Source organism: Cyanistes caeruleus, chromosome 13, assembly GCF_971803275.1.
Source record: "Cyanistes caeruleus chromosome 13, bCyaCae1.hap1.1, whole genome shotgun sequence".
NCBI lineage: Eukaryota > Metazoa > Chordata > Aves > Passeriformes > Paridae > Cyanistes > Cyanistes caeruleus.
Window position 1 is genome coordinate 4,904,309 of NC_141713.1, and position 72,089 is coordinate 4,976,397.

Here is a 72,089-nt window from a genome sequence, read left to right on the forward strand (position 1 = left end):
ATAAAGTACAAACAAACCCTCCAGCTCTTGGTGCATTGTCCGACGTCAAGCTGAAGAGCCAGCAACCTGCTACTGCTTTCTTATCCAGATATTGCTGGATAAACAAAAAACTTGGCCTTTCAGCTTGAAGGAGCTTGGTTTAAAGCTCTTCAGGTCTTAGTTAAACTCATTTTTTTTTTTATAAGTTCCCGTAGGTATTGGCTCCTCTACACAAAGCCATATTTTGCCCCAGATGACTTGGGAAATGAGATCATTCACAGTTGCTTGACGTAAATGGGAGGTGCTGAAGGCTCAAATCTGCCCCCAAGCTCTTTCCCTCACATCTGGCTTAACCCCACATCTGTCCTCCCCATCTGTACTGACGCCTTCTGTCACCTCCCAAAGCTTACACTGCGCAGCACATTTCAGCACAGAAACTGCAGAGGAATTTGGGACACTTGTGTGTCTGGAATACAAGTCTTCAGGTACCACTGACAACTCCTGCGAATATTTTACCATGCGTGCGATTTTTGAGTGAATGTTATTCATCAGTCATCTGAGCTCACAGAATATTGTCTCATGGCATTCTTTGGAGTGCGAAAGAGGAAGGAAAACTATTAATTACTTTTGATTGACATTTTCCATTTGTGTGTGTGTGTGTAGGGGGGGGTTGTTGTGCGTTTTTTTCATAGAACCTCAGGTTTGAATTGGGTAAACTGACACCTTGCAATCTGATCTGACAGCCCTGCTTTGTGTGGGAGTTTGTACGACTCCAAAATTTCAGCTGTGAGACTTTCTGCGTGAGCAGTCGTTTTATTAGAAGTTTTGACACCTCTCCTAGCAGGGATCAGTGCCCGCTGTGTGAACGGAAACACCAAAAAGAGCATTGTGTGATGCAGAGTGGGAAGGGAATAAAAGAAGTTCTGTACCCAATAGCTGAAATTAGCTCAGATAAAGATCTTTGAAGACCTTCAAAGTAATAATAGTGAGACATTAGGGCCATCCCACTGTAATTATTGTCACGGATTTGTATTGTAGTTTAAAAATCACAGATGCCCACTCAGTTTTGTTGGATTTTGTTTCTCACTTTGAATCTGCCTGTTTTCTGCGATTTTATCTGTTTATTATCTTTTCTTGTAAGAGGAGAGCAACATCTTTGGTTTGTTCCAGCTCTTGTGGATTGAGATTTGCAAGTGGTTTGTTAGTGCCTGGCTCTGAAACTCTTGTCTGTGCCTGAATGGGGTACAGCAGTGCCTCGAGTGGCCCAGAGCTCACTGCTTCTATGGATTGTGTCCACTTGTGTTGCAACTGATAGCACAGATGGAAGAAGAACTGAAAAGACACTGTTGACCACAGGATTTTGCATTTCTGAAATAAAGAAACAACTTCACGAGTGTCCTGCATCCATGTGGGGTGCAGCTGGGTAAAGGGAGTTGCTGAAGTGACAAACACATCGAGCAGAGACTGACTGAAGTAAACAAAGTGAAATGCAGGGATGTGGATGTGGAGGAGAAGTGTAAAGGGGCTGCACCTCAAGAGACTGATACAGCCCTGGGAGTAATGCACAGACAGCCCCTGTAAACCCTCTCTACTGCTTTTATTTGTCCTCTTTAGCTAAAAGGTTTTTTTCTTTTGTGTTTGCCTGAACATGATCTTGTGTGGGAAAGTCATAAGAACTAGTTACATCTGAAATTTCCTGTCTTTCTACCGTGTCCCTGCCATACCCTTCCCATTAACTGGGGGCTTTTGGGACAAATTTTGGACAGGGGAAATGCAAAACCCCCCATGATTCATTGTGGAAACTAGGCTGAGGGTTTTGTGGGGAGAAAGAAGGCTGATTTCTTTTCCTGCTCCCACTCACCTGCCCTCAGCTAGGTTGATAAATACCTGTGAAACATTCGCTAGAAAAGTTCCTAGGAGTTCATTGTAATGAGCAATCCTTCTGGCCTAGATTTGTATCTTCCTTGAGAATAGGTGTAATTTTAGATCTGCTTTGCAAGCTCTTTTTTTTCTTTTCCCCCTTTTCTTTCCAATACTCCTCAGTACAATAGGAATCTTGTCCCATGGTGTGAAGCCCCTGCAGAGTTATAAAATTGTGTCACCTTCCCTGCCTCCCTTATAAGTTACTCTAAGTGACACTATTAAAAAGAAAAACCACAGGATCTCCTGGGATCAAAACAATGTCCTGTTGTTATCTTAACACAACTCCGTTTGGCTTTTTTGGCTTTTACCTTTCATTTCCTACAGCTCTGTGCAAGCAGAGCTTGCCTTGCATTGTGCTCCATTCCATGCATGCATTTTCTCAGAGAAGATGCTTTTATTTCTGAAGGATATGCTGGGTGGCCAGAGGTTTCAGATTTCTTCAGCAGGGATTCATCTCTTCCAGGAAGGGGGAGGATGGAGTGAACAGGCCAGCGGAGAAACTTTCATCTCTGTGCAAGAAGGGAGGAGAGACTTAGATGCTCATCACCTCCTCAGACGAAGATTTAAGCTCAAGTATTAACTAATAAACTCCCTATCCCGTAGGAGTTGAGACGGGGGGTGTGGGGGAGGGAATGGATTGAACATGTGTGAGTTTCCCACTTTGAACAGGAGTTTTGGTGGCCTGGAAAATGTAATGTGTTTTCCCTTGCAGATGCTCTGGAGTGTGACTCACAAGCCTTTGCAGCTCGGGCAGCTTTGCAGAGTGAGCTACCAGCAACCTCTTCGTCCTTCAGGTTACATCCCTGAATAAGCTCAAGGTAACTCATTCCTCAGAGCAACCATCCATTGCCAGAGAGTTGCTGCAATTGGTGTTTTCACACTTGTTTCCCATCTGTTAACAACAGCAGAAGTTACCTGTGCATGATCAGGTGTAAAACCCCAGCTCCAGAAAACATCTAGATGTTACACACCCCGAAGTCTATTTGCATGTGTGATGTGTCAAGTCACATTTTCTGTGTTATACATTCCTGCAATCTGCTTTTATTTGTAACTCAAAGATCCTGCTATTATATATTATTATAACTTGGGGATGAAACTCTTCCTAATACTAACTTGCACTTATTGTTTTTGACCCAAAAGCCCACAAAGTGCCTGACAAATGCTAAATGGTTTTACCAGAGACCCTGGAGGTCATTAATTATAGTTATATTCATTTTGCACACATGCTAAGTGGGGGTTTCAGTAGTTTGTACTAGAGCATGTGGTGACTTGCTGGAGTCAAGTGGAGTGAAGTAGAGATAAGCCTCAAAGTTTTCTCTTAATCTACAAAATTTCCCTATGAAGAGTCTAATGTGAGCCATTCAGCTCATGTACTTGGGGACTGGCCATGGAGCAAAGAACTAATTTTCTTGGGAAAAGAAATTTTATTTTTTTCCCAATTTTCTCACCAGGGACCTGCAATTACACAGCTAAGAGTCTGTCAGCACCCTAGAGCTATCCTGTGGCACAAAGCTGCCCAGCATTCCCACCATGGCCCTTGATCCCACCCTTCAGTGCATGTCCAGCACTGCTGTTTTTGTGAGGGATGAAGGCACTGCAAAACTTAGGTGCAAAAAGGTCTTTGAAATGAGGAGGAGGAAGCAGGCTCAGCACTGTCTGCACGTTGGGTGTTGAGCTGTGGGTGTTACACCTGGAAGGAGAAGAGCTGTAGAAGCATCCCCCATTTTTATGGAATCACAGGCTGAGTTTGGTTTGAAAGGGACTTGAAAGATCATCTGGGTCTAACCCCTCTGCCAGGGATGGTGCATCCACAGCTTCTCTGGGCAGCCTATTTTGGTGTCTCACCACTCTCTGAGTAAAAAACATCCTAACACCTAATCCAAATCTGTCTTCTTTTAGCTTCAAACCATTCCCCTTGTCCTATCACAGTCTGTCTCTATAACAAGTCACTCTCCCTCTCCTTTTTTTTAAGTACTGGAAGGCCACAGCAAGGTCTGCCCAGAGCCTTCTCATCTCCTTGCTGAGCAACTCCAGCTTTTTGTCTGATGTGTTGTCCAGATGCTGGAAAAGGCAGCAACCTGAAGAAGCAGTTTTTTGCAGGCAATCTCATCTCTTCTTGTTACAAACAGTTTTATCCTCTTAATTGCCAGTGGTCACTGGAAATCCTTGCTGTCCTGTGCTGTCCTGGCTCCTGGCTGGACACCACCATATCAGACCAGCCTTTGCAGCAGCCAAGGCAGAGAGGGGAGCATAGTCTGGCCCCTTGTTTGCACACAAAATCTTGTTATGTGTCTCTACCATTGTCCCTTCTACCTTTCTGTGACATTTCTGAATGTTTTGAGGTTGCTTTTTAATTTTTTTTTATTGTTTATTTTAATTAAACATGACTAAACAATGATTCTCTGAGTGGGAATCATTCTTCCTAATAACCACAGTGTGCATGCTAACTACACTAAAAATAAATCTTGTCTTTGACTAGTTAAAAATTGCAGTGATTTGTTGATGCTTTTTACCTGTCACTAGTAAGATATAAATATAAATAAGTAGAATTACATTTAAAATATCCATCACTTCACATATGGAGAGTGGCAATGAGTGGGCTGTAATAATAAAATATACTTTATAAGTGTCATAATCATTCAGACACCAGGAACTTATAAGCCACAGATCTGACGTTCAGATGATGAATTGTGATTTTGTTTTAAAAGCCAGACATGTCAACTCCATGTGCATATTGGGAATTGTAGTTCAAGTGACCTCTGCTAAAACGCTGACCTTAGCAATGACTTTGTTTTACATTTCCCAGAAACTTTTTAAGTAGGTGTGATACTTTCCAAATGCAGTTGTTGCACTAATGCTTATATAAAGTAATTTAAAATATATTTGACACCTTTGTTGTGCTCATATATTATATGGCACAGAAAATGAGATTCAGCGAATGGCTTAAAATTAATTCTATTTTGGGCTTTTGGTAACATCATAAACCCCTTGAGGTTCACCTGTGTGACATATGATATCACTGATAAGATGATATTCTTCTAAAACTCTACAGCTCATCCATTCTTGCATGCAATAAATAAATACATTAGATATACATACGAATGAGTGTTTGTATTGGTGAGTATGAAAGTGGATTAGAAAACACTCAAGGGAGACCCCATGGACTGCAGGGATCTTAAAATGATGGAGGAAGGTTGATTCAGTGGACTTCAGAGACCTGGATTCTGCTCCCCTCTCTGCTGCAAGTTCCTCCTGGGTGACCTTGGACATGCTGTTTAAACCCAAGTCCTAAAAGTATTTATTTTCCTGATTCCTGACGAGAGGCCTGATTCATGCTGATTTCAGCAGGAATTTAAGATCTGAAAAGGAACTGAGCACTAAAATCCCTTGAAAGATCAGGGTTAAGTTTCTTGGGGGCTTAACAAAGATGGAGATCCTGCTATTTCACAGGGACTTTGCTCGGGTGAGAGCATAAAGGATCATAAGGCAGCATGGTCCTGGTAGTTGTACAAATGTGTGAAGTGCTGTTTCTGATTCCCTGTGAATAGCTGCATGCACTGTATAAATGTAATTATAGTCATATCAAATGAAAACACAATTAAGTTCCAGAATTGGAGCTGATTGGCATAACAAAGCTGAGATTTACTGCTTCCTTCACCAGACCAGTGCAGGTTCTAACACAAATCATGCCTCTTAGCCTTCAATTTGATAAACTTTCAGCTATTTTGACATGTAGAGCCAACTGCAGCCTACTCCATCCTGACAAAAAGAGCCTAACAAATGGATTTTCAGTCACCCACTGAACAGAGCTAGATGACAGATCTACATGAAATCCTTTTTGGAGAGAAGGCAGCCTTTTAACTTGATTGATGAAATTATATCTAAATCTAGTAGATTTGGGACTTCAAAGGCATTTTTGCCTACTTAGGGCATCCCAGATGAAGGGAGTATGCTATTTGTACCAAACTCCCATGCTCAAGTGGTTTGCAAATTGACCCCTTTGTAATAGGTTAAAGGTTCCGCGCAAGATAACGGTGGTTCATTTTGATTAATTATGTCAGGGAATTAATGTATGATTACTAACTTTTAGCAGACCCTGCTCTTTCTGACCTCGAGCTGCTTGTTTGTGTGGCTGGTTGTAATTTTCGACCAATGGGTTACGAGAGGTCACTGTGTGGTCAGCATATTTTAAACAAAGAAAAGGGAGGTGGGGAAGGGGGAGCAGAGAAACAGCAATCTCAGATCAGAGTGGGTGGACTACAGTTTACTGGCCTGACAGGGGAGATTTGTTGAGTGTTTTAACAGTAGATTTTTATACATTTACCCTTTCCAATAAAATATTCTTCTGAAGAGCTGAGAGAGTGGCCTGGAAAGATGTTGGGAGGATAATTTAACAGTTGAATGTTAAGCCTATAATTGCACTTCATACTGGTTTCAATAGTAGAGAACCTTGTTAAAAAATAAATTGGTCAATGTTGTGTTTAGCGCTTGGATTGGCTGGGAGTGAGGCTGAAAGCTTCTGATTAAGCCAATGCCTGGGAAATGCTGCTTACAAATTTCTTAACCAATCACTGGGGAGATAGCAAAGGTTGATAAAACAAGGGTTTGTGGGGATTTAGCTACATTTCATATTTTAAACCCTTGGCTGAGTACATGAAGCCATCTGAGAACTTCTAAAGGCTAGAAAGGAAATATGTGAGACCCAATCCTGTACAAATCTCAGCCCGCTGAATCAACTGCATTCACTGTGCTCAGTGTGGGATTGAATGGAATTGCTCATGCTGAAAGAGAAGACTGTGCCTAGGTCTTCACAGGACATTAGCTATACTATGAAAATCATGGGTAGATGGAGGGTGTAGGAGCCTTAAATTCCTCCAGTCCTTGCACAGATGTGTGGTCTGATTCTGGCAGAGATCTGCAGCCAGCAGGACACCAGCAGGTACTTTTAAAGCAGCTAAAGCAGGACGTGAGTTAGAGTTGCTGGGCACTAAAAGCCATTGAAACCCGGGATGTTTATGACTTGTGAAAATCAAGTAATACTGCAGGGCCTAAACACACATAGAATTAAGCAACAAACAGCAAATGTTAAAACAAAATTGCTACTATCTTACCTGGGCCTCACTCTGTTAAAAATGGGTCTAAAATGCCCGTGTTGTTTACAGGAACACGGAGAGGCTTTTCATTCATGTTGGCACTGTGCTTTATGGTCCTTAGATGAAAGGCACTACTGATGCTTAAAGAATGATTATTATTGTAATACTTACTCTAAGAACAATAGGCACATTTGTTTTATTTTCCACCAAGCCCGTTCAAACACCAGGGTGTCCAATTAAGAATAAGGGCTGGGACTTTGATGAAACTTTTCCAGTTTGTTTTGGAAACTTCAATTTTGCTGTACTCTTGGTTGCACCTCTTTGCCTACATGGGGTTTTGTATCTGGCTTTGGATTTCCTTAATTTTGTTATTCCTTGCAAAAAATGTGCTCTTGCCAAACTATCTTTTGCATTTTAAGTGAGAACACTATAAACAAGTTTTGTAAGAGGAGAAGCAGATAGTATCTGAATAAAAATATGTGGTATTAGTTGGGCCAGGAAAGTACACTTAAAGCTAAAAAGATGTGAAATTTTCAGGGGGGAAGAATTTGAAGGAAAAAAAAGAAATGGGAAAGGCAAGGACAGTGAATATGATAGTAAGGCTGTGTACAGACTTAGAGACAAGAATTATGTCAAAGAAGAGAGAAGGTAAAGAAAAAAGAAACATTTGAAGTTTTTATATATTTACATATAAACCTGCATGTCTGTTATGGTTTGCTGAAATTGCCTGGGTCTTCTGCAAATCACCCCATACAAAAGGGAAGACAAGCAATAAGACTCAAGATTTGTTTTACAGGCAGTGGGAAAACAAATCTCAGGCAGGGCTTGAAGGCTGAGCTGTTATAATCAGTTGGCAGAGGACTGATCTTTGCTGATTGCCCTGCAGCTTTTTCCAGCCAACCCACGCTAAGCATATTTCAAACTGGTGTCTTTTGCCACTTAGCAAAGAAGGGAAAGGTTTATGCCAGGCTGCCAATTCCTTAATCCAGTGTCCTGTTCACAGAGGGAGCAAGGAACTGATACTTTAGGCATCCTGACCTTACTCTATGAGTGACAACCAGAAATTCAGTTTCCTTGTCCCTGTTTTGATTATTAGTTGCAATTGCCACTTGAGCTCTTAATTTAATGGAAAGTCTCACAGCTGCTGTCAGAGCATGGATATCACTATTATTTACTTATTTAGTCATTTTACAGTAGTGTTGGGGATCTCAGGTCATTGTACACACATTTAATAAATGACAATCCTGCCTCAAATTATTTACAATCAAAACTGTTGATTCAGGGAAGTACTTGTACATAAATATTCTTCCAGGAATCACAAAAGCACATGTTAATTTGCTGTCATATATAGATGAAAACTTCCTTCAGTGCTTCTGTGTCCAGAATTAGGTCCTGAGCCGAAAACATAACAAGCTGTGGGAAAATAAAGTAGCAGAAGTAAGGATTTTGGGACGTACTAGCAGTGTTGGAACACTTTCAGACGGGTTTTAGAAGAAAATGAGATTTATGCAATCGTGTTTTCTGTCAATCTACCAATAATAACACTTAAACTTGGACAATGTTAACCACCCTTGGCAGAAGGATGGGTAGCTCTGGATTAAACATAGGTCTGTGGGCAGAAGCACAAAGCCTGCAGTTTATCCAGCTCCCAAAATGCCTCCGGTGCTGGAGCTTTCATGGAACCCAGCTGCTCACGGTGGAGCTCTGGGGTAAAACAACACAGGCACAACCATGCTTTTAGCCACATAAGCACCTACCCTGCAGAAAGGTCAAATATCAGGTTTTTGAAATTCCACTTCCCAGGGAACTGCTGGCATATTTGTTCCTGAGCATAAGGGAATGAGTTTCTCAGACCTCTGAAAACGAAGGGAATTTGGTGCTGCTTCCTATGGAGAAAGGATCATACCCTGTTACAGAGCCTGTAGGGACACAAAATATTTGTTTCCTTTGCTAATAGGGGAAAACAAAGCAAATTAGAAGCAACAATCTTTGGGTCTGGCAGAGAATATGCCAGGTATTAGTTGTTTTTTACATGTTTTTACATCAGAGACTTGGAATTTTCCTGCTCCTGTGTGTGCCCAGGATTTTGGTGCTTGTACATGCTCTGATTAAAGACCAATTCTGAACAATGCTCATTAATTTAATGATCTTAATAAGCACATGGGGGGGATTGTCTTTACTGTATAGACACAGACAATGCTACATGCTTCAACATGAAACATAATTAGGGTGTGCAGTAAAATAACGGGGTGAGGGGGAAGGGGACATTTTTTAAAAAATGAGCACAGAGGTGACTTCCAACAAAACTTCAAAACCAGCTTGGCTAACAATGAACATAGCCCCATTCTTTTTAATCATCAACAAAATCTATCACACATGTTCTTTCAAGTAAAGTTTATTAGAAAGAAATTGCTACTAGAGAACCACATGTGAGCTCTGACTTGGCAAGGTCAGGCCAGGGCAATAAACCCTTGAACTTTACAAATATGCAAAGCTGACATAAATAACAAATTAAACCCAGCCAGGTGTAGAGCTGCAGTGGAGCTGCTTGCCAGAAAGATTCAAACTCTGGCCAGCGTGACCTCTGTTAGCTTGTGTGGAAAGCAGGGGCTTATCTCCTCGGCTTGTTGTCCATTAGGGTTCATACCTGTGGGCTCAGGTCACCTTCTTCTCATTAGCTTAGAAAAATTATATCACTTCATTAGAGGTGTTTGTTCAGCTTCTGAGTGTCCCCAGGCATTTGGATGTGTTGGTGGGTGAGTGTTGATTTTGTCAGAGCTGCAGACTCTGGGAGTTTTGGGTCCTTTCTTAGGGATAAGCCAGCAAGAGGGAGTGTGGAGATTCCTCTGCTGCAGGATTTGGTGAGGTAGGATAGGGAGGAGAGGACTACAGGACTATGAAGAGGTTCTTCGTTCACTATATAGGGCGAAAAATGCCTGGTTAGAAGAAGTCTGGCCAATAATAAACATAAATGAACCACAAGCTGGCTGGCTGGCCCTGTGAGCCTCTGAGAGTGGCTGCTCCTGTGGCTCAGAGTCACACATCACCCGAGAGCTATTTTGGATCGAGCTCTAAGTGGTGCTTTAGAAAAAGGAGCCGATCCTTGCACCAATTTTAGACATATCTGTTGTATATTCTCTGTGTAATCAGGACTTCATTAGAGGTGTAATTGTCACTGCAATCAATCACTGTATCATTCTGAGCATCACTGACAGATTTCCAGAGGCATTCAGCTGCAGATACACCATCTCAGTGGGGTTTTCAAATGTCTCTTAAGCGCATTAAGCACCTAACTCCCACTGAATGCTCAAGGGGTTTTTAAAATCCCACTATGTGTCTCTCTATATCTTGCCCTTAAACAAGTGCTTAATTTTAAGTGCAGGTAGTTTCACTGATGTGTGCAGCACTCCTCGTGTGGTTAAACATGTGCTAAATGTGCAGTTAAACCATGGCCATAATGGGTGGGGGAGGAATTTGGTGAAAACATACAGTGCTTTAAATATAAATGTTTCACTATCACACCTTAATTTTTGGATACTGGTTTGAGGCAGAAGCAGTGAAAAAAGTCTCTTTAGACTTGAAAACGGAGGAAATTTGTTCTGAGAAGCACAAAAAGGGAATAATATGGCACACTGGGGCATGATGTTCTACAGAATCCCTTTACAAGTGTAACCAGACTTTACAATCTTTGCCATGAGAATTGCTTTGACTTTTTTTTTTTTTCCAAATGCAAAGCCAGACCTCTTACAAAAACACACCTCGAGAGGCAATACTCTGAGCTCTTGTGTCCCCTTGAACAACACATTTCACCTCTCTGTGCTTCTCTTTTCCCTCCCACTGTCTTTACTATTTATATTATAAGAACTCTGGGGCAGGGACAGTCTCTGTGTTTGCATAGCTCTCTCCATAATGGTGTTGTGTCTCTGCTGGGATTGCTCAGTGCTGTCGTTAGTAAAATCTAGTGACTATCTTGCATAATAAAAAAAACCCTTTAGGAGTAGGAAATTGGTAAAAAGCCCTGGGTCTTGCTCTGAGTTATTCAGGTTTTAGTTTTGTCTCTGAGTAACAGGTTATGGCTCTTCAACACGTGAGGTTTATATAGACTTGCTAAAGAGATCTGTCCTGATAAATGGGTCGGATGCTTTTTATAGAGTTCTCCACTGGGTCCACTCCATCATAATGAAGCTTCAACACAGGACTCCACAGAGCTCCAGGAGAGAAATCTGGGAAGGAGAAAGTGAAGGGAGATTGGGTGAGTTTACACTATGTGTTAAGTGGAAGAGCTGCAAAGAGGTTGGGAGACTTGTCATGACATGCAATTAAAGGCTCCTCTGGGAGTGTCTGTATAAACTCTACATGTAGCAGAAAGAAAACAGACAGCTGACAGTTGTACTGTGAAGTCTTAAAAGAATATACAGTGTTCACTGCTGACACTCAAAGGCAATTTTGCTGAGTTCTGTGAAGTCTAAACACTTTTACTTAGAGTTAGGGACAATTCCTGTCAAAGAGCTGGAATTTCTGCCCTAGCTGTTATGAGTTAGCTTCCAGGAACCTCTCTTGAACTGAACCTGACACACACTTTGTTTGTTTTAGTTATGCTTCCATTTGATGAAGGCTCTTGCTGGTGCTCTTTTGCCTTGCTATTGATGGTGGCTGGGGCGTGTGACAGCTATCCCAATCACCTGGGCTCCTTTGGAGCACACCCTGGGATCCTTGGGTCAACCTTTTTGTTGTGTCTCCCAGATTTTCTAGCAGGGGTGTTTGTGTATGTGTGACACATCCAGAAGTGCAAATGGGGAGATACAGGGAAGGGGCAAGTTCTGCAGGGCTTTGAGCACCGAGGAGAAAATAAATCTGGGAAGGATCCCATCTTTATGTGCCTTGAGAAATGTGTTGATAGTTGAGGCTGCTGGTTGGGAGGGGAAGGGTTAAAGAAAACTTCTGATCTACCAAATCCTTTAACCCCCTTTTTCTTCATAGTTCTGAGAAGCCTGAATGAGGATCTGCATTGGTTTGAGGCTGCGACTACTTGATGTATTTAATTAGAAGTAAATCTCTCCAGGTCTGCAGTGGAAGTTGTGCTAAAAAAGGGAACCAGCTTGGCATGGCCATGGAGGCAGAGGCCCAAACCTCCATCAGGCTCACTCAAAGCAAGAGCTTTATGCTTCTCTTAGTGGCCTGGGTGAGGTCCCCAGGTAACAGGTTGTCAGCAGATTTGGTCAAGCCCTGCCTTTCCTCCTTTCCCAGTGAGTAACACCTCACTGGGTCAGTATTGTGAAGTGATTTCTCTATTCCATGAACATCTCCATTCTGTGTTGGGGAGCCTGTTGTTTTTATTATTCCTGTTGCTACCACAACAAAAGGGAGGAAGTCACTGGGCCAAGAAGCAGAGGGAGACATCACCCTTTCTTTATTTTCTTTTAGCATTCCATGTGCAGGTCCCAAATGAAAAAGAGGGAAGACTTAGAGAGCCTGAGCATCATTCAAATCATCAGAGAAATTATCAAAAACTATTATGGCTATTTATTTTTGGGATGGGATGCCTTTACAAAGAACTTAGAAGTCCTATAGGAGGGACTCAAGTAGATTTTTATTTCTTTCTAGATGTAAGGGAATGGCAAATGAGAAGCAAACAACTCGAAATTCACCAGAGAATTTGGAGTGCAAATTTAATTTATATGAGAAGACTGTGGTGATGGGAAATATAGAAAACCCTAAGTTTTGATGGTTGGACCAGGCTCAGAGCCTAAAGGCATATATCACTGAAGAGTATTAAATATTTAAAAGAAGGTTTATTTAGAGTCCTCAAAACTGACAGAATCTTAAATACAAGATCATATGGCAAGAAAGCTCAATATCATTCTTGTCAGGGTGAATTAACTGTGGTGTGTAGCCCTGTATAAGTAAGCAACCATGGAAACTCCCAGCTTCATTTAAAGTCCTGAAATACCAAATTATGTCCATTGAGAATAGAAAAAAGAATAAGACCAGGGTAGGAAGAAAGAAGAAGAGCCCAAGCTTTCTGAGGAATTTTATCAGCACATATTTCTCAGGTAACTCCTCAATTATTTTTAAAGAATACAGAAAAAAAATTGTATTTCCAGGATCCATTGTTTATTCCCCAGTACAACTGGCATTGGTTGGAATGAATTACACTTATAGTGCATTTCATCATACAATTTTTCAGTTAAATCTTTCCCTTCTAGGTGTTTCTTCAAGCTTCTGGGGAAGTGTTCCTCCCTTGTTGTAAGGAGATTGAGCCAGGCTGTAGCTGAGAGATTCATTGTGAGTATTCATCTGTGTCTCTCTTCATTTAATCCTTCTCACTGCCACAGCCCCTCTTGCCTCAAAAAACAGCTCCCCTTGCTTAGACTGCTGAAATTTGTGACTTAACAAAAAATAGTTTGGCCCAGTAAAGGATAATGAATTCCAGTGTGTTGGTCATGCTGATGGAAAGGACGTGGGACTCCCCCTCAGAAATGGAAAGGAGCCTTGGCCAAGAGCCGGCGTGATACACACATTGTTACAGCAATATGCACCTCCTTCTACCTCATTTGTGCACCAAAACATGCCTTGGGAACATTTTAAGGATCTTCACAGTGCCAGAATTTCTTCATCCTAAGCTGTAGCAGAGAGCTGCCAGCATGGTGTTGTACTGCTGTGGGAGCCTTTCTGCAGAAGGTCAGTGGGGGAGTGTAATCAGTTTAGAACTGGATGTTGTAACTTACTTGAATGAAAGATTTTTTTTCTAAAGGTGACATTAAGATGAAATATTTAAGATAAACCAGAAGATTTGAGTGGAAATTCACAATGTCCCTCTGAAACAGTCCATGCTGATTTACTGATCTTCCACTTTCAATTTATGAGCTGAGACCAGAGTATACCACTGGAGGATGAGAATAGAGTAGTCATATTAGAGCCAGCTCATATATCCTACGGACAGACTTTGGAAGAATTAGAAAGTATAATAAAGTGCTTGTCCCTTTAAGACACTGCTTGGATCCTTGCCAATTTAGATCCCAGAGCATTAGATATTTTAAAAGCCCTTAAAACTGTCTCTCTTCTTTTTCCTTTCCCTTGTTGTTTGAGGTTTTCACCTTTTAACAATACAGAAACAATGGTAGGAGCATCCTTTGCTTTACAGCTTTCTCTCCCTACAGCATATTGAGAGTGGAATTCTGTTCCCCTTCACATTATTTTAAACACGAAATAACTCTTTAGAAGGCAGAGCATGTGTGTGACATGTACAAGAGAGGGAAAACATACCTTGTTTCAAGAAGTCAAATCCTAGGTTTTACATAGGAGCAGTAACACTGGGATACACAAGGGCATCCAGGTACTTTTCAAGCATATAAATACTGCCAGGGCACTGCAGTGACCTTTGGTCTCTGACATTTTCAGCTAATGGTCACCGTATGTGGCAAAAAAGGCTGAGCCTGGGATTGCTGGGGGACCTGCTGGGAGGTTTGGATGTCTCCTTGGAGAGCAGCCACCTTACCAGCCAGCTCAGCAGCCCGTGGGTCAAACAAAATCCCAGTTTGGGCTCTGCTGCAGCTCCCAGTGCCACACACCTGATGCAGCCACTCCTCCCAGGGAGAGCAAGGGGGCTTCAAAGTGGTCACAATCATTCTGCAAGTATTTCTGAAGTGAATTTTGTTCGAAAATAACCACTCGGCTAAAAACCCACTCTTAGAGTGCCTAAATAAGGAATTTTGTTTGAAGATACTCTCCCAAGAAGGTTTTTGGAGAGTTCTCTTTGGGCTGGGCTCTGAAATATAGTTTAATGCAAGACAAAAGGAATTTGGGTGAAGAGGAAAGGTGGTCTGGGACAAGAATAAACAGAAAGTGAAATAATAGGCCATCAATCTGGGTCCATTTTCTGAACAATACAGAGGAGAGGAAGGACCCAGGATCTTTGTGCCATAGCAGATGAATGGAAAATTGTGATTCATTCCCCTGTTTGCTATTCCTTCAGATCTGATTTTTCTTCTGGTAGGACCCAGGCAAAGATCCCCTCCAGTTTTAGGCAGCAATTTCATCTCATGCAATGGGGAGATTAAGCCTGCTGAGAGACCTCTTTAAAGGAGGATTCAATATTCCCTTCTCTCTTCATGGAGATTGTAAGATAATGCATCTGGAACAACATTAGCTCATCCAGGTCTGTGGTTTTATTTTTGATAATCAAATCCCAGAAATCTTATTCTCCATCTGCCTGAACATATTTTTGGGTAAGGGGTAGGCTTCAGCTACCACACATGGCTGTGGTCAGATATTGTGAGATCTCCTAAACATGAACAGAAAATTTCCGTCCTCTAAGTCATATCTAAACATTCCTCTTTCTCTTGTGCTGTATTTTCTTTCTGCAGCTGAGAGAGTTATGGTAGTTCAGGCCAAGAGAACATGTTTATTTCTCCTTTGGTAGTGTTTACTCAGCAGACTCCCAAACTTGGGTTCAGGCTGCATTTGCTTTCAAATGAGAATTATTTTGATGGCCTCAGCCTTATTCTATATAGTGCAGTGGTGTCAAGAGCTAGCATTAAGTCACTGTCTGTCTGGATTAAGTTTTAAGGGTACAATGAAGATGTCGTGTTAGGAGACAGCTGGCCAAATGGACATAGATTTCCTTCTGAGTCTCAACAACATCTGCACCCTTAAACAAGAGTATTTCTTACAAAACCAAGGAGTTTTCCTGTTAAGTTTAGCCTAGAAGTGAGATAATTGTGGGGAAAAAAAGGCTGAAACACATCTTAGGAGCTTTTAGGAGCTTATGACACTTTATTTGGTCTTTTGAGACAGCTATTAGTTATTTATCCCCTTTCAACTGCAGAGCAACACCTGTGCTCTGCTTCACCTTCCTCAGGACCATTCAGCAGAGGTGGAGCAGATCTTCCCACCAGCATCAATCTCCTGTCTCAGGCATCTGACTCTCTGTCTCACAAAGTTTTGCATTTTGTCAGTGAGGACATTACTTTTTTAGTGACTTCTGCAAAAGCAAGCTTCTTATAATGTTAATTGCAACATTATAAAAACACACATTATACATTAATTCTAGTCTTACAACATCTCTAATTATTAATCATACAACTAATAAACAAATCCATAAAGGGCACTAGTTTCAATTACACTGATATAAATTATGAATAAATTATGACGAGGCATAAGATTTGTGCTGTGTTATGGATTAGTGATGATGCTTTTTTTATAGAGCAGGTGATGTTAACCTCAGAACACTTCAAGATCTGTCAATCCTGTAGAAGATATTCTCAATGCAGCTTTCATGTTGTCCAAACAGCCACAAATATATTCAAATATTTAAATAGTTTCTTTTGTTTTTGTAAAAAGGCTGAATTTTATTATTATTTGAGAAATATAATGTAAAAGAATAGTATTTTTCTCAGCAAATCAGCAAAATTTCTAAGTTTACTTTTTAGCTTTATGAAGTATTTATTTTCTCGTTTTATATTTTGCTCAGAATTATTATTTGACAAATTGATCTCCAGAAGTTGCCTGGATTCACTCTGTTGTTAAAAAAAAAAATTGGCTTTTTTTTGCCCAACTTTTTTTTCCATGAAATTTGCACATATCAATGAGATGATGATAAGCAGACTGGGGAGGGATCTGAAGAAATTGCCCTGCATTTTAGCCCTCAATTATACAAGGTGATCTTAAGAAAACAAGAAGTCAAGTCCTGAAAGGTCTCTGAATAGCAGTGGAAAATAATTCATGCCAGATTGTTCCTTGTTAGTAGTAAAGAGAGACTGTTATAAATTGATTAACACAGAGAGCTGATGGATATTCTTCACGCCTAAAGAGCAGTTTCTTTGGTTTTACAAACTGATAAAAACAGGTGAAGAAGCCTAAATGACAGTGAAAGCAAATGCAGGGTAAAATACTCGGATCACAAAGTATTTGAAAATGCCCTGGTGGGGCAGTGAATCTTGACTTTCTAGCATCAACCAAACAAATAAAAGGTCTTCAAAGTTATGAACTCTGTTATCTTTCAAAGGGTGAGATGAGAGAAATCAAAATGGTTTCATGGCAATTCATCTGATAGTCTGATGGTCTAAATAAGTGCTTTATAAACTGCAGCAAGATGTGTGTCAGGATCTTTGCTACCTCAGACCTATAGAAAAAATTACCCAAATACTCAGTCATATTTGAAGGGAATAATTAGAACAGTTCTTAGGCAGTCTGAAAACCTCATCTTCTCAAAGTGTCTTTGGAAGGGAGCTAAGGTGTTCAGTTTAACCTACAAAAACACAAAGCTTATGTAATTGAAAAAACACCTCCAGAGGTGGAAAAACCCTCAAGAAGAATTTCATAGTCATGAGTGTTTTAGATTGGAAAGGTCCTTAAAGCCCATCCAGTTACAACTCTCCTGTCTTGAGCAAAAACACCTTCCACTGGACCAGGGTTTTCCAAGCCCCATTCAGCCTGGCCTTGAACACTTCCAGGCATGGAACTTAAATGATTCAGGCAGTCCAGGTGAATTTGAATTTGGTCAAAATGAGGTCTGCACAGTATTTCACTAGAGGTTCTCAGGTAGGGCACGAGATCCTGAAGAATAAATTAATGCAAGGGGACTTGCTCTTTTCCTCTCTCATGTGTGAGGTTTCTCCTGGATGCCACAGTTCCTTCTCTGCCAGCTCATTCCTGCCTCAGGGGAAGGACATTGCTTAAAAAATATGTTTTGGGTTTTAAATACGAGGTTTTGCATTGAAGTAGATATCTGAGCCAACCCAGCAGAATCTGTGAGATGTGACAGGAGCAGAGTGGCAGTGGTAGACCAGAATGGCTGCCCTCAAAAATGGGAGACAAATATTACAACTGAAAGGAAACCTCACTCCCTGCATTTGTGTATTTTAATATGTAACCCTCATGTATTATAACTACTTGGTGACAGACTCTAAACCCCTGCAAACTTTGGGATTCTGTTCACTATTTTAATCACCATTTAGGTGTGAGGGTCAGGATTAACAGCAGGCAAACCTTAACCATGTCTGCTGGACCTCAGCAAGCCTACCAAAAATGGGGAGTGGGATAGCTAAGAGAGTAGTCATTGGGGAAAAATGAAACTCAGATGTATTGAAAATGTAAAAGAAAATTGCAAGCAGCACAGGGAAAGAAGCTGATTGGACAGAGTAGGGAACCTTTACAGCTCTTGATAGAAAAAGTGAAATTCAGTGAAAAAAGCAATAGTGAGAGGGAGTAGGAGACAACCAGAAAATAGGAAAAATGTCAAAAGGATGCTTATGCTCTACATGGAGGGTTCTGAACCCATGAAACAGGGAAAGAATTCATATTGGCTTTGGTTTTGGTGACTTGCACTGTGGAGTAAAACTCAGGGCTACACAGTTAGGTTATAATGTTGTGTGGGTTTGTCCAGAAGATGGCTAAGCAAGGTGATCAGGAGGAATGCGAGGAGGGCTGTGTGTTATTTGTTAGAGAAAATAAGTTATTGCTGCTTTGCCAGGTGGGTTGAGGCAGAAATCTCATACCTCTGAAAGTAATACCAGATCCCAAGGGCTGGCTACGTGGAAATCTCTATCCACAGTGTTCGTTAGGCCATTTGCCTCTATAAAGATCAGACAAATTTATGTTGAGCTAGGTCACATGAGGCCAAAACCTCACCTGCTTCAGGCTTTCAGGACTGTGCTTTAATGACAATTTAGGATCTAATGGAAGGCCAGGAAAAGGGTCATTTTATATCTGGAATATACTAGTATCTAACGCCAAAATGATGTAATATATCTGATTGCACATTATGTATAAATCAGGACAGCTCTTTAGTAGAAGGACCATATGTTTTCCACGCCAGTGGAGATTTATACAGATTCCTGGGACTACCTGCCCGGGTTAAGGCACTGTGACTCTCTTTTTCCCTTTCCAAAAAGCTTGGCCACAGCTCTCCAGCCAAGCTGGCCTTTAAAATAACAAGCCACAATAGCAAGAACGACAAAAACAAGCCCCAAAGCCAGCAAGTGTGCAGTCAGGCTCTGCTGCCATAAAGCTCAGAGCTGGCATTCTTTGGGAGTGTGGGGCGGGGGGAGTTGCTGCATTCCCCTGGAATGCGGCGAATGGCTTGTAAATTAGAGTCCCTAATGAAACCGTGCTGGTGTCCAACTGCAGCAATCATCTGGTTAAAATCAGGCAGTAATTCCACTAATTTTACTGCCCTTCTCCCAGCCCTCAACGCCTCATTTAGGAAAAAATGTTTATGTTTCCCTCAAAACACCTGCATTTTAACTTGGGTCCCCAAAGCAATTATTTTTATTTTATTTTATTTTTAAGACTTTCTGTTGTGAAATGCAGCATCCCTCCCTTTTCTGAGCCGAAGCACATGAACGCCCTGGGATTCCCAATCTTCAGGCATGTTTAACTAGCACTATTTTTCTTGCACACTTCACAAGCTTTGCCATCCTATATATTTTCCACCCACAGCTGCTGTCCAGAAGTGTTTAGGATATATTTTTTTCTCCCCATCTCAGTAAATGATGAAATAAAACTACGTAGAGCTGTTTGCATTGTGACTAAGGAAGTTAAGGTTGATGGAGGTGATAGTGACTGACACTTATCCAATTTCAGGCTTTCCAAAACGTCTGTGGTTCTTATCATGATTTAGTCTCTACTAGACCTTGTAGACATTAAACAACAAGAATGAGCACTATTCTCACTCAGGAAAAGAAACATTATATATTGGATGCTGGAACACTACCACGATGTGCTGTGAGATCTTACCATCTGCTATTCCATTAGGGTGAGTTATTCATTTTGTCTCCTTGGTTTCATGTTCATTTAAAGCTTTGATAGATTATGACTAAAGATCTCCTTCAAAAGTTGTAAGCAGATATCCCTAGCCCGTGATGATACCATTTCTTGAAGCACAGACATCCCAGACAAGGGAAATAGGCTTCCCATAAACAGTCAAATGTCTTCTTTTCTTTCCAGTCCACACAATCCTGAAATACTTAACCTGTCAGCAAATTCTTTGAGAAAACAGATACATTTCCCACTCCCCAATCACCTGCAAATATCTCCATCCAGTTTGCTGAATTCCTACAGTCCTTTCCATCAGGGCAAAGTCTCAGCCAGGCCAAGGTTTGCCAGTGCTGGGGTATAGATTCTGGTAGATCAGGCAGGCAAAACTAGGTGCAGCATCAAACTCCCTCCCTATTTCACCTCAGAAATAAAGAGCCAGTGCTTAAGATATTGTAAGATACTGTAAGATAATGTAGCTATCCATATGACTGTTAATTCTGCAGTTATAATTGGGTGGAATGGGAATTTTCTATGCTAAGCCAATTCCGTGGGGAACACTAATTTGTTGAAGCTGAAAATTAAGTTTTCTCTAGCTAGCAAGGAAAATGCTGGCCAAGATTCTGAAGAAGCAGATCTGGGGAAGCTGAATCTTGAAGCACTTAACTCAAGAGTGAGGAAGCATCTCTGAATTCCTACTTTCTTTCCCTTGCACCAGTGTAGCATACTCACTGTTAGTAAACCTGGAGTCAAGCGTGCCTAAAGGAGGGAAAGAGTGGTTTGTTTTGGTTTCTGCATCACTTGGTAAATGGCAGAATCCTTGATGCTCTCACAGTAGAGAAAACAGATAGAAATCTTTGCCCCTACAACACCAGAAAGCAATTTTCTTCCTTCTGCTGCTGCTGGTTTGATAAACAAGTTATTCTGGACACATGGCAAAATATTTTAGTGGGAAGACAGTGTGCTGATTGCAGTTAAGGGCTGATGGAAATCCTACATGCAGAGAGGCTCTGCTGCCTTTTGGGATTTCTCTCTGGGCTCAAGGGTAAGAACAGAGGCTGGTTATGTCCACCAAGAGCTGAAGCCCACAATGAGATGAAGGAAAAAGGAGCAAACTCGACTTCTGGACACACCTGGTCACAAGAGGAGATTAAGGAAAAAGAAAGACCTATTGACAGCACCCAGAAACACTGTGGGGGGAGGCAGTAGCTCAGGCAAAGCAGCAAAACCAGGCCTATGCTTAATCTCAAACTTCAAAGAAGAAAATTCCTCAGAGCTAATAGGTCCCAAACCAAAATATGGTCAGGTATGGAACATGTGGTCACCACAGCATCCCAGAGGCTGCGAGGGGTGAAGGCTTACAAAAGCAACTGGGAATCTCCCTATTTTTTTTCCCCCTTTCTTTTTATTTCCCCTTCCCCCAATATTTTCTGCTTGCCTGCCTCCTTTAAGCCTTTGTTTTGGGCTAACTGCATCTGAACTCTCTTGGACCTGATGGTGCAGGCCTACAACGGAGCAGAACACACAAATGTCATCCCAGTAATGAAAGAGAATGAAGGAAATATCATATTGAGTACTGTATCACATCCAGTTTTAATTAAAAGTATCACAAGCAGATTTATGTCCAGCATAACTTCTGCCGTTTCCAGGTTGTATTTATCTTCTAATTTAATTGTTTTTTTAGTGCCGTTTATGAAAGCAGCCTCGCAACCAGAGATAATGCTGCATTTTAACACTTTATCTGAATTTACTTTCAAGGAGCTTTCTGCTTTTTGAATTTTTACTCAATTTGACATCTTTCTGAGAGCTGGCAGAAGCACTGTGTAGCTTGATGCTTTAAAATGTGAAATTGTTGGAAGGTAGGGAAAGAGCCTTTCTTCAGCTGACTCTTATTATGAACTCACTGCTGGGACTGAGACTCCAAATCAGCAAATAGCATCCCATTAAGGTCAAAGAGCCTGTTGAAGAGTGTGAGGCAGTATGAGAAAAAGAGAAAGTAGGGGACCTTACCCTCTAAGGTGTTGCTGAAAGCCTATTTGAAAACCTAATATTTGATTTTGTTTGGGAATACAGTTATTTTTTTAATTTGGATGAACTTAAATCTTCAAACTTCCAGTATTTCTTCCAATCTTTAGCCAAAATGTACCAGAAGTGATAATGGTTCCCTTTTACCACTGAGAGATTAATAATCTCCTAATTTCTGTGTTTTCCTTTCTTTCTGTCTTCAGGGATCTCTGGCAGCTAAATAAGAAGAAAGGTATTTTACTGGGAGCTTTTCTGCAGTTTGACAGGTGGGAAGTAGGGAAAGAAACTGCTTTTCATAAGAAAACAGCAGAGCTAAAATTAAAAGTAGGACTTGGCTCTTAACAACTTTAAATTACTAGACAATTTGAAACCCACATTTCACTGCTTGACTTTTTGCTTGGAGAAGTCAAACCAGAACCCTGAACACATCCATTCTCAAACCTTGGGAGATTTCACATCCTGATCTGAGCTTTCCAACATGCTCCCATTTCTGATTAATGCATACCAAACCTACTCCGTTATAAAGTCAAATCAATGCCAAATGTGGTGGTGATTTTTTGATAGGGAATAAGCGACATCCACCAATATATTTAACACAGGTCAGTAGACAGCCTACAGTCATGACAGTCTTGAACTAGTGACCTAGAAATGAAAGACTCCTTAATCCCTTTACCAAATCCTAAACCACTCAATTCCTGCCCCACCTCAGCAGCCAAGGTCTTTTATAGATGTGCTGGAGGGTAATATGTAAGCCAGCAGAGTGTAAATTAAAGAGGAAAAAAATGCTCTACTTGCAATAACATCGTAATTGTGGAATTTGAGAAAATAAGGGACTCAGGAGAGGTCTTCAGTCAGCTTGTCTCAAATTCAGTGCAAATTTATTCTGAGAATATTTTGGCACCTGCAAGCAGCCCAAAACTTTTATAAGCATCATAGCAAGGGAAAAGTGATGCAAGTGAAAGACTGCAGATAGACTCAGGAAAAGGTCTTGATTGTTCATCTGACCTGTTGGCTTCCTCTGTTGCTACAAGAGCTTACTTTTATGGCTGTCTAACTCCACTGATTCCCATGACGACATCAGGAAGTCTCACTGGCATACAATTGGAGGGTTTAATCTACAGGGATGAGACTCATGCCTTAGAAAAGAAGAACAGAAGCCACAGACATCCATCTCATAAATCCTGTGTTGTTTAATCTGGTTTCTTCATTTTTGTCTTGGGATTGCCATTGGAAGAGGTTCTCTCTTGTGTTTTCCTACTCCTTCTCACAGGTCCTGACAAGAGGAACCATGAGAAAAGTATTCATTTCGGAAGCTGTTTCCAGTAATATAACAGAAACTTAAAAAGGAGTGGGTTTGAATTCTAATTGAATTCAAAGCTACACAGCACAGACCAACAACAGCAAACTCTGTGCCTGTACAGTTGGAATTTTGCTGCCAAATGTGGTTAAACAGTTTTTCACTTTTCCCCAAAACATGAACATTGTCTAAGTAGAAAAGTATTTCCATTTGTAGAAGGGACTTTTTTTCATTTTGTACATCTGCAGGCATAAAAGGACCATAATAGACCACAAATTAGATCCGGGAACTGAAATAAGCTCAGCTTGTAACTGAGACCACAGGTCTGTAAAAAAACTATAGCATCATTTTTGGGTGAGCTCTTTTTTTTTTTCTTGTTTGTTTGCGTTATTTTTTTTTTATGGCAAAGCAAATGAAAACTCATTTTATATTCAAATATGACACCATCTGTTCCCTGAGTTAGAAAAACTGGGTGAACTGATCCAATATACATTGTGCTAGAAGGAGGGGAACAAATGCAGAAATATCTCTTTCTCTCATCTCCTGTTTTGTGTCCCACTGTTCCATGACTTGACCACAAAGGACTTGCAGATGGCACATGGGGGTTTTTGTTTTGTTTTTTTTTCCTCTGTTTGATCTGGTCCTCCCATTCTTCTGGGCTAGAATTTTCCCTTTCTCAGTGTGATCTGCTGTCTGTCTCCTCTTCCCTCCGAAACAGCCTCTGCTATTGCTCTTCCCCTGAGGTGATGGAGAGCAGATCACGTAGGATCTACTGCCATAGTCCTGTGGCAGACCTATTCTGAGAGAGGTGATGCTGTTGGGCTTGGAGGGGAGGTGGTTTGTCATAGGAGACATCTCACTGCTGTTTGTGTTCACTTCTCCCACTCCTCATGTGATCCTATGTAATGCAGGAGCTGCCTCCAGGAATGGCTTGGGCCAGCACAGTGACCAGATGCTGAAAGTTCCCCCCTTCTAGGATCTTCTATGATCCTTCATAGGATCAGTCCTATGAAAACCCTTTTTGTATTTAACTCTTTATTTGTAACCATGAAAAGAATAAAGCAGATCCCTTGCAATCACCTGAAGCACTGGACAGCAGCGGGTGGTAATGAAATAAAAGGAGGAAAGGGACAAGTAAAAAACTGCCATGTGTGGAAATCCCTGGGAATGTGGAAAATATTCTAGATAGCTTTAAAGCTCATCAGTTGAAACAGCACAAAGAAAAGCTCCTACAAAAACCTTTACCCCCTACCCCCCTACAATGAGCCAGAAAAAGAGGAGTCCCTAAGCTTACCCGAGCCTGACAATGGCTGGTTGTGAGGCACACGTTAAATAATTTTGGGTTAACATGGGCAAAGGAAATCAACTATGAAACTGTATTAAGGAAACATGAGACAACTGTAATCTGCATAAAAATAAATTTGGGTATATTCCCAACACACAATCGCACTGTGGAATTGCAGGAAGTGGGCTAATGGGAGGGAAACTGCTTTCCCTAAAGAAAACCTGCTTGGGATTATATTATTTTTGTGGAAATAAAGCTACTTTCATATTCCTCTCATATTGCTGTCCTGTGTTTAGAGTTGAGTGAATAGTTTGGATTAAATAATTTCCTCCATGAAATGAACCTTCTATTATTATTGCTCAAAGACTGTTGATAACATGCTGGAGTTTCCTGTGCTTACTCTTCATTTCTAATTGTTCATCAGCTTGAAATTACTTATGTGTATTCCTCTAAGGGTTGGTCAGGGTTTGGGTTGAGTGTTTGATACCCTTAGGGCATTGGAGTTCTATCAGTTATTGTGACAAGTTCCTTCACTTTTCACCTTTTCCATGGCCCCTTCTGGAAGGGGTGGGCCACTGGAGCTCCCAGAAACAGAGCAAATCCAATAATAATTCCTGTTGGGGTGGGCTCTGCAGAAGGTGATGCAAGGAGAAAAGGCTGTGTGAGCTTTATCCTTTGCTCACTGGAGCAGGGAACAACTCCTCTGAGCAGGGACCATCACCTAGTGGGACCTTTTGTCCCTTTCCAGGGCTGTCCCCTGCCTGCTACAACACAGGCTTCCCAGTTTGCAGGAAACAGGTTTGGTTTTTGTTATCCTTTTGGCTTTACTCCCATTTGAGCAGCAACCAACATTTTTTAAAACTTGGAGCAAGGCAAGGCCTCTTGTGTTTCTTCCCAGGAAATCCTTGGGGCTAACGGGGTGATCATGCTGGGTGCCACCACTGCTGACCAGGCTCTGGCAGCATGGGACACTGCCATGGGACACTGTGGTGACCACCTGGGCACTTGTGGTCTTTGCCTGGGCCACCCCTTGCTCCAGCCATGCAGTTCAGATATTCTGACTGACTGCCTAATTCATCATTTTTGCCCTGACAAAATTCCCATGGGGAAAAAAGGAGGTCAATAGGTTCAATAGCTTGGTGGCACACCAGGTGCTCAAGAAAATTGAGATTTTGCTTGCTTGGCTGCTAAAATCAAAGTTGTTTGAACAGTTTCAGAGTGCTCTTTTATGAACACCTCTGGTCCCACCTACTAAGGGTTCAGGCAGGGCTCTTATGGTATCCCACCCTGAAGAAGAAGGGAACTCATCTCAAAAAATATATTCCCACTGCAGCTGTGCAAAAGCAGGCATGAGCCCAGGGTTGTCCCTGTCTCTCTTCTGTGAGCAGTTATTTCACACAGGGAAAAAGAGGGAGCAGAGACAAATAATCATTTCAGCAAGAAATGTGTCTAATACTTTTCCTTCGTGAGTCACTGAGGCTGCCAGCTGGGTGTTTGCTGAAGGAAGAGAACAACAAAATACAGAGCAGGACAAGGAAGGACAAAACTTACTTGGCTAAAAGCAAACCCAAACTTTTCATGTTGTAAATTTGGAGGAAGGCATGCAGTCCCCTCCTTCCTTCCCCACCACTCACACACACCAAACAACCTGAAGCTTGTAGTTAAGAAAATAAACTGCAGAGAAAGCCCCTGAAGGGCCTTGGCAGCAAACTGTTCCCACTAAATTGGGAATCTGCACACTCATAGTCTGAAATAAATTAAGATGCTGGGGTGTGGAGGGGAGGAAGAAAGGAAGGGAGGGAGAGAAGACAGGGGAAAATCAACAGCTCTGGGGTGAAACACAGGTTGATGCTGCCTCATCATTTTTAAACCTAAAATAAAACAAGCAAATTTTCTTTAACTGCAGGTCAAAATAAAAGGAGAAAAAAAAAAAATTCTTCCCTCATCTGTTCACGGTAATTACTAACAGAACTCAGCCCCTGCCAGCTGCAGAGTTCATGGATAAATGGAGGGACACATTATTCTCTCTCTCTGGGATCAAAAACTCAAACTTTGTATCTCAATTTGCCTGTGGTATGTCTTTCATATACTCCTGCAAAGTCGTTTCACTGGGCTGTTCAGTCGGGACTTTTTCATCAGACAAAAATTGTGATGTTTGCAGGCTTTCAAGTTTATTTTAAGTTTGCTTCTGAATGAGAAACATGACTCCTGCAATTTCCCAAACTTTTATTATGTCATTATAGTGTATTTATTGTTGGCTCTATCCACTTTCCTTGTTAGCAGCCAGTCCCAGCAGGGCGGGTTCATGCTCTAACCCACAGACTTTGGCTGCTCTGGATGCAACGGGGTGTGGAAGTCCTCTGGAGGTACCAAACCTTGTGAATATTTGGAAAGGATGAGGTGATATTGGCCAGAATAGCTCAGCTATTTACTCTGGTTCCAGTGCAAACTAGTAATTGATTTTTCTGCATAAGTCACTCGTCCCGTGGTGTGGCATTTCCTGGTTGATGAGCTGTTGAAGTGGCAATGATGATAGACCTCACTGAAAGCAGTGTACATCGACCAAGGGGAAAAGGATCATATCCTATCCCTGATATTTGCCATTGGCTGGTTCTCAAGGCAGCTTAGGGTCCTTGGCTGAGCACAAGTAGAGCAGCCTAGAGATTTCTTGAAGTTGTCACAAATAAATTAATTGGATGAAATAAAGTTTGCTTGGAAGCTGCCGTGATTCAACAAGTTGGTTGATTGAATTCACATCATCATACTGCTGAACATTGCCATGGATCAAAAAGTCCTTCCCTCACAGATAGCAACAGGTAATTAAGAGTCACAATGTGTGCATGTGTGTGTTTCAGGCAAGGCAGTGATGGGGTGTGTATTTGTGCTCTTTGTGAAGTTAAAGGATCACCTGTGTTCTTTACAGGCTGTTCAGCAAGACCCAGAGACATGTGATCTCATCATGATTTGGTGGTAAAACAGATGATTTGCAGTACCTTTTGAACTTCTCTGATGTGGGAGCATGGAGAGCTTTTCTGCTGTAAAAGTAGTGGAGAGTGATTAATGAGAATTATGAGAATTTTTAAGAAAACCATTACAGCATTTTTCAGAGTAAGGGAAAGAAGGAGCAAGCACAGGAGCAGAGATCAGATCTATTATCTGTCTCACACTTGCTACGTGCCCTTGGTCAGGGCTCCATGTGCTGGTTTCCTTACCATAAAGCAGACAGGGTTATCTTCTTTCACTGCCTTTCAGGACACTGCGAGGTTTAATTCATGCCTCCTTGCAAAACACTTTGACATCCTGGGGCTGAAATGCAAAGGCTTTTTATGATTCAGGGTTTTATTCATTTTAGTGTTGTTTCTTTGTGACACGTGCTAAAGACATGGCACCGTGGCTGCAAAGTGAACTCTCTCTGTCCCAGGAAGTCAGTCTGATGGACTGCAGCATTTCATTGATGCATTTTAATGTATACCTTTTATACCTTCACCACTCTGAAGTGGAAAACTGACATTATCTGGTCCGATCTCCTGCTTTCTTACTGGCTGATTACACAACAGAAGAGGCTAGGCCTGGGGCAGATCTATTTTCTACACCTATTATGCTGTTGCACAGTTGAAGTTCAGTTGTTAGCCGCTTTTAAAAACGACAAATGTGCTCTAATTTTAGAGCATCATAGCAATCATTGTTTTTATTTCAGTAGAGAGGAAAAGTGGAGGGAAAAAACAGCTTGGGACTTAATAAACACCTTAGCCTGCAGCCTTCGACTTTATTCATGAGGTTTTTTATCTTCTTTTCCAATCTCCATGCACTCACTGCATCTTCTTTACTGCATAGTCTTAAATTACCATTGCAAAGGTTATATGTTTATTTACAAAGAGCTGGCTATGAATGGTGATCCTAAAGGCGAGGAGGGTGTCTCATGGCAATAAACATCTCTTGCTCTCTTAAACACCAAGGCCAAATGAATAAGGTGATGTTTAGTGCCTCAGACATATTATGGTTTATGGCTTCATTAACTACCTGACCTGTATTGTGTGCAAATTTCATCAAAGTGAGATGCATATTTATTCCCTGAGGTGGGCTGGCTGATAATGTTCTTATTCTTAAAGGAACAGCACAAGTAATTACTTACAATTAGTGCTGTGAAAGTAAGGGAATTTTGTGAGGCAAGGTAATTTCACATACCTGAAATTTCACTTAACAGAAAGAAGATAGTGCAATGAATATTTATACTTGGATGAAATTGAAAATACACCTATATGGCTTTTCTTGACTCTTTGCAGTACAAGGGATAATTTTAGTCATTTAAGCAATTAAAAAAATAAAACAAATAACCCTTTTTGGACATTTTTTTGGGTGTGTGTAGCTCCCTTTGCCAGAGCTGAATCAGGTCTTTAGGATCAACTGAATGTGAAACCTAAAGTTTCCAAAATTTTTGCCCCATCCCACTCCCCCTCCTTTGCTTATTTTCCATACAGGGTCAGTATGTCCTAGGAGCTGTATTTAATTTCCCTACAGGGTGCTGGGGATATTATCACCATTGTGGGTTTTTAAAATTATAATTATACACACAGATCCTCACCAAACTGTGGTTACACTGCAAACCTGAATTTCAGTCTGCCATCTGACTGGAGGCCAGTTTTCCTGGAGCACAAAGTGTGTTTGGGGTGGTTTCATACAGAGATGTTGGGATGAGGGTTTCCCTGCTATGAGAGGGATTATTACTCATGGAACAGCTGCAGCCAATGCAAAGGAGTCTGTGTGGCTCAGGAGTGAGTGTAGAAGATACCCCATGGCCACAACAGTGTTTGTTTATAGGGTTAATAAAAACACAGCTTTATATTCATCTGCCTTTACTGTAGTGGAGATTTTTCCTAAAGCCTTGAAGGATGCTTCTAGTGTTTGCAATGACCAACTTTGACTTTGCTGGTGGGTCAAAGGTGGCTGGAATATATGTGGTCCTTTGGTATCTCAACTGTATGTGGCCTTTCCACTCCAGGATCAGTCAAAACAACATGTGCAGTCTGTCCAGTAACATGATCACAGCTCTCAGCCCTGACATTTCCATCAGGCCTGAGCCTCCTCCTCTCCTTGTTCCAGGTACTTACATTTTTAATTCTATCAGACCAGGAAAAAAGACACTGGGAGCAACCAAGCTCAGAGGACGAGTTGGTGTCTGGCTGACTGCAGGAGACAGCTCCAAGGAGTCCTGCTGAAAGGACTTCTTGAGAGTCACATTTAAAGTGTAACCAGAAGTATATGATGTATTTTGCCATGTGCACTGACTTAACCAGAGAATGTCATGGAGATAATTCTGAGCAATTGGATGTCTGTGGTCTAACCACCAGTAATAGCTGAACACATGATGAATGGCCTATGGTCAAAGTACATATCCTGAACACGGGGAAGCACAGCTTAAGCTGCTGTTCCTCTGTGGTAAAGTTGTTCTGTGGCACAAGGAAGTTTCCTTGTTCTGTGAATGTTTGCTTTCCAGCTACTGTAAAAAGAAAACTTTAGCAATTAATTCGAGGTGGGGGAAAATTTTTTTCTCAAGTGCACTGAGATATCCCAGATGGCAACTTGAGCTTCAGCCTAGGACTGGACAGTGATCCCCACAACCCATGAGGCCCTCAGCAAAGCAGCTCATCCACCTTTCAGATGGAAGGGACCCACCTCTGCTGCAACAGGGTCAGAAGTGGCTTTTTAGCAAAGGCAGGATCGAAATTCCTGTGGGCATTCAGTGCAAGCGAGCGGAGGCTCCAGTGGCTGTTTGCTGGATGCTTGGCATTCTTCGGATTTGACGTTCCCTGACAGTTTTCCAGGGGTCAAGCACAGCCTGTGCTTGGCCTCATGTATCCATTTGGTCTCTTGCTAGTTTCTTCCTGGGAATAAGCTCTGGATCTCACGTAGGAGATTTTTGATTTGGTCATTAGCTCTAAACACCATTTGTTTCTGGCAGCAATGGCCAGACTGGTTCCATTCCTCACAGGAGTTGAAATATGATTGCTAGGCAATGAGCAAGCCATAGGAGAAAACAAAATGAAAGAGGGAGGCCTGCACATGGAATTTTTCTTGGATATCTTGGAATCAAAAGAACTGCAAGCCACCTTTCCTCAGTATCTGTCTACAGTCGCTACTGCTTCACCACTCCCTTCTTTCTGGCAAAGGACTTCAACAGATAATAGTCCTGGTTTTGGGAGACAAAATACTTGCCCCAATCCTGCTGATACATATGGAACCAGCTTTTCACAATTTTGTCATATATCTGGGAAATTTTCTCTATTTTTGCTGCTGCTATCTTAATTCTATCTGAATCCAGGTATTTTTTGCACAATTTCCTAAAATTCATGACATTGAATAAAAAACCCCTAAACAATTAACTAGGTCAGATGCAGCATCTATAATAGATATAGAAATAATTCAGAACTTTCTCTATTCTTTATGGCTGGAATGAATTTTTTTCCCATTTTGTTAACAATTAAAAAGAAACACAACAGCAAAGACAGAGCCATACAGAGAACAAAAAAGCTCCTTGTTTAGACAGAAAGTTATAGCATTTTCTCACAGCTAACATCCAAACTGGGAAAACTTGCTTTATTTTTTCTACTGGCATCAGATTCAAAAACCATCTAAATTATGAAGCTAAGGGAAATGTTTTTTTCAAGGACTCAGAACAGATTTTAGAATTCAGTGTGCTCTGCCTTAGTGTAGCTTCTCCCAGCACAAGTGAACAGTGACACCAGTATTGCAGGTACTAAATAACCCCAATACTTACTCTTTTAGCATTCACACATATATAAAAGGCAAAAGAAAAAAGAGGGGAAAAAACCCAACCCCCCAAAAACCAAACAGAAATAAAAGGGAAGGCCAGGCAGCAAAGGAAGGAATGAGAAGAGTGATATGCCCCAGTAAAAGATAAAGTTTATAAGGGCAAGGACAAAATTAGACAGACAGTGTAGAAAGCAAATGAAAGAAAACACATGTGATCATTAAAACTGTAATGTCAGCACATTACTGGCCAAGTAAGTAGAGAACAACAGCTTGAGAGTGTTTGAGAAGTCCCAAACCTGTTAAACTTCTTCCTTGAAAAGTGCACTTTCTGACTTTCAAGTTATTCAACCTTTCACCTGTTAGGCTTCTGCCCTCAACCTTGACTCCTGCTATTTGTGTACTGTGTTAGTAACAGAGGTTAGAAATCTAAAAGAGGGTGAGTAAACGTGCAGGAAGAAAACTCCAGAAGTGTGCAAAAATTTGGAAACTTGAATTACATGCAGCTTTTATTTTCCCATAAGAGTTATTTAATCTGTAGGAAAAAAAAAAGGTTTGTCATTCCTTAGCAGCTTTGTTCAATCTAATTTAATGGTTTTTCAGTTAATAAAAATGGTCTAGGCATGAGATTTGGGCAAAATAAATAAATCAGATCTTGGGGACTATGTTGCAAAAAGTAACAGAGAAAAAAGCAGGAAAAAAGTTTGAAACCATGGCGTGGTAAGAAATTATATCGATGGGAAGATTTTGATTTCCAAAGACTGACTTTTGATGTGGGGAGAGCCCACAGGACCTGGATCTCAGATGTTTTAAATTGTTACATAGAGGAGATCTGTTGTACTCTGTCCACTGACCTGGGGACAATCCTCAAAGTTGTGCCTTACTCCACCTCATTGTCTGAAGGAGCAGATCCCCAGAATCAGGCCGTGCTCACAAATGACATTTTCCCCACAATTTACTGTCATTCTGCCTTGTGTCATGCCACAGGGTGTCACCCAGGACAAAGGTACCTGTATTTCACGAGCTCCCCAAAGGCTCACACCTATTCAGAGACGTGCACACAGCAGCAAATGTACTTAGAAGTATTTCTGAACCTAAATAATGCATCTGTGGTGGAAGCAAACTAAGTTTGTCATCAGAGGAGGTTTTTCAGCATATCCTCTCCCTATGAACAGTGCTCCTTCCCCAAGATGCCAAATTGTTCAAAGAAAGGTTTGATGAAACTGGTACACTGCTCTACTTCAATACTTTCTAAAAATTCTTCCATTGCTTGGAACTCTGTTGTTTTGTTTGCAATGCAAGTTAGGTTAGGGAAAAATAATGTGAAAAAACCCCTCAAACCAACAGAATTAGAAGAGAAATTAAATCCTCTTCTCCTTAGTGAATGTGTGGAATTTTGGTGTCTAAAAATATTGGCTATTTAACCTTTAGTCTTGACTTTAGATAGGAAAGCTTTTTTAAAATGTCATATTTACACATGGAATGGAAAAAACATTTCCCGTCTTGATCTAAAATGTGAGTTATGTGTATGGAAATGTTGTGGGTGCTTTTGTGGATTCTCTCTCCATTAGGGTTTGTGTGCAGTTTTGAAATTACATCATGGGCTGGACCCAGCACAGACTAAAACAGTCCCAAGGAAACAAATGCTACTGGAACATCTGAAGTTTTTATAAAGTGATAAAATGCCCCTGGAGGGATAATGAGTCTTGAGAAAATTCATTTATACTAAGATTTCAAAGTGAGGCTACCAGAAAATAACCTCCAGTCCACTGAACTCTGAGATTTTCATTCTCTTTCTGATGTTTATGCACAGAAATTATTTCTGACCAAATATTCTCCTAGTCTACTTACTGTATTCCCCTAGATGCTTGTTTTATTCCTTTATTTACAATGAATGGTGGAGATTTGATGTATAAATCATTTGCTGACCTAGTACACGGTGATGGGATTCTTATTAGATGGTTTACAGATAAGCATGTCCTATCTGGACAAAATAGGGTCATCTCAAGGATAACCATCAGGGCTTGTATATCAAGAGTCCAGGTAGAGACAAGTGTACTTGTGGAGACACCACGGTAAGTGTAACCAGAGAGAAGAAATTTGTTGCTCAATTTTACACAAGCTGGAAGGTGGTGCAGAAAACAGATTTTTCTGTGCCAAGGAGGAATAATGACAGTAACTGAGCTGCTGGTTCATGCAGATGTGCTCTTTCATTGCAAGGCCACAGAGGATAGACCAAAAGGCTGGATATTGCTGAGGGAAAACGCTGTGAGTGACCAGCAGCCCAGGAGGTCAGAACTGGGGCTTGCAGCCACCTCTCTGTAGCCAGGAGATTGCATGGAAAGCTTATGAATAAGAGCCTTCTTTCCTGCCAGAGCCTTAGACTTTGCCTTCACTAGGATCAGAAGGCATTGTTTGAACATGCTAGCTCACACTTTTTGATTAAAAGCTTTGAGGTGAGGCCTTAGTTCCGTTTAAAGTTAATGGCAAAATTCTCACTGACTTTTCTGGAACCAGGATGCAATGTCTTTGCGTGAACAAACCAGTGTTTCTTACTTGTCCACACTAGATACACTATTAAATCAAGACTGTGATTTATAGAATGCATTGCCCAGCTACACTGATGTGTATTTTTAAATTTTAAACCTCTTTATTTTTCCAAGGCATGTTTCCTTGAACCTTTTACCCTAATATACATGTACATTACTTAAAGAAAATTTAAAAATCAGTAAAATAGGTAAACCCTGTGTCACATATATGAAGTCTTGCTCTTCTGTATTAAAATGATTGGGACTATATATAGAACTATCAGTTCTATATTTAGAACTGATGGCTTGTTTTTATCAAGCCCCATATTGACATTTTTATTCAGTAATCCATTAAAACCAGTTCAGGGAACCGGGGAAATGGCAAATTTTATCCTGAATCATTGGGAAACTATAGTGACATCCACCTAAACAAGGACACCAAAGACAAATAGAGGATTTTACTTCAGAAAGTACCATCCAAAATAAGACCATATTTATAACTCAGTCAGAAGGCAGTCAAAAATGTGGTGGAGAATGTTTGAAATTTGTTGACACATGTATGTCCAGCTGAAATTCTGCAGGAAAGAGATCTGGATAATGCTCTGTGTGATATTCTGGCATTTCTAAACTATCAAAGTGATCACCTTACACAAAAAAGCTGCAGACAAAATAATGGTATGTATTTAAGGTGAAAAGTAGAAAATGAGAATGACTAAAATCCTAAACTGCCCTGGGGGTGGGAAGATTCCCTTTCCCTCTCTTCGGGCTAGGACACAGTTTTGACAAAGGGAAACAAATACTTTATATATTTTCAGTGTTAATAAAGGAAGACCCATGTTATTTCATGTGATGTTACCATCAAATTGCTGGGTGAAAATGAGCAAAAGACCAGCTGGGAAGGCCAGCCATCGCTGAGGTGCTGTGGAAACACTGCCCCTTCTGCCCAAGCATCCTGTTAGCCAGGGGTAAAAGTCATCCCCTGCAGTTACAGTTTAACAGTGTCCGGAGAGAGAATGTGAACCACACAGGGAAATCCCCACTTCAAATCAAAGCCTGGTGTGAGGCCAAAAATGCCTCTGTGATTTTATAAAGGTGAAGGGAATCAAACAAAAATAAACATCATCTCAGGAGCATTCCGCATCCCTCTGCTGCGGTCTCCAGATGCTCGTGGGCCTGAGTCACACATGCCAAGGTGGATACGCTGGAAAACCCAAGCAATGTCTCGGTGGAGCTGGAAGCTGTCTGGGCTTGGTTTTTTGTGATTCCTGCAGCTCATTTAGAATGAGAGTCCCTCTGAGTGTGACATAGTCCAGAACTGAAAGGTTTTTGCACAGATGAGCTCCGCAGGTCTGCAGCGGATCATCTGGCAGGAAGAGAGGTTGGATGTTACAGCCAAAAAACTGAACCCCACATGGGGCTTGAGAGGAAGGAGAAGGGGCTGTCCCCTGAGTACTGGGAAACACTGACAGCTCCCACCTCTGGACAAAGCTGCCCTGTCTGACAGGACCTGGTCTGTCTGGTGCAGCTTGCTGAAACTTTCCTTGGAAACCCCCTTTTTCCTTCCTCCCACTTTTTTCTATTTAACAGGAGCATTTTCTGAAATGAAGGATGCTCATGTTAGCATCTCCTTTCAGACAAAGGGAGACCCCTTTCCTGCCATCAGGACCAGGCTCTGCATTTCCCAAGGCTGTCCAGGCAGAGCCTCTCAGCTCCTCCACCCCTTCCCCCTTCACTTTTTGTTGCCATTCCCAGAAAGGAAAGTGAATTTTTGAGAGTGTCAGGATAGTGTAAATGCTGATATATAGGCCACAGTTGTTTGAGGGCCTTTTGAGAGACAAACTCCTCCCCTCTCCTCTGTTCCCTTCAAGTTGGGAATGATTCATCAGCTGGCCTTTGGCAAGAAAAGAGCCCTGCCCTGGGTCTCAGGCCTTTGACCCGGGTGAAGAGAGGGGTCAGGCCGCGAGCAACTGTGCAAGCGCCGCTCAGCAGCTACGGGTCTGGGAGACACAAGGGAGAGGGGAGGGAAAGAATGGAGTGGGACGGTGGGAAAAAGTGGGAATTTATAAAAGTTAAGAGTATATTTCTAAGAGTCTCAGCGGATCAGCTGACAACTGGGGTCAGGGGTCGTATTTATGCTTGATTCCCTGGGCATGTTACAGTAACATCTGCTTGTTAAGGGCCTGTGGGGACCAAATGCTCCTGACCTTTGCCTACGGAAGGGGACAAACCAGGAGATTAGGGGTGTTCATATTAATGTTTGTGTTTGACTTGAAGGTTTCCCCTTATCTGAGCCTGGTTTGTCAGTTTTGCCAAAATTCTTTTATGCTCTACCCAAATAAACAGGTCAGCCATGCCAAGGGTCTGGCCAGGGTTTGAGATCACGAGATGTTTGACGTCACTTGACTCCTAAAAAGGAGAGTAGGAAGGGTGGAAACCCTTGCTCTGGGAGGTGAGGCTCGGTCCACCCTCTGCTCTGGGCACAGTTGTCAGTCATGAACATCTGGAGCAAGCCCCTGGTCCCTGCCTGCATCTAGATTTAGTAATGAAAAAACAAATGCCAAGATGTAAGCAGAAGCTGACAGAAAGGATAGGGCCTCGCTCTAACTTCTGTGGTAGATTTTGTGACCAAAAAACTCATGTATGGAAATTCCTTATTGTATACAGAAGGAGTTAATGCCCCCTCACATCTTCATTTGAATTTCTCTTTTGGGAATCAATAACCAGAAATGACATCTTTATGAACTATAATCCCAGAACTGCAAAGGTCTTTTTCCAATTGCATGGAACAAGAAAAAGGTGCTCTACAGGCCTTTTACTTACAAAAGCCTCTTTTTATTTCCCCACTAACTAAAAAGAGGTTGGTTTTTAAGCAGCAGACACACTGTTGCTGAAATAGGGATAAATAAGCAGTTGTGGAAATTTTTCCTTCTACCAGAGCTTTGGGGAGGCAGACTTAGATGAAGGATTTTATCCTTATGTTTATGTCATTGAGAAAGGGACAAAAAACACTACCCCATTTAAAGAGAGCAGAAGAGCACCTGACCACTAACAATGGGCATTGAACATTTTCAGTGCATTAAAAAGTTCCTTTTAGTACCTGGCTTTATCCCAGTCACTTATAAGATTCAATCCATGACTGTGAGCATCTATGAACATAGAGCATGTGGCTGTATTTCTGGACCTGGGAAAATAGGACTGTTGATTTTTAGCTTGTTTACAGACACTGTTTGTGACATTTGTGGTATTTCACTTCTGTCCAAAGTTAGTCTTAGCTCAAACCCCAGAGACCACGTGAAGTTTAATTTCAGCTAAAAAAAGCCTCAACCCTGGAAACTTTTTGTTAGTAGGAGTATATTTCGGCTATTTTTATCCAGAGGCAGCTACAAGTTGTCTTATATCGTGCTGTCGTTTGTGTTGCCCTATCCTTGAGTCCAAAGTCAGCAACAGTTAAATTTGTATTGTGCAACCCAGTTTTAAATGTACAAAAGAGAAAAAAAACCCAAGAAAACACAACAGGGACTGGTGCAAAACAGAGAACCTGGATGAGGTCCAGGAACTGGAGGAGAGCTGAAGCAAAGTGGATCTAGGTGATCTGTGGTAGTTTAAAGATGGGGTCTCGAAGTGAGTAGACTGGTGAAGGAGAGGAATGTAGACCATTCAAATCCACCTTTGTGATTATAAATAATAAAAAATTTCATTCGGAAGTGCATTCTGCCAAACTTCACAATAAACCTCCTAGCAGGTCATTGAAATTCTCTTAATCAGGGTCAGAACCCACAAGCTGGGGTCTGCCCTGTGAGTTCAGTGGGAAAAATATTCTTCTTTCCAAATAGTCTTTTTTCCTCTTTCCTTTTCTCTTTCAGTTGGAAGGGACCTCCACATAAACATGCAGAGCAATTTTCCAGTACATTAACCCGGGAGGGGGGAATCCTCACTAGCAATGCAACGGGTAGCCTAAAAAAAAAAAATAAAAATGGAGCAACCGGGTGAGCAGAAGATGGATGAGCCTGGGATATAAGACAGGGTAGTTTTTCCACTGTCCTGCCCTATACACCTAGGACAAAGACTTCATTGAGTGAGATGCTTGACATCAGCCTCATAAACTAGTAGTTGGTCACAAAAGGTCTGACACTTGAAAGTACCAGTCCCTGCCCTCTTTGCATTGCAGCTGCACAGAGGGGTTGGGTCTAACAGTTGTGTCCCTTTGTCGTCCCTTAGGACAAGAGGTGAAGATAAATAGTGTTGACTTTAATGCAGTCACACAATTTTGCCTTTTCCCAAAAGACAACATTTCCTCACAGGCCTTACTTTATTACCTCGAGCAGCTAGAACCACCTTCCTTCCCCTGGGGGTGGGGACAGGCTAGAGGTAGTAGAGGGCAAAGGGAAGAAAGATGAAACCCAAGCCCTGGTACCTCTTCCCCAACAGCGAGGTGGGCTGTAATTTTTTTCCTGCTTTATTATGGTGGCTTTCTTCTCTTTCTCGTGGGATAGCTGGAAATGGCCTGAAAAGCTTGGAAAGAAACTGAAAATGTATGAATTAAGACCCCACCACCTCTTAAAAAATTAAATACTCCCACAAGATCTACACCAGGAAGAGGGCTTGGATTTTCTGTGGTAATTTCCTGGAGAAAACTTGTGAGAATGTGTCTGCAAGCAATTGCCTTGCAAAATGGTCATTCATTAGTTCCTTTGTTGTCTTGTAACCAGAACCATAAGTATTTCACCTGGAAGTGTAGATAGAATCAAAATACATGTTGGAGGAAGTTTTTAAATAGTAGGATCTTTTCCACTGCGGACAGCAATGGAGGAAATTTAGGAATGGGGAGACTTCTGTTCACATTTGAACTTGGCAGGCCACAGCCAAGTTCAACTCTTTGGGATATTCTCTGTCTGGTATTATGCTCACTGGCTGTGGAATGGCCTTTTGGATGTGTCTGTGTCCTCCTGTACAGTGACTCACTCCTTCAACAAAGAGCAGAACATCCCAAGTCGTTCGTATTTGTCCAGCTTGACCCTTCCCTCTCCTTCTCTGCGGTGGACTGGTGGTAACGACACCACAGAGGATGAATGAGCTAATTAAAAATGTATTAAGGGGAATTCTACACTTGGAAGAAAAATAAATGTTAGACCTGGGACATGAGGGCTGTGGAGAAACAAAATAATCTGGCCTATGATCTATGCTAGATTGCTTTTGGTATTTAAGTCAGACTGGTTCAATCTGAACTAGGCATCTCCCCAGGGCAAAAAGTCAAAAGCTAGGAGCACCTGTAGCTGCTTTTTGTACAAAAGTATGTGGAGAGAAAGCCTCAAGAAAAGGTCCCTCCTGATTATGATTGCTTCCATTTTCTGAGGTAACAATATTTTCAGTTTTTCAGGCCTTGTTGCCTAGTCGAGTTTGTTTCTTGGCTTTTCATTGACCTGTGATCTTGGACTGACTTGAAAGGCTGCCTTGTCTGCTTAAAGAGTGGGGTTTGTGTCTGTTTAATAAGTTGTCGGGAAATCCAAGAAAATAAAGACAGGCAAGGTCTCTCAGGCTGTTTTGAGTTCTATCAGCCCTTAGGACTTGGAAACTAAACAGAAGATGAGAAATCATGCATTTGAAAAATGAATTTGGTTCTGTAAGACATGAAGGATAGGCAGGAAAAGAGGCTTTTTTGGCCTCAGCTTTTTCCTCTGCAAATGTTATAACTGAGTACCCCATCACTGTGTTATGCATTTCAATAGAAAGAAAAAAAAAAAAAAAGCCCAGTGGATTTGGCAACTGTCTGGCAGCAAAAAGAGTCCTGGGCAAAACTGCTCACCCCAAGGAGCCAGTGACAAAGTCCAATTGACTCTGATGGGACAGGACCTGTCCCCTGGGAACAGTCCTGGCCAATTTGGCCAGGGACTAACTGCTTGCTTTCCCAAGTCACCCCAGCAAACACTGCCCACTTCTTTCTGTGCCTGCATTTTTCTGTGATCCTCCAGAGCACTGAGTGACCTAATTTCTGGGGCACTGAGCATCATCTGAAGTCAAAGGCTGCTGAGGGTGTTCTTTGCTCACTCACACTTCCAGAAATCAATTGAGATTTATTTCACAGTCAGCAAAATCAACTCAGGCTACTAAAGTCTGATTTTCAAAGCTGTTTGAAGTCAGCTGAAATTAGGGGCTAAAACAGCTTAGAAAACCAGCTGGCACCTATGTAAGTATCTTAAAAAATCTGCCTCCATCTCCTTATACTTAGCATTTCATTTTTATTTTTTTTTTCCCAGGGTGCCCATAGTTCCATGACCTCACTGAAAGGAAAGGCACTGAAATTATACAGCAGGTCTTCTAACACACACAGACACGTTGCAGTGTATGTAAATGCGTGTCTGAGGTCTGGAAAGAGGTTGAGCCTTTCACTGGGCTGAGGGCCAAGTAGGTGCTGGAATTAGAGCAGCGTAAAGATTATGTCTGTGAGGTGGGGGAGGCACTGAATCCTTCAGGGGCCTTAATTCACCTCTTCAGTCCCACTGCGGGGTGTGCAGAGATCCCTGGGGTGCACATTTCCCCCATCCAAGCAGCCCCTTGGAAGGGGCAATCCTTTAGCATGACAGGATTATCTGATCTGCACAGAAGCATGTACAGAAAGCTGGTGATATGATCTCCCTTTCATCCTCACCTAACTTGTCTCTACAACCCCTGTGGGGATGTGCTGCCTAATGTGCAGAGAGAGCCTCAGCTCTAAGTCATAGCCAGGATAAGGAGGGTTTACTCGCTTTCCCCCCTCTTTCCTTGCTCTCCAAATGCTATTATTGTGTTATTTTTCAACAGTCTGAGAAATTTTCAGTAGCAAAATTGAAGAATTTGGGCAGGCCCCTCCTTGAAGTGGAGTAAAATGGTCCCAAGCAGCCAAAACAAGTCCTCTCTCACAGAGGTGTCTTTGTGCGATATAAAACTAGCAGAGCTGGGTCTGTGCCACCTTTTCCTTGCCCTGTGAAAAGTGGAGGGCTGAGAGCATGGCTGAAAAAGGCTCAGGACATTCTCACAGTCGGGGCTGGCAGGACTTGTTGTAAGACTGTTCCAGCTGGCTGGGATCAGAGCATCCCTAGGGGTGTGACAGATTCCCCCAAGAATGAACAAGCAGACTGAAGAACATGAAGATGTGTCTCTTTTCTCTCACTCCCTGCTGGGATCCCAAACCCAGGTCAAAACCAGCTAGTTTCAGTCCAAAAAATAGCCTTTTGATATCTCTTCCAGAGCCAGTCTTTCTATAAGAGCTATTTAAAACATTGCAAGTTTCTGCTATCAAGATTTTCCTTCTGTTTGCCTGGGGAAAATTACTGATACTGAGCTTAAATAGGCATCCTCCTCCATACAATTCTTTTCTCTAAACAAATTAGCATAAGTTGGAAAACTGTCTTGGAAAGGGGACAAATAATGACTCGACCAGAACTGTTTATGTTGGCTGAACATTATGACACTGGGAAAGTCCAACACCGGTCAATACTTTTTTTCCTTGGGAATTGACAGTAATAGCTTACTCAGAAGAAATGCAGCATCTTGCATATTACCAATACCAAGTCTGGAGCTGCTGGCAGAGCCTTCTGTTATTTTAAGGATGTTTTACTGTAATTCTTCATTTTAAGGAGTTGCTTGATTGCATTATTTCCAGTATATGCTTTATTCCAAAGAAGCAGCTAGGATTCTTCCCAGTACACAGCTGTCTTGGCACCGTGAACTCTTTCCCTGAATTGTTGCCTTGTAAAAAGTCTCATTGATTTTGAAGTTTTCTGACTTACATTTAAGTCTTAACTGTCTGAGGTCCAACATACCTAACCAATTTTCTTTTACTTCATATTATATGCTCAGCTATCAAGTGGAATTGACTATAGTGGTTGTAACACCATGACATATGGGGAGAGTGGCCCAACGCCTTGTGTAGGAGAGCTGGGAGTGTCCTGTCCTTCACTGCAGCCAGATCCCCACCACATGTGGGTTCTGACATCTGCAGCACACAGATGAGGAACAGAAAATATCTGGGGGATGAAGAAAAAAAAAATAAAAAATAGAAAAAGCAAATTAGTTCTGATGGTGATTTTGAATGATGAAATATTTTGACTAGCTCATAAAGTGACTGCAAAGGGAAAGACAAAAATAGCTAATGGGAATTTCACAATTTCATTTTTTTAATTCATTTTACCCATAAAAAGATACTTTGAAGGCTTCTTGCGGAATTTCTTTAAAATTCACAGAGTTCAGGACATTTCAAAGAAAGGTGATAACATCTGAATCCCTTTTTTTTTTTTTTACAGATGGTGAGACAAAAATATTCCTCACATTCACCTTATACAATAGTCTCTGTCATCTAATAAAACCTGGCTCTGGTAGGGCCACTGATTGCTCAGTCTGGGAAGAGGTGCCATAGAAGCTTTTAGGGCCTCCTGAATTTTTAGTTTATTCTCCATAGCGATGGAAGGGAATTGGAAATATCTTCTGGAGTCAACTAAGTTAAGATGGTAAAGTGTATTGACAATACACATTTAAACATGCTTCTAACTTTAAGAGCAGAGTAGTTTTCCTGAAATAATCCAAAACTGCTCTGTGTTTAAAGTTAGATGCTTATTTAAATGGGCAGCTAAATCAAGATATTATTAACTTTTTCTATCAAGAAAAGCAAAGCTCTAAAAGAAGCATCTCCAACTTGAAATGAGAAGTTGTTTTTTCTTTTTTATTTTAAGAAGTACTACACAGAGAATAATGTTCTGTTAAAACTAGCTTTCCTGTGGAAGCTGCAAAGAAAAACATCCTAATTTTATGGGCCTGTGAAAAAATAAAATATTGTTCATTTGAAACTGGAGAAACTGGATTTTTTTTTTGAGTAGATAAAAAATAACAGGCATCTTTAAAGAAAACTTATTGGATCAAAAAGACTAAAAAAAAAGAAGAAAGAATAAAATGTCTGGAGTCATATTGATCCTTAAGAAAAACTTGGATTGGACCATAGCTCAATTTAAAAGCTGCCAACACCTGAAGAAAATACATTTTCATTCTGAAAGCTTGTGTGCTTCATTTCTAACCCATTTGTTAGTCCAATAAAAGGTTGCACTTTAACTATCTTGACTCACTTGAGAATAATTGGCATTTCTTTCATTTTATGGCATCATTTAAGTTTAAGAATGGATTATTTGCTTGCATATTCCTGCCTTTTGCTGCTGCTGATGGATGAATTCCTACTCAGCAGGAACTCTCCAATTTCTCTTTTTGAGCTATATACTGTGCAGCTACTGTGAAATCTATTAGACCAAAACCCAGCCCAGTGCAACGGGCTGGAAAAAGGGCCTTGCCATGACTCCTGCCCTGCAGCAAGGTGCTCAGGGGGGCTGAAATGTTGGGTTACAGGTCAAACACAAGGTTGTGTTCTCCAGGGAATCCAAATAAACCAAACTGGGAAGTGCGCACGATGATGCAGGGAGAAAGATGTTGCTGCAACACCAAAAGAAAAAAAAAAAAGAAAAGAAAAGTAAAAAAAGAAAAGAAAAAAGAGTTCTCTGTACATGTGTGCATTCTGACCCCCAGATAGTGTTGGATTAATCCCTCCAGGGCTTGGATACCCTCTGGATTAGCCTCATGGAGCATCACTCACTGCTCCTGCTGTCAGTACTCCAGGGGAGTCACCATGGACAGGCTGTCTCAGAGCCCTCTGCATCCACTGGATGGATGTAAATTCCATCTTCCTTTTACAGAGTCTGGGCTTGGTTTTTATGTGAAAAAGTAGGGATTTTGCCCTTAGCAAATTCTTGCTTCCTGCACACAAAATGTCCTGTCTGAGGGAATTCTCTCTATCAAAGGAGAGCCATTTTCATCCTGATTTGTGTCTGAAACATGAAAACAACATAACAGCTGCATGCTGCATTGAATAAAGAACATACACATGCATTTAAATCACTTATATCTTACTTTTTTATGATGCAATTGTGAATTATGTTCTTTTTGCATCTGTAATTAGAGGGCAGAACAGATGGTGAAGGCTCCGTTTAAAGTGATGTGTCCATTAAAATAACCTATGCTGCCAAATGATTGCTCACTATAACAGGGTGCTCATTCACCAGAGAAGGCTTTTTGCTCTGTGGAAATATGCTGGGAAGGCCTCTGGACTTGACAAAATCCTTTTTAATTTTAGGGTTTCCTTATAAAAAGATTGACTGTACAGGGTTAGTGCTAAGCCCTCAAAGCGTATGTTTGACTGTGTGTTTGTAATTTTAGGATGACCTTGTTTGTAAAGAAAAGATGGCTGTAAATAAAAGATAAAGGGAAAGGAAAATTCAAAGAAAACTAGAATACATTAATTTCCTTTACAGCATAACTATTTTGTGTTTTTTAACTAATTTATTACTGGTATAAAACTAATTATTACAGTTTATTCTAGCCAATCTGGAGCAGGGAGTGACCTATTACCAGGATAGGGTCTGTCCTGAACTCAGTGGAGAAATGTTTAAGGTCCATGGCTAAAGTGTTGTAGAAATATTTAACACTGATCAGTGCAGTCACATGTGATGGTTACATGAAAAGAAGTATTTCTGAGTCTGATAATGAGGGCAAACACTGAAACCACCCCTTTCTCTTCTTATCCTCTTCTTGGGAAATCATTTCACATAAAGAGAATGGGGAAATAAAAGATCCACTTTTAATCAGTTTTCCTTTTAGCATGAGAACAGGTGGAGAAGTCACTGTTAGAAAACATCATCTTAAGGAATAAAACCTTTGTGCATTGGAGTGAAGCCAACTTTGGCCAGTTGTGATTGCAGTGCACTGCCAAAGTCAGCTAGGGAGCCTGTGAAAGCCTGGTCATCAGTCTTCATCCAAGTTCTTAGTCCAGATGTATTTTAATAATATAATTTGGTTTTATGAGTGCATGTGTGTGTTCTCGACAGGGAGGTCAATGACTGAGTGGAAAATGAGATTTTTTCTTAACAGATATTCCTCCAATTCAGCATAATGCTATAACAAGATAATAGCAATGGCAGAGTTTCTGCAGTGCTGCTAATTTCAGCTCTGAGATGGAGAATGTTTGTCAGGATCGTCCCTCAGCCCACCTGCTGAACCCTGGAACATGGCCATGGTGAAAGGATGCAACCTAAAACCACAAGTCCTTTTCCTCTAGCCACCTAAAGAATATTAATTGACATATGGACCAGATAGCTTAAGCCAGTTTAAAATAATTTATCGTGGAGATATCAAGTCAAAGTCTTTGGTGCTTCAAATGAATAAAAAGGCCTGTGACATAAAGAAAGCCATTTCTGTTCAACATGTGAAGACAGCTGAATGCTCTGCATGCTGAGGTGTGATTTTGATTTGTGGGCACCACTCAAGTGATTCCTGTGCTCAGCTGCCCCGTGGCATCGTGAGGCTTTGCTGGGCAGAGGAACAAGAGCTTGCAAAGTTGCCTGGCTCAGGTAATTCCCGGGAACACAAGGCTTCCAGACACATTGATTGCTGGCATGATACATAGGTCCCTAACGTAGGGAGCAGCTAACAGCTGAACAGATTACATCACAGGCTGAGAAGAAAACAAATTGTGGTGGCTAAACACAATCTTTTTAATTGACGTTTGCGTTATGTTCTGTATAAATACATTTTTGAGGGGAGGGGATTCTGTCAGCACTTGAGCAGTTTCACATGCTGCTGTTTGTGCTCTCTGGGCTGCAAAGCAGCTCTGCAGTCACCAGCAGATCTCAGAGTGGATCTACTATTCTAAGCAGGAATAATAATATGGAATAATAATTCTGAGCAGGATTTGGATAAACTCTTCCTTTTTTTTCAGCATACCTAAGACTTTTGTGTTTCCATACCTGCCATTGATCATCCTTTCCCAATTATTGTAACATGAGAAGCACACATGGTTTCCAGACTGCACTTCTGATCTCTAGTCCACAGCTGTTTGCTTAATGAATGCTTGTGGCTTGTTTCCCTTTCTCTGGAATTATAAAAAAAAATAAAAAAAACTAAAGAGGAAGAAGGGAGGGAGGGAATAGACCAGGAAAGAATTTCCTAATTTAAATGTTGATTATGAAATAAGTGGACTCCAAGATACTGCCCAGGTTACACTCCAATAAGATTAAAAGTAGTGTTCTGAGCCTGGTCACCCCAGAACTGGAATGAGTTTGGGCATGGGAGATGAGGAGAGCATCAGCACTTAAATAAGCTCACGAGGAGGTGATGAGTGACATGCTTTCATGGAAGACAGTTTTCAGGATAAAAAAACCCCCTTTTTGGAACAAGCACACTCCAGAAAATTACAGCAGGACAAAGACAACATCAGTGCAAAACTGCCAGCAGCCTGAGATGTTCTGCCAGGGTAGAAAACAAACGATGGGCACAAACTCTGTAAGGCGCTGAGTTAGGATAGCAATAATCCTTAATGGCAATTGCAAAATGATGCATTGCATTTGGCAACAGAAAAGAAAATGCAAATTGATTCTTTTTGTTTAAATTTAAGTGCTTATCAAAGTCTGTAGGTAGACTTACAGTTAGGGTCATCTGTCAGACCAAAGGATTCTAGTTTACTCTCATAAATGTAAAATATTTATTTATTTATTTTTTGTGTGTGTATGTGTGTGTGTGCTTTTGTCAAATACCCCCACCCCTGGTCCCCCTTTGCTCCCTCCCTTTCATTTCCAATACAGACAGTGTTTTTAAGTCTGGTCTCTTCATATTCCCCTGTTGACACACCTCTGAGCCAAGCTGATGGACAAAACGAGTCTTGCAGCTGAAGCCTTTCAGAAACGATACACAAGAATTAGTGCTGATATGCATGGAAGGGGAGCCCTACTTTTGTTTCTTCAATGGCTGAGGAAACTGATCTAGGACAAACTTTGGAAATCTATTACAGCCATCTGATGCAAAGTGATTTTTAGCTTTCTATCACCTTTGACACTTGAATACTGGCATAACTTTTGTACTACTGTGGTCCTTGCCAAGGGGAGTTCATCAGATAGCAGGGATTAGGGACAAGTGAGCTAGTTCAGCTGGAATTCCTGCCCAGCTCCCCTTTCACCTCTGTGGCCTATTCTGTGATATGTACTAAATCTGAACCATATACATTACATTCTACTATCACCATCCTGTGTAACTCCTCTTTAATCTCCTGCTGCCATTGAATAGTGTGGAGCCAGTACTTCTAAATTTCATGACGCCGTTGAATTCCGTGGGGGAAATCTGGGCTGCATTGAAGTCAACAGCCAGCCTCTCATGGGTGGTCAGGTTTTTACTCAGACACTCCACTTCCACTTTTCTCAAAAGGAGAAAAGCTGATTTCAAGCCAGTTAGAAATTTTGTTGAATGATTTTGGAGGGTCAAAATGCAGCTTTTAAGAAAATCACCTATGTTAGAGAAAAATGTCCTTTCTAATGACATTTGATTTCATAAAATAATGCAGTGAAGTATTTTAATAATGTTGAAGTATCATGAGTCTATACTAAAGCATAGTTGTTGTTTTTTTTTTTCATCTCAAGTTACTTTTATGACAGAAAATTCAGTATTTACTTTGCAATTCTCTCAAGTCTAAAATATCACCATGGAATGAATACTCTGATGTTGCGCAGATTAAATGTTTTGTTTTGACTCATAATAAAATTTTATTTTGAAATCTCAGTTCATGTTAAAACAGCTTTGAAATAGGAAAAGAAACACAAAATACCAGTCCTTCCTAAGTATGGGAAATATTCAAGCTCAAATCCATGTATTTTTTGTACTTTTATTCACAAATTTATTTGGTGCATTCAATATTTTATTATTAAATTATTTTATGCATTCAACTCCAATTTAGGAAAATAGCAACCACTGTGAAGATTATTTCTTTAGAGATTTAAGTTTGATCATGATGTTGGTGAAACCTCTCCAGTATTTCAAGTCCACATATTTTCTTGTTTCTCTTGCTGAGTCTTAGCTGTTTTCTGAGTGCTGCCTTCCAATGAAATGTATCCTAAAGTGGTGATCCATGTACCTGCTGACAATGAGGAAGATAAACATGGATTCATAAGCTGTTATGTAGGGGCAAAATTGTGAATTTGCTGATATTAAGAAAAATCAGACAAAAGACACTCAAGCATAATATGTCCAGCAAAATACAAAAATTGACTTCTGCAAAATACGCCATTTATTAGCAGAACTGAGGAATACAAAGTGTTGCTTGTAATATGAAATAGGTATCTTTAATCAAAAGTTAATTGATCTGTATACCATATTTTTCTTACATTCTTCTGCTCTTTCTCTATCTTCAGACAAACACGTATCAATTTTTCAATATGTCACGCTGGTTCTTGGGACTGATCCTCATCAGAGATTCATTGGCTTAAATTCGAAGCAACGCCATCAACTTCTAGAGGGAATTTAGCTTGTTGCATCTGGCTCACATCTTTCCCTTTCATTCAATTAGTGTTTGGCACAAACATACAGCTACTTAAAAGCTTTCGATCTGGTTGGGAAAAGTCCTTATGGCAAAAGACAACAGAAAGAGCAATCCAGTGACCTGCAGGCTTAGGTGACTGAAGCCAGATGTGCTCAGCTGCTTAGTGGTCTTATAGCCACTTTTTGGGCAAGGCAGAGCAGCATCTAACATTGCAGGAATCTTTCATGTTGCTTTGGTGGAAACGTTTCAGCGTGGACCTTAAATCTAAATTTTTCTAATGTCCTCAGGAGGAATGACCAGACAATTATGGTACAGCATTTGTTGTGTGTGTTAAAAAGATGATGCAGTAGAAAAGGTTCTTATAAATGCTGCTGTTACAAATTGCAGAGTTTTAGACAGGAGCTGGTTTGGCTTGAGGAGAAAATATTAAATGAAGAATAAAAATGTTCACTGGGACAAATTTGGGGAAAGTTCAACATCCTGGTCACTATCACAGCAAGGGGTTAATAGCACATTGATGGGAATTGGATTAGGACAAGGATAAAAAAATAAAATAAATTGTGATAGTTTCTGTAATTCCAGCCAGATATTCATAGATAATGAACAGAACAGGACATGTACTATTGAGCACATCCAATACATATGTTTGCCAATGTGTAATAACTGTGACATAGAAGACTGTTTTTATGATACAGTCTTTCTGTCTTTCTGCTGAAATTACCATAAAATAGGCATTTTAGGAGCAGTTTTTTACTGTGTGTATGCTTTCAAAATTAGAGATGCTGTTTTGCCTAAACTTACTACTAATATAAACTGGATTCAGATCTGTGACCAAGTGTAAAAGAGCTTTATAGCTCATATATAGTTATTCAATTCATACAGCCCTGATCAGAATATGGTGCACTCTAAGGAGAAATGGTGGCTTTATCATTAATGCTGGTTGGGATGAAAAAGGGTGATGCAATCTATAACAGGCCTTCTTTTCACAGCACACGTGCCAAACAAAAACAAAAATACAAAACTCAGCACATTATAAATGACATAGGAAATGAAAACTCCCAACCACTGCTCAAGGGAAATAGAGAAAAGAGAGAGATAAGCAATCATTACAGTGCATTCTTTTTCTGCTCAATAATATTAAGTTCAGGCAAAACTGGAAGGGCTCACATCCTCAGACAAGGAAAAATGTTTTTCATTCCCTTTAAATTCAATCTTTCATTCTTGTCTTCTTATTTATTTGACTTCTGAGACATTATATTCATTCAGGTGCTAAGCTCCCATTGGGCTTGAAGTGGAATTAGCTTGGGATGTGGGAAGCAGGAAACTGAGCAACACAAACCTTTGCACCAATCCCTATGAAACTAAATTAAGTAGTTGGCTCATCTCTTCTCACCGTGTCTTACTTTGCAATAGAACAAAGGGGAAAATTTAACCCTAGTGTGAGAGGTCAAAACAGTTAAGAATTAAACCAATAGGAAAATTTCTCTTTATTTGACTAACAAGAGAAAGCCTTCTGTATAAACAGGCATCCTCCTCCTCTTCCTAATCTCTTAAACATCCGGCCAGGATTAGGGTCCTGTTGCACTCACTGCTATATAAACTCAGAACACAGAGCAGTTCTTCTGCAAAGGCTCTTTATTTTAAAGGCACACAAGGAGAAGGATGGAGAGAAAGCGACACTGTACTCAAAAAAGAATCAAGTTGGTGAGAAATCCTCCCAGATCCCAACTTTGGAGACACAAACATAAGGGCATTTCTGGGCAAAGTACTGCAGTTTGATCCAAACCCATTAACCTTAGCTGCTGTTGACATTGCAGAGAAATAAATGAACTTAAGGACCATCTTTGCTTCACAACTCTACTTTTTGCTACCAGCCAAACTTTATCAATACAGATGGTTGCTAATCCTAGCCTGGCAAGATGTGGATGCAACTGTTTTATTAAGGGATTGTTTCACAGCATTAATGTGATCGCCAAATTTGAGAGCGGGAAAGACTTTTGGAGGTTTATCATCCTCTTGTTGTTGATGTATGGATAGTATATTAGAGCCCCCTGTTATCAATTTCTTGTGGCTTCAGGATACCAGCCAACAGAGATCTCAGAGCTTCCAATCTTTTATTTTGTGTCTGCAGTGACTTTCTCCTGCAGCGAGGCATTAGATCAACTCTGTCGTCAGCTTAGGGGAAATCCATCCGTTAGCATCAGCAGAGGAATGAAGAAGAATGACCTGGCAAGGAGCAAAGTAACCTCAAACTTGAGCCAGGAACTTGTCAGAGAGCATAACTGCATCACCCAGTTTTCTCTGGGAGATGGGAGAAAAAACATGGAGGGTGACTGCCATGGTGATCAGCATCCACACCCTCTCTGCAAACAAACACCACCTTCAATAAGTGCCTTTTTAATGTGCATTGAGTCTTTGTGTAGGAAAAGGATGTGCAGTTGGCAAGTACAGAGCTGTAAGGGGATAGTTTGAACATGCTGATAAAACGTCTAGCTTTACTCCAGAGTTGACTTTATCATTTACCCAGGGATATTGTTAGTAGAAGATGATAGCCATGCTCCGACAAGAGACAGACAGTGAAATGTATATGAACAAAACAGCCATTGTGGTGTATTCTATCCTGTTTGTGTGGTGACTTCTCTATCCATAATCACACAACTTTACAGGCAGAGATAAAACACAAAGCAGGCGGGGAGAGGAGGGGGTAAAAAAAGGGAAAAGAGATAACACTGAGATCAGGGGGCTGTGGTAAGAAAGACACTATCCCTCTTAAAGTGTCACCACTAAGAAAAGAAAAGAAAGAGAAAAGAGAAAGAAATCTCCTGTGTCTGTGTCCTTAGGCAGAGGGACAATGGCTGGAGCAAGGGGGTGAGGTGTGCACTTTGGAAAATGAGGTTAGCTAGTTCACTTCTGCCAGATGGTCTGCAGGAGCATGGAGGCAGCAAAGTCAATGCCATGAATGGAGAGAGTGGCTTTCCTGCCCTCAGAAGAAGCTGTGGGGATTGCTGAAATTAGATCTGGACTCATGCTGCAAACACTTTCCCCTGCGCGTTCACGTGCAGTGAAAGGAAAACAAATTTACACCAGTGTGGAACACGCCTCTTTTGTACTTGCCTTCCGTGGGTCTCTCCACCCACTGAGTTTTATTTGTCTAATGAAGGCTTGAGGGCTGTGAATTTCTAGCTCCCATGTCTAAAAATTCCTGGCTGAAGTGGTATACTTCAATGAATTTATTATTTCTGTTGGTTCAAATCAATATGAAAAGACCTATTCAAGAAATCTCAACAGGGTTTTAATTGCAAATGATGGACATGCCATGGCTGAAATTAAACCTAAGGAAATAGTGCTGGTTGGATTGCCTTCAGCAGAGTGATGCCACCAAGACTGTGGTGAGCCAGAGGAGGATTTTGGCACTACCTTTGCAGATAGGACTGAGTTTGCACACCAGTGGCTAAAGACTTGATGAAATCACTTGCCAGGAAGGGTTTTGTGGTACATAGCATAGGCTAGGGAGGAGCTTTGCCCTAGACCCTGCCAGACAGGCAGCAAAGAAGATTCATTGATAATGGATAATCACTTTGCAGTCAGAAATATTGGTTGTAACTACTGGAGAGAGAAAGGGGAATGATGGAATTCACCATTGCTAAATCCACCAGAGCCCTATGACTCAAAGCTCTAAAAGTGAACAGGTCCATGCAATTATTTTGAGTAGGTTTGAAAAGTAAAAGAATCTCTTAAACTCTCTAGGTAGAGAAAATAACAGCATGGTTTTATTCTTCTGCTATTCACAGTCCATTAGAACCACAGAGATAAAGAGTTGATATCCCAGAATTTGGCAATACCATTTATCACCTGTTTCATCCTGAAAGTGAACCAAGGACTGGCAGCACCTTCTGGTGTCCCCTCTGGTCCTGGAGTCACAGAGTCTCATTGAAAGCAAGATCTGAGTTTCTCCAGACTTAGCCAGTTTGGAAGGAGAACTGATTTCTCCTCTATTAGGTGGAGAATTGCAATGCAATTTAGACTGGTTATGATTCTTTATCTGTATATTTTTAGAGGGATTCTGACTGTTTTCAGTTAGGTATTGTAAGGTGCTTGGAAGATATTTTTATTATGATCTTGTAGTCTTTAGACATGTTTTAAGTGAATGAGTTGCTTGACTCTAACCAAGTGTTGGGCTCAGTTTTTGGGTGAAGGTGGTTGCATGCTCTGAACATCCCTCCATCTGGAAAAGTCACAGCTCATTCCACAAGGACCACCAAAGACTCAAGAGATATGAACACATTTTTTTTTTTTTCCACTGATAAAGGCCAAACTGGAACCACAGATTCAGTAGTTATATTTTGCTACCAGTTGTTGGATAGATTTACCACTCTGTGCCTCTTCATGCTGAGCTTTGAGTTCAGACCTTATTTCTGTTGTAACTTTTTGTGCTTCTGTTATTCCTCCTTAGACCTGTTAATATGAAAATGTCTGAACATTGAGGTGTGGGTGGAATCACATCTCCAGGGAACAGAGTGACCTTGTTGCTGAATCTTTTAAAAGCCAGACTGACCAAAATGTGGTGCAGGAAAATAATATTACATTAGCAGGGAAACTGAATATTTTAGTGACCTAATAGGTATTCTCCAATACTAACTTCTGTAGATTCACAATAGGAAAATATTGATTTAATGAGACAAAAGATAAAAGAAAATTCTTGAGGAAGAGATGAATTTCATGATGATTCACTCCTTTTTTTTTTTTTTAATTGTGAAGAAGACAATTTGTAACCAGCATTTTGCAGGCAAACCCAGAAGCTATCATTTGTCAGCAAATAATAATGCATGGGGAGCATCCTTTTTCTTTATGAAAACAGCATAAATCTGAAATTCTTCCTCGCTGGAAAGAAATTTAATATTTAAAGGTAATTTGACCTGTACATGTGTGTGCCATGAATCTTTTATGTGACCTACAGCAAATGTATTTATATAGTATTATTCTGAGGATAGTTATCTCTTATTCATTTTCTGGGATATTATTTTTCTTTCTTTGACTAATGTACATTTGGACTTCTCATTTCCCCACCCAGCCAGAACTGTGTTAACCTCCCCATTTACGTCTTTTTTTCTTCTTTTTCAGGGCATGGTAGCTAACACTGGACCACATGTGGCCAATATTATGATAGAGCTGGGTTTTTCTTTTCAAAAAGTATAAGATATGTCTTTTTCCCCCCAACCCTCTATTTCTATGGTTGCTGTTATTACATAATTGAGTCAAGAGTGATGTGTCCAGTGAAGGGGAAAGCAGTGAGAGAGTGGGAAAGAACTATTTTTATTGTCTCACTTTAATTCCTGTCCCTTTGCAGAAAGCCTCTGAGGGATGTTCAGATGGTTTTGTTGGGTGGTGTGTTGTCTCTGACCAGATCTCCCTGGTAAAGGACAGACCTCTTAGACTGAAACTCTCAAAGGGGTCAGCACAATGGATAAATCCCCCTTGCATCCCACTTAGCCACATTTGAAAGAAGTCTGCAGGATTTCGGAGGCCTTGTCATATCTCTCGACAACAGTGAGTTTCAAATGCTGAAATCCTGTTCTGTAGGTCTGTTTACAAAGGCTTTGATTGACAAAATGACTTTGCTTGGGATGTCTGATGAGGCTACTGCCTCCAGCTGTGCCTCTTCTGCAAAGATATTTATACTACTTGTCAGTCAGGCCCTGACACGCCATCATTTACAGTACAGCATTTTATCATTAAATCATCACCCATTTCTGCTGGTTTTCAAGCACTGTGTGCTAAACTTCAGTGGTTTAGGAGCTGATTGGCTCCACAGCTCACAAATCTGTGGAAGAAGGAGTAGGATGGACATCAGGAACAGTAAACTCATCAGATGTCCCAAATGGAGCTGTCTCATCAGTCAAAACCTTCCACTGCAGCTTTGAGTTCAATTAATCTGACCTCTAATTGCTTTTATTCGTGTGGGTTGGCCTCTTAGATTTGTTACACTGGACCAAATCAAACAGAAATGACCACTGCTGGATCATCTGGTCCTCTGTGTGCTTGTGAACTGTTCTGAGAAAAAAAAACCCATCAAGGAAGGAGCCACAGGCTGGGTTCACAGTCCTGGAGAAGAGCAGGAGGAACCACAAATGGACCTTTTCTTGTGGGATGTCAGTAATAATTGTGTTATTATAATATATATCTATCTATATATAATATATATATATAATCATTTTCTGTGCTTCAGGTTATGTTAAAAATTTGAGCTTGGGAAAGAGGGTTTTTCCATAGGTCATTATTACATTTTTTTCTCATATCATGAAAGTATAAACTGTTGTTATCCTGTTACTTAATACCAAACACAAGTTTTGGGAATAAACTCTTTGGCAGCATTCTTTAAATATAACTCTGTCAGAATTACAGAGAAGAAATTCATTTCTATGGGTTGTCTATATTGCTTGACACATTTTTTTCTGGGAAAGCCAGCTTAGTTCAGACATGGTGTAATCATACCAGACTATTTGCCCTTTCTTTAGTCTCCTATTGACCTTCATACTCCAGTGAGTCTTAATTTTTAAGCTTAGGGAGAGATAGCCTGTTGCTTCAGGATGTTGCTGCAGGCCCCCAGTGGCACTAAATGTGTTGTTTAAAATCTCTTAACAGTGTAAATCACATTGTGTCTCTTATAAAATTGAAGCTGAAGTTCTCAGCAGGATGAGGAGGAAAGAAAGCAGGCTGGGGAAAATGGTGAATAAGCATAAAAAATACCCCAAGAAAAGGATGGAAAGCAAAATACAAAAGTGCATGTCTGTGTATAGACACTTGTGCATGGCTGTACATCCATGTGCCCACACACACATAGACAGGGCAACATTCCTTAGGGTCTGACAGTCATTGAAAAGTAAAGTGACTCAAACACAAATATTCCATTTTATTAATGTGATGAAAATTTGCAAACGGGATTTGTGCAAGACACATTATTTGTCTGACTGATGTACTTTGGATTTATGTCTGGCAACAAATAAGTAGCTGTTTGCATGTGTAAGTACAGAGTTTTGCTTCATCTGTGTGTTTATTTTTCCTGTTTTCTCATGTAAAGATATGAGTATGGGTGTAAAAAGATGTATTTGTGATAAGCTGGTAGACATTCAAATTGTAAAGCTTATCTGATGCATGTCTGGGTGAATGTTCTGCAGATCACAGGATCATAATCATAGAATGGTTTGGGTTGGAAGAGACCTTAAAGGTCATTGAGTTCCAGCCCCAACCCAAAATAATTTTGAAAACCTCACAGGAACTGGACATATCATGAGATATTTCAAATGGAATAATTTTCTTGGACTGAAAATATTTTAGATACATGAGAAAATATAAAGACAGGGAATAAAAAAAAACACTTGAACTTCCTAACAATTTCAGACCAAGTAGTCACATAACATGTTGGCTGAATTTCTAGGATCTTAACATTTGAGCTGGCAGCACTATATAGAAGTGTTTTGTATTGAAGGCCCCCAGGAAATTCAGCCTGTGGCCTTGTAATTTGTCTTCCATAGCTGACAGGAAAAAAAAAAGTAGTCTTTGATCTGATCTGTGCTATGGATGCTCAGCAAATCCTTAATTTTTTCTACATGGCATAATAAAAAGGGAAAAACTTCAGAGTAACTTCTGCATGGTAGAGATTCTATTGCAGAATATGAAAAATATCATTGTGCTACCCAGGTAAATACCATGTGAGACACTGTAAACACGCTTATAAGTGACTTAATGAAAAATCCCAATTTGTTTGCCTTATTTCTTTGGAGCACTTTATCCTAAGAGGGCAGCAGGAGCAGCTCATAATCTCACAACCCAGGATTTCCTCTGGATTTCTTCAATGCTTCCATGGTGTTGTGTTTCTCTTGTGGTCTTCCACCTCAAGATGTTTCTCACCCACTTCCTCAGAAAGGAAATCCTTAGCCTAAAAGACTAGTGCAAGGACTTAAATTTCCTTAGGTATGGAGCATAAGACACCACCCAGAACTGAAATTCCCCACATGTAAGTGATAAAGCTTCTAATTTTTGGAAAAGATTTACCAAAACTGTGGTTTTTTTTGAATAACAGTAACAAGTTGTAATTGACCCTTTGGGCATTTTGTTGTACAGGGACAGACATCCTTATTTTTTCTCCACTGTAGGTATAAAAAGTCTCAGAAATTGAGTGAATCAGGAGGTTCAGTGGGCCCAGCTCTCTCCAGTCTGGTGCTGCTTTCAGAATCTTGGGAAGAACAGACATTGTGGGTGGTTTATTGCACCAATCACGAGCATCTGGTGATGTTTCTTCTTCCCAGAACATAATAATTTTGAGAGATATCATGACAAGGAGTATGTCAGTACCCATCTTTGACATTTGGACATGGGGAAATCAGAATTGTTTCAATAGATCATAGATCTCTTAGGAGCAGTCAGTAAATTGCTCAAAGCACTTCATTGTGACTTGTGAAGGATTCCCCAGGTGAGTCTCTAGAAAATGGGTTCAAGAAGTACCTGTTAATATTCCTTCATCAGCCGAAACAGAGAAATGGAGAGAGCACAATGTGTCACAGAGACACAACCCCTCTTGCTCAGATGACTCACAACAAATTAATTGTCTCCTCAGAGGAACATTGGGGAGATCAAAATCTGTTTACACTGTGTGCTCAGATATCAAAAATCATGTGCACTTTCCTCTGAGGGCAGCAGAATGATGTGCAGGTAATATTACAATCACTACCACACAAAATATTCCAATTAATTTTACCACACCCTGTCAGGTGGGAAAAAGGAAGGATGGGGAAAATGTAAGAACTTTTTGTTCTGTTTTACAAGTCCCTCCATTTTTTTTTTTTTCTTATTTTTCAGTCAACCTGACTGAAACAGAGTAAGCAGACTTGATCTCCCCATGCCTCGGCTGTCCTGGGGATTGAAAATTCACTGAGCCCAGCATAGATGTGCATGGAAATTGCACATTTTAAACTGATGGCTGCACAAGAGCAGAAGCTGTGGCAATGCTGACACTTTTGGCCTGGAACTTGGCAGAAAAAGTGGAGCTGCTGTTGCAAATGGCTCATTTTCTGACTTGGTGGGGAAGGACTTTTCCTTTCAGATGTAGCACTTCTGCAGATCACTGACAAGGAGAAGACTTTGGTATCAGGCCACTGGCTTATCTCTAGCAAGCTGAGGGAAGTTAATATAAAACATTGTAATCTCTTTCACAGCCTCCAGGACTCATAGGAAACTATAAGAAGTTTCTCAAGTTTAAAGTGTTCTACAGGATACTAAATCTGAAGTCTCCTGGAGGCCACTGGGGAAATGAAAAGGTGTAGTTGTCACATTTTGTCAAAGTATAACATCTATATAATAAGGCAGTTAGTTCCCTTTCTCCAGATCCAGCCCAGCTTCAGCTGCTAAGGCCATGTTCTTTGTTTTTCCAGTTTCATTGATGTGTATTTTTTATCAAAGCATATTAAAGCAATCTTGGAGCAGCTCTTCAGGTGCTTAAAATTGGTGTTGAGACACTTTGAACGATGGGACAGATTTATTTCAGCAGGGATTCTGCCTCATATTCTCATTCTTTGTCCCTTACCTTCTCTTTAGCCCTTTAGGTTGGATTTCTGCATTATTTTTTTTTAATTATAAAAATAATAAGAAATGTTATGTTGTTATCCATAAATTTTAGCAAATGTGCTTCAGTTATGAATTGAAGAAGCAAAGGGATAATTGAGGAGGTTTGTTTGTAAATCTGACCTTGGATTCCACAGACAGGAAAGAGACTCTGCTTGAGATGGGAGCTCTGAGGAAGAGGTAAACCCAGAAAAGATGTGCTCATATCAAGCCAGAGTAAATCAACTGCAACAAGAAATGAGCAGAAGAAGTGAACAAGCAGAGTAAGGGAGGAGACACGTGATCGTAATGATTTCAGGTCATTTTTGGTAGAGTTATGGAAAGAATGAGTGGTGAGGAGACAGGGAGGAGCTATAGAAAGCACCACACCTAAGGAAGAAACAGAAGGAAAAAGTGTCTTAACAGAGTGAGAAATAAAGCTCTCAAGGGGGAATGGATGCTTGAAAAATAACTTGCTCATTAGCCCATGGTTTGTATTCCTTGCCTCAGAATTGTCACTTCTAATTATCTTTTCACCTTTGGTTATTAGCTGCAATCACAGAAAACTAATGATCACCAGCCTTGCTTCAAAGTATTCACTGGGTAGTGCCTGAGATCATAACAGTTTTCTCAATTTGACCATATAACTAAAAATTAAATAAAAAGTCATGAGTCCATGAGTATATGTCTTCTAACAATTAAAGTTCCTGTATAAGAAGAAGGTTAACTGCTGGATGCCTTCACACTCACACATGCCTGATATGTTTAGTATCTCAGACACAATTTTCCTTTCCTCACTCTCTTTTTTTATCCTGTGGAAGCTAAAACTTTATTATAAAACTGAAGATAAGTGTATCAGTTTGCTGGATGCTGGCAGAGCAGAACACAAGCAATGAGAAGATAAGGGAATTTGGTCAAATACAAAAAATACCATGGAACCTAAACCAAATGACATCAGATAAGACCTCCACTGACTTTCTATTAAAAATGTAATAAATAAGGATCACAGAAAAAAAAAAAAGTCCTATTTTTTTCCTGCCACTATTTTTTTTGTTGTTGTTATTGTCTCTAGTGCTTCACAAGTATATCTGTACTAGCATTGTTTCCCATTTGTAATAAATAAATGTAGATCATGTTGCATTAATTTCTGACAGGTTCAGATTAATGATGAAACTCCACATATATGTGTGTGTGTGTATATATATATATGAAACTTACAGACTGATCCTGAAATCATGACCAGCAGTTTTGAGAGCATGATAGAGGCTGTTAGGTAATAAATTGGATAGAAAATGAACTAGAAGTAGTGTAAATGTTCCTGTGATCAGCAGTGGCAGTGTTTGGGGCACTATTCAGCTTCCCAGATGTTCAGAGCTGGGCTCTGGGATGGCAGGGATTGAATTGGTTTGTGGTGCAGAGTGCAGCCCTGTTCAAGCAGTTCAGCTATACAAACCCATGTTATTCTTGGCTGGTGGAGATGTCTCTGCCACTTCAGTTGCTGCTTCATCAAGTGGGAAGAGAGGAATTGCTAAAAAACAGAGAAAAAGGGCTCTGTTATTCATTCTAAAATCTCTTCTGTTTGCTGGAGACTTTGAAAAACAGTTTATCTGCAATGTCTTTAGAATGTCACCAATGAAGGACAAGCACAGATAGCTTTAGTGCTGGGCTTTCTTCACCATCTTGGATATTTTCCTGTGCAGATGCAATTATCCCTCATTGGCAGTTTTTGTGGACTTAGTAATACAGAGGACTGGGAATCAGACCAGGAATTGCTAACAGCACATATTTAATTGGCTGCTTGGCCTGGATTTTAATATGTTTGGGTCTTGGTATCACCTTGCTAGGGGCTCAGGTAAGCTTTACATCACTGCATAGAACTATAACAATAATAAAATATATCCTGATTCATGGCTCAGCCTGTTGGAGAGAGGTAGGGGAATTGTGGCTGCTCTTAACAGCAGTCCTCTGCTCATTTCATTTCCTATGATGCCTACAAACAGAAAACGGTCACAGTTCCAGTGCAAGCAGCACATTAGAAATAAAGCATGGAATGGATAATTTTGGCTTTGAAAGCACTGTGGAGTTGTTTTATTTCTGAGGACATTTCATAGACTGTTTCCACCCTGGAATATTTTAGCCTTTCCAACAGTTCAGTGTTCACATCTACCAGTGTGGCTCAAGCCAGGCTGTGTCAGGGCTTTGGCACTGATAAACTTTGAATGACAGGGAAAATATATGTTAGAGGCTGGGAAAGGGAGAGTGTTTTTGATGGGAGAGAAATCCCCTTGGGGCTTGACGTTTGCCTGTGGCCTTAGGTGAGGTTTGCTTAGTGATGTCTGCCCGGTCTCCAGCGGACAATAGTCTGTGCCATAAAAAGCTTCCATGCATAATAGGTAGTATTTGTTGGCCTCTTCCTTGAAGAAATCCAGATGAGAGCTGTTTATATCCATCAAGGGACAATCTCCAGTAGGAAAGATAGTTCTCTTTGGCCACAGGATATCTATGCCATTTCATTTTATTCCACCTTTCAGTCTTATGGATCTGTTTCTTCTGCTTTTTTTTCCTCCTCTCACTCTCTCTTTATATTTAGCTTAAATGTGGGGAGTTTTAAGTATCTATAACTTTGTGGAAAACCAATAGGACTGAAAATGATCAGCATTCATCATATACTTCAATTAAATTTAATTAAAGGATGCTTTTAAAAAGTGTATGATCAGTGTCTATATAATTCTTTCTCCCTCATACTTTAAGTTGTTTGTAGGCAGAATCAGGTTATAAAAAGTTAAGAGTCAACTGTAAAAATCAGATCTCTGAGAAAACATGCTGGGAAGAGAAAAAAAGAGACAACAAACCTAACTAAAAAAATAAAAAGAAATAAAAAAAAAAAAATAAAATCAAACAACCCTAACACATTCCTGCTGTCTGCCTGACAGCACTAATCTTTTCCTGTAAGATGCAACGTGTTGTAACCTTACACCAAGGTATTTCCCCACTGCCAGGCTCAGTTTGGGGTGCACAAATGTGCACACACACATGTGCACCCACACGTGCATCCCCTGGCAGATGAGAGTCAGCAAGAGAGAGAAAGTGTGTGTCACACCCTCTAAATTCAGGTGGCCTCAAGCAGTGCCATATAATCCCAGCCTCAATTAAACTTTCCAAGGTCAGTGGTGTTCTACCAGGTCAGACATAAATAAGTCAGGTGAGAGTCCTAGGGCACTGAAAAGCCATATTTATTCTTTATCCACAGTTCATAGCTATCAAATGAAGCCTAACAGAGAGAGAGAGGGAGAGTCTGGCTCTCAGAGCTGCTTCTCTTGTAAGTATTTTTTTTTAAAGAAAAAAACATAGTTCTGGCTCACCCCTGCCTCAGAATTACCTAAAACTTCACTGTGACTGTGGAAGTTTTGGAAAGCCAAAGGAAGTGATTTTAATTCAGCAACAATTTTGATTAATTTATTCAAGTGAGAGTAACTCAGTTGTGCTGAAGATCTTTTTTTTTTTAAAGATGTAATTATTCTTTTAAAATTTGAGAACAGATGCCACCATAAACCCCTCTTGAATTGAGATATACAGATTTCATGTACTGATTCAGCCAGTAATTAAAATGGGCCAATATTGAACAGTCTATTGGGTTTGTAAACACAATATTTAATTTTCTCTTGCTTTGGGAGAGCAGAGGAAAGGATAGGGAGAATATATCTTAGTTCAAAAGTGTTAAATAAAGACTGTGGACTTTCTCTGGCTTCTCTGGGTGTCAGACCCGTTGAGAAGAGTTATCACATTCTGAGAAAGTAATTAAGGACAGTTGAGGTCCACTGATTTCTGTACTGTCTGAAGAACTAAGTGAATTTTCTAGGCCTTTATGACTAATAACCAAATTAATATATATGTTTTAATAAACCAACATACCACAAGTCTGCCCTGCTGTACTGCTTAGTATTTTAGAGGTAGAGTTTTGACTTGAGGCATTTGACCTTTCTCATATTATTGTTCAAGAGGGGGGGAAAAAAAAAAAGAAAAAAAATTTTGAGAGCTATTTTAGGGAGAATTACTAAAACCAAAAAAAAAAAATCATTCTCCAAATTCTCACTTGTCTACCTCAGAAAAAAAAATAAAATGCAAGTACTGTTGTATTTTAAGGCTCATAAGCAGAAAGTGTAAGTGTTTTTTTTAAGAGGGTACAGAGGTCTGGAGCTGGTTTTGTTCTGTTGACCTAACTTGATTTACACCAGTTTACACAGTTGAGAAACTGATACATTAATGCTGCTGGGAAAGTCATCTCACACCTTTGGTTTGTTTTTCCTTATTTAATCTTTTTTCATTATTGAGATATGGTGATCTGTTAAGCATGATAAGGTATATATATCTTTTTTTAATGGCTTTCACTCTTCTGTTGAGAAATAATTTTGAGAGTTCAATTAAGTAATAACAAAAATAAATTTCCAGATATCTTTGTGAATACTATTGCTAGCTTTTATTTAATATATATAAGGAGATCACATCATTAATTATTGCAAATATTCAGACAGTGGATACTTACACACATGGTTTTGAATCACTGAATATATACAAGAGTAACTTTTAATCTGTGAAATATTCAAACACATGTATAATCAGACATTTATCTTCTTACAATAACTTGCACACTTGCAATCAAGGAATGGAAAAAATAGTAGGTGATTAGCATGTCCAGACACATAATGATGAGTGTTGATTGGTTAAAGTGAGCACTTTCCAAACAAAGAAAAGTATTTGTCAAAACTGTTATACAATTTGGGATATATTTGCTATATTCATAGTCAGGCAGCTGTATTAGTGATTCTGATTCAGAGAATTTGAAGATAAAATTAAAAAAAGCACAGGCATTAGGGAGAGTTTATGGTGGACAAAGTGCCACAGAAATGTGTTTATAGAAATATCATTTCTATTTAATAGGCATTAATATTAGAAATCATTTCAGTGCTTGGTGGCAATTAGTGTATGTGTTGAAGTCTCTGCTTCTGTGCCTCTGGTTTTAACATCTGTAAGTATAAGGGAAAATCCTGACAAATGTTTCTGAAGGTTTTATGTTCTCTTTATCCCAGCACTGGATTGCAATCTGTGTTGTGCCCGCTGCAATAACAGGAGAATTGGGATCAGATAACCGCTTCCACAGATTAGATGTGAAGAAAGGGTGTTACAACAACATCCCCACTTCCTCTTAGGTTTTAACCATGCTCTGTGTTTCAGTGACAGGAAAAGAGGGGGGGAAAGGAAAATTTATCATTTTGCTACATCTACTTCTATCAGTTTCCCCAGCCAGCCCTCAAATACGTGTCTTAGTGGTGAATATGTTACACGACTCTTTCCTGAGGGAAGGAATTAAAGCAAACCTCAAGCAATCAATGCCCTAAGAAATTTCACTAAGAGCTGGACTAAAAGGTGATTAAATGAAGCTGAATCCAAGAACACATTTTCCCTGCAAGGAAAGGATAAAATGTCCCTTTAAGGCTAAGTTGATATAAATGTATATAGAATTTTTAAATATAACTCCCACCTCACCGAAGCACTCAATCTTAAATACTGGCATGTAGAAAGGCCATGGAAACTCCTTCAGCTGGAGGGTCTTTTTCAAAACTTCAAATTCTGAAAAGGCTTAACAGACTTTTTGATAATTTACAGTCATCTCCACCATTCTAGACATACTAATTAAGGGTTATGAGCCAAGTGCCTTTTCCAGGTCCAACTTAGATTAGTTACAACATCCAGAGTAATTAATTGGAAAGAAAAGAGGAGGACATTAAAGAGGGCATTCTAAAGCTCAACATTTTGCATTGCACCTGTGTGTTCTGTTCTCCATTTATTCAGAATGAGTACTTGAAGTCAGTGGCTGAAAAGAAAGTAAATGATCATAAAGTTTTCTTGTGAGGAGATTCTCAGCCTGAGGAAGCAGCACCGCAGCAGGGAAAATGAACAACTCTTGATCTTTCATGGATGTGGATAAAGTCACTTCTGAGGGGAGAGGATAAAGTGAGGAAACATGTGTTGTCTGACTGTCATGTGAAAAGTAGCAGGAACAGATTTTTGGTCCTCAGAAGAGGGATTTTAGACTTTTATAGCTGAATTCATTGTGCTCCTAACCATGTTTCATGTCCTGTTTCCCCCATTTAGCAAAGCGGGATAATGATTTACTTTTGGTACAGCCTGGAGTGAGAAATAAATTGGTAATGAATTGCCTTTTTCCACTCTCCAGAGTGCTTCAGTGCCTAAAAAGTCCCAGAGGTTCCCCCAGAAGTTCAGGTAGGGATTGTTCTACTGGCCAAAACCTTTGCTCTAGATCACTCCTTCCTCAGGATGCATCTACCATCATGGTCAGGATGCAGGAATTGTTCTATGCACCAGCCAGGCTTTCCAGAACAACCTTTGGCTACATTTATGATACTGCACTGGAATCAGATGTGTGTGAAAAACAGGACATGTTTCAAAATTCCTCACACACAGTGCACAGGGACAAAAAGTAAAAGAAATATTCATTATTATTTTTGTTTTTCTATAGATTTTTACACATCTCCTGTTATATGATTGACCAAAGCCAACGACAATGAAGTTTTATAAATGCTTTGTAGGTCTCTAAAGATTCATGACTTTCTGTACAGTAACAATGTTCTTGACATTGTTGCACTGTCTGGAGCTAATGTTCTGATTAATGCATGTTTTGCTTCCTGATTTAAGAAATAGCTTATGGCTAAAAATCCTTAGATGCTCTCTGACTTATTGCATCTTCTTTTCTATTTTTTCCCCCTCTTTTCTTTCCAGCTTCTTGTTCCTATATATGTGTATAATATAAATACGTGTTTGGATATCTGTCAGCTTTAGAGATATCCCTGATGCAATACTATTATGAGATGTCTCTCAAGACTGGTATTTGTAAAGAAAAATGAGTTTTTGTTAGGCCACATTTGTGAATCTATCACAATGAGGGGGGGTACTCCATTCAATGTGTGTTGTTTGTCAAAACAACAACAAGCAAATGTGGCCACATCATTTACAGACTTGTGGGGGACAGGAGGGAGGCTGCTTCTCCTGCTGTTAAAACAGCACGAAATTCAGGGTGATCTGTCACAAGCACAGCACAGAAGTGTCACCTGCAGCTCTGGTTTCCCAGGCAGTGGGGGATGTGTTTGGGAAGGCAGGGGGTGTGGTGGGGGTACACCTTGGACCAAGTACCTGAAGGATCTGCAGGGAACTCTTGAAACGTGACCTAACTCAGTCCTCTGGTCCCAGTCTGAGCCCCACAACAGCAGCAGAACGCTGGCTTAGGTTGTCTCCTTGGCTTTTCAGAGAGGTGGCTGGGGTAGAGGACAGGATTGTGAACTCTTAGCCAGAAATACAGAATATAGTTCTGTTCTTCACACCCTCTCCTTGTGCAGCAGCGCCAATGGAAATTGCTGTGTTTCTACAGAGCAGTGTTCGATTTTCCTTCCAATTTCCTCATGCACACCAAGTGTTTATGGTGATGACTTTAGTTTTAACTCAGAAAGCAATGCAGTAAAAAATGGTCTTTCCCAAAAAATTTTGTTCGCAAAAGGCTTTGTTAAGGATAAACCAAATATATTTCCTCTGCTACGGGGGCAATACAATAATACAAAAATACAAAATACACAGATACAATACATTTTATATTTTTGAGGTCTGTTTACCAGTTAGCCAGTTAATCCTCTGGTCCCTTCGCCTGAACTTGCTGGAGGAGTGGTGTGCAAAAGAAAGTGCCCACTTTGTTTTTATCTGCCAAGCTGTAAACCACCTACTTGTGTCCTTTTGTGTCTTTTGTGAAGCCTGTTAATAGCTGTTACTGCTAATTGCTGTGCTTAGCTCGCTGTGTTCATCTCTGGGCAGGAACCAGGGAGATCAAAGAGCAGGATACTCCATAAAGTCTTGCAGTGTTCATCCTGCAGCTCTAATTCACCTGCACATGGCTGAGATACCACACAGGGCTGGTACAAAACATCCAAAAACAGATGGAGAGAGAAAAGTTGAGTTTATTTCAGACAAACATTTGAACTGCTTCAGCTGTAAATTCAAAATGTAGATTTAAGATGAAATGTTTTGCACTGCTTTGAAGCAGGCCAGTGCCTTTAGAGGCTGTCCTGAGACCTCTGTTATCTAAAGCAGGCTATGAGGGATGATATTTTTTTCCTTTTCTTGAAAAAACAGTCTAATAGAAACACATGACTCAACAAAACTTTCCAAGTCATGATGCTTCAGTCCTTCAGCAGATTAAAACCCACAAAATGCAGTGCTCCAGTCCCTCAAGATTGTAACAAATTTTTATTAGATCTTTATTGGAAGTGATATAAAAATCCTAAAAATATATATTGTTCCATCAAATTAGAGCTGAAGGATCAAGAGCTTCCTCAGCATCCAACATGTCTGAAAATACAAGTGCCTCAGAGGTGAAAACACTCACCCATTCCTATGAAGGGCTTCCAATCTGATGTTACATTGGAAACTCCCTCCTTCCACCTTCCCCTGACTTAGAAGTGGGGGCCCTGGCATTACTGTGGAAATTTCAAAGAGCTGTAGATATTCCCAAACACAGAAAGGCCTCCCTGAGGCTTTTCTTCAGACTTAAATGTTGGATTCTGACAGGAGACATGCCAATGTTGCTGAGCTCTTTGAGGGAGAAATGATTGTCCCATCAATGATTTGGGTATGTTGTAACAAATCCACCTCAGATTGCAGAATGGAGAATATATACATATATATATATATATGATCCTGAAATAATTGTAGGTTGAGAATATCAGCCATGTTATCAGCTTTGACACAACTTTAGGCTTCAATAGGCCTTAAGGCTATTTTGTTAAATTTTGTAAGAAAGTCTTCATTTCATGTTTTTGTGCAAAATAAATTAAGAATCCAAATATGTTTCCTCATGATGGTCTCTTGCTTAATAGTATTCACCAGATCTCTGGCATGTTGTTATGGATTTCCTGCTCGTGTTAGCTGTAGATTTTTGTCTCTGCTCTGATGGATTGTTGATACAAAATTACCAGCTGATGTTTATCCACAGACATAGGAATAACAGTATTATTAACTATTCCTATATATATTTTGTGTCATTATGACTGTAAGGGCTTGTCTGAATAATAAAGATTCCCTTGAGTGGGACTCACTAGGGTAAATGACTGTTTAATAAAGACAGATAATGGAGATGAATCATTATGACTACTTAGAGGAGCAATTGTGCTAAAACTCCTAACTTACACAAAGTCCTTCTGAACACATTAGGGGTCAAATCCTGCCCCTTGAGATCATTGTAACATTGCTGCTGAGTAGAAAAGGGCTGAGGTCTCACTTTAGGAGAAGGGACAAAATTTTTGCAATGGGAACTTGATTTCCTCACGCGGGCGAAACGCTCAAATGCCACCATTATTTAAACACTAAGGCTGTAAGTAGCATAAAAACATGCCTACATAAATGTCTATATTCTGTCTTCATATGTTGAAATATGTGTTTAAAATAGATTTCTGCCAAATTATATGGCTTAGCTCTCTCTTCTTCATGATGTGATACTTCATGGTACACTGAAAGAATAAGAATATGAGTTTATTAAGTTTACTCAGAAAACTATTCAGTCATCTGTATGAGCTCTTGGAGCTATGTCAACATTTTCTTGAAAGATATCTGAGATTATTTGATGTTTACTTTTTTAAGTACAGTATTTGTGAGTAAAAGTGCACAAGAACATTTTATTACATTTTAAATGTAATTCCTGATCCCAGGGTGCTGTCTATATAAATCTGAACAAACCTACGAAATCACTATCTATATTAGATCAGCAAATCCTCTCAGTCCCAGAACTGGTCAATGTGTTAAGAATAAGAGGCAAAAGTGAAATTCCTTGGTAATAAAACTTCTGAGCCTTGACAACTGTGAAGTAATGCTATTTCTTGCAGCATTGCCTAGACCTTTCAAAGTGCACTACTCTTTATTATTCCTTTCCTCTGCCCCTAAACCTTCACTTCTAAAGTGCACATCTCGCAGGTAACTAGTATATAATGTACTTTTCAATCAACCTCCTAATTCACTCAATGTAGCATGAGTTTTAGATAAACCAGGAAGATGTGAAATACAGAATAAAAGCTTTAGATTGTATGATGCCACTCACCTGTTTTAAATCTTCTGCTATCTCTGCAAAAAATACGGAAAAAGTTCTCCTTTGGGATAATTCAGTGTGGCCCAGCTCTTCTCCCAGGCAGCAATGACAACAGCTCCCAGCATTTCTGCAAGGTCCTGCTCCTGATCTTCAATGAGATTTACACTTTTTTTCCAGCTTGTTCTCTCCCAGGCTCTTGCCAGGCCTGATGTAGGTGACACAATTATGCCTCCCTTGGATCCATCAGCTCTGTGGGGGCAATTTTGCCCATCAAGTCCCAGTACCTGTGCTGGCATTGTTCTGTCCTCACTCTGACATGCTTCTGTGTTCCAGCCAGGAGTGGAAGTGAGCAGCACTAGGAAGGCTGAGATGGTTTTGCTTTTGTGCAGCCTCCTTGGTTTCATGGAGTAAGAATTTCCTAAAGGTAAAACACAGGGTGAACCAGATTTCATCATTAGAGTGGAACAAGGAGATTCATAAGGTACAGGTCTCCTAATTAACCAGATTTCCCATAAATTATGTAAACTTTATATATAAATCCCCTGAAGTGAAGAACCTAAACACAACATTAAAATTTGTGTTGTGGTTTGAAAGCAGATCCAAGGTTTTGCAGGGTAATTGGCTGCTGCTCTTATTGTTTATGCTTGCACACACAGGCTGTGGTGGGCTTGTCTCTGCTGGCAGTGTGGATAGGTTTAATTTTACTCTGATCAAGGCAAAATACCTTATTGAGAGGCTCAGGTTCTACATCATGCTAATAAAATATGTGGCTCTTGGACAAGAGATGCTTTCCATCTGGCAAGTTGAGAGCATGGGCTTGAGCAGGACTTCAGTTGTGTGCAGAAATCCCTGTGGATGTGACCATAAGTTTTTGAGGGGCCTGATACATGAGATAAATACATGACAAAAACATAGACCCATCTAGAGAACACATGGTCCAGAATTAATAATCATAGAGTTCATGGACTTACTTAAAGGTAAGGAGCAGTGAGTGATTATGTACACAGATTTGCTTCCTTTTTATTTTTATTTTTTACCTTTTTTTTTTTTTTCTCTGTCCTTGAGTCAGGCTAATCTTTACTGCACAAGGTAGAGCATGGCAAATATGGAAACATCTGTGTTATGCAAATTCCTCTGGAATGGTTGAATGACAGGTAAGTGACTGAATTTTGGAGCTGTTCCAGGTAGAGTGAATCAACAGTTTCCAGCAAGTCAATCCAGCAAAAATCTGCAGGGTTCCTTTTGATGCATATAGAGCTGTGACATAGAAGTCACTGGCATACAGTTCTATGTTGACTGCTTTCAGCTGAAACCAGAAACACTTAAAAAAAATAAAAAAAATAATTTGGACTTTAGAGGTACTCAGATATCTAAAGGACAGACTGAATTTCGCCTGAGATTTCTGCTCCAAGTTTCCAGCAAGCTTGCCTGTGATAAGTTTTCCTCCCTCCCTCTTGTGTTACTCCCTTGGACATCCCTAGGGAGACATATGAGTGTGTCCTGGAGCATTTTGATCCTCTCCATGGAGAGGGGAGCTCCCCACGTGAGCCCAGGGCTGCACAGGCCTCTCTCTCCCTGTGTGAGTGGGGATGTGTGAGCTGAGGGAGAAGATTCCAGCCCTTAGACATCAGAAACTTCCCAATCTGCTCTGTGAGAATGAGATGAGGATGAAGATTTGTGGGAATTCTTGGTACTGGGTGCTGCAGGACCCTACACCACCAGTCTAACCCTAAAAACACCAGCTCTGCTTTGCTATGGACAACAGATGGGGAGGGCTGAGGAACAAATCCTGCCAAGTAGTTTTCCTGTTTCAAGAAGTTGTAGTGCTTCCCTTATGGATGGATGTGCTGCTAGCTGGTATCAGAACTCATGGGATTAACATTTCATACCCATAATATTGAAAGAAATAGGAAACATGGCTTTGGAGAAATAAAAGTGCAGTTATACAAAGAATAGCATGATGATATTTAAATGTAGTCTTGGCCCAATCAAGAATCCTCATAATTTAATTTTCACTGGTCAGAGATCCTTTTCTGCCAAATATTTTACATTTCTTAGATCTGATTAATTGTAAACGTGCTGAAATGCTCTCTGCTACTGCTGCTGCCTCTGATTCACTGGTGACCTGTAGAAAGAGGCAACACATGCTTATTGTTAAAGAAAAAAAAAAAGAACAGAAGGATCATCTATTGCTCAGATGAAAGACAGAGACAAAATAACCAATCTGTAATGCAGATTTATTAATAGTCATTCACTGGTTTTCACTGAAATACTCTTCACGTAACCTTGACTTTATTAAGTAGTCCTTAAGGTGCATTTTGAAGACAGATAATGAGTTTGGGGAATAGTCTTATCTACATCAAGCTAATCTTTAACAGCTTGGAAGGGAACTAGCAGAAACTTTTCCACTTTAAGTGACATAGCCATGTTCAAATCAAGCCTTTTAAAATGTCATTTTAATAGAAGAGTTTACAGGCATTTTTAATCGCTACGCTTCATAGAAGAATATTATTTAAATGAAGAAGATAGAAAAAGTTATTGAGTTTTTAATAGTATTAATGGGACTGGAGACAAGTGAGTGGTGTTGGGGCAGCAGGAATGCTGCTGTGGTGGAGTGGCACTTAGTGTCTTGATTAACAAAGACAAGGCAGCTCTTGCTTGAAAAAAACAACTTCTTTCACAGCGGCTGTTGCTTTAAAAGGCAGGGCCAGGGTGAAGGCAGGGGTTCTGAGAGATTTTTGGGTGCTAAACCTCCACATGTAACCTCGTCCAACTTCCACAAGCAGAAGCTCCCAAGAGCCTCCTGACCCTTTGCTGGCACAAGGTTGTGTGTGTGAGCGGGAGAGGGATGAAAAAGAGAAACTAAAAGGAAAATGAGCAGAGAGTTGCTGTTTTAGAAAGAGCTCAGATTTACAGCAACTGTACTTTCCCTTCTGTTTCCAGCATGCCCTGGAAAATAGTTTCACTTTTCCTGCATTGTGTGTAAAGCCCCAGAGGTGTTTGTCCCCCAAAGGCACACAGCAGCCTTTTCCTCCAGCTCATGTACGGAGTTGCTCACACCTCAGGCTGAGTTTTAATCTGCTGGTACAGGCAGATGAGTTACACCAACCCTCTTCTGCTGATTCCAGTTGGCTTAGCTCATTTTGTTTAGCTTGCTTTATTGTTTGGGCATTAAATGTCCCAGCTCTCCCAAGTGCACACATTTGGTTTCTGACTAATGCACGGCCTCCGTCAGAGAGACAGCGTTTGTCATTTAGAATCCAGCATGACTTGGAGTCAGGTTGTGACTCAGATACCACAAACTATACACAGAATAGACCACAAATTCCTCCAGTAAGACTGAACAAGGCTTTCTGAGAAGCCACTTCCTCCTCTGGTTATAGCCAAACCCTGACTGACAGGTAGCAAATAACCATCGGGGTTTTGAGTGGCAGTTTTTTCTCCTACTTGTTAAAATTTTTGTCTGCTGAATTCATGGCTGTTTAAAACCCTGGCTTTTTGTGAACAGTGCTTTTTGGCTAGATGTGGCTGTAGAAATCTTGGTTGGTTTTTCTGGAAATGTAGGAATCCACTGACTGAGTTCTGAGGCTGGGGATTCTGAGAGGACACTGAATGTGAAGGCAAAACTCAGCCTGACCCATCTGGATTCCCCTGAGCTGCAGCTGCAGCTCTCTTGTGCTTTGTCCACAAACCCATAAATCGGCTGGGTTTGTTCTAAAGGTTCCTGAACTTTGGCAAAACCTTTTGATGAACCTGCTGGGGGCTGGAGAGGGGGAGGCAAGGGATGGGACCAGGGCTGCCGGTGTGGGGAGGTTTGCAAGGAAACTTGAAACCAGGTGAGATTCCCAAAGTGTTTCCTTGGGCTGCAGACATGCAGGCAGTTCTCATTTGAAAACAGAACTGGGGTTAAAAAATCTGCTAACAAGCCTCACACACTTTCTGACCAGTAGTAAATCCCAGCTAGATTTATTACTGAACACAGCACTTTGGCTTAAGTCCTCAGTGTCATTTGCAAGTGGGAACAAGTCACATTCTTAAATTCAAGTGAGAAAACTGGTTGAGAGAATCAGATGGGCAGCAGGCCTTTGATTTAACTTCTCTTTTACTTTCTCTTTTTTAAAAAAATTTCATTTAATGAAACAAGAGAATTCATCTGCCAACACGCTATTCTGTGCTCTTTTGTCAATAGAAAAGTTGTTTTGCTAATGGTTATCTGTCTGCAAGTCCTTGACCTGCTTGTAAACACATTTCTGCAGGAAAACCCCAGGCCATGGCCTCGAGCATTTACGTCAACAAGAAGAGATAAAGTGACCAAAACTTAAC

The 72,089-nt window shown here is 40.5% G+C and overlaps 1 long non-coding RNA gene across 1 annotated transcript; it reads left to right on the forward strand.

Annotated features, from left to right (window-relative positions):
• The first annotated feature begins 9,508 nt into the window (after positions 1-9,508).
• On the forward strand, positions 9,509-24,048 carry LOC147650662 (uncharacterized). The gene is made up of 7 exons (XR_015275768.1): positions 9,509-9,751; positions 11,147-11,247; positions 11,976-12,260; positions 12,600-13,048; positions 13,202-13,280; positions 19,581-19,752; positions 21,980-24,048. It is a non-coding gene; the product is annotated as an uncharacterized LOC147650662 (long non-coding RNA).
• The last annotated feature ends 48,041 nt before the right edge of the window (positions 24,049-72,089 follow it).